Here is a 68,737-nt window from a genome sequence, read left to right as displayed (position 1 = left end):
TTGGGGGGTAACTCATTAAAAAAGTAACATATTACATGTAATATATTACTTTTAGCAGTAACTCAGTAATATAACTTATTACTTATAGGATTTCAGTAATATTATACCGGTTACTTTCTCAAGTAACTCAAGTTACAAATTGAGTTACATTTTATTAAATCAAAGCACATATTCAAAAAAGATACAATCATTTCCTAATCAAACGTATTTGTTTTTATGCAAATAACCACTATAGATGACAATAACAAAGGAAAAGCATAACATTTAGATATTTTTGTTTGTTTGTTTGTTTACACTGACTTCAAAGCGGTTGAATTTATTTTTCGGGATGGTTCCGGGACAGCAATGTCATTCTGCTGCTGCTGTTGTTTTAGTGAAAGTAATGCAAAAGTAGTGTAATAAGTAACGAGTTACTCTACACAGAAAGTAATATTGTAAAGTAACGTATTACTTTCAAATGAAAGTAACTAGTAATATGTAGTGTATTACATTTTGAAAGTAACTTGCCCAACACTGGTGTTGTCAGGGATCATACAGGAGAGGCAGTCTGGTGTGTTTCAATGAAGGCTACGGGGGGACTCGCTAGATGGGAGGAAAAAACAGTGTAATTCAACTCTCTGGGACTAACAAGGTGACACCAGGTCAGAGTGGGGAAAAAAGAGAAGGCCTTATTGAATCATGCTCCCTCACCTTCAGAGGTGACACCGAGCTTGTTATTGACAGGGAATAGGAAATTCACTTTTGTCTGGAATTTGTGACGGTGGGGGAAAAGCCATAATAATGCCCTATTGAGCTTTAAGGGCATTGGTTGTTTTTTTCTTTTCCAGGAAGCGGGTTCAATAAGGTGACTGCGGGGATTTGTTTGAACCACTTCAGATGTGACAAGGTTTTGAATGTGAAAAAGAGGGGAAAGAAAGCACACCAGAAAAGATTAAGTCCAGCTGTTGAAATTGGCTGTTTGACGTAAAAGTCGGCACGCCTGAAGATACGCATCAAATCCAATTCACTTCTGTTAGTCCGTTTGCATGCCCAAAGCAGATTACAGCTGCTTACCTGGGTTCCTTACACGTTCCTTGAATTAAGGCCCGTTGAGCCTGAGGGACGAGGAGGAGAGACCGCACAGGAGAGACGGATTGTGCAGCCTCTTCCCCGCGCGGAGGTACCTACTAAGCATGTTATTAAAATGGCTGACCTGGGTTTGAAATTGCTAGTGCGAGGCACGTAAGGACACTGACAAAGACGTCGTCACGCGGCGCCCACGAGAGAAAGAGGGGAGGGTGGGGGAGACAGTGGGGGAGACACGTGTAGTAGGAGGGATTTGTAGGGTCAAAATGCCAGAAACACACGGACACACACACACGCGTGCGCGTAAAGCAGTTATACTGTAGGTTACTAAAAGACCCTGGAAACCCAAAATAAATATGCATTTTGAGTTCTTCACACCACAGGAACATTATGTTAATAAGCCACCAGCCAAATTTAAACGATGATGAACGTTTTTGTGGATTTCGGGTTTCCAGGGTCTTTAAAAGGTTACAAGGCAAATGTTAAAGGAGAATTTCGTTTTTTTTTAACCTGGACCCATCTCCTGGCAATAATTATGATTTGGCCACTCACCCAGCGATGTCCACCTATGTGGGATTCGAAATAACGAAGGTTATGCCAAACCCCACATAGGTTATGCTAAAACCACCACCGCAAAGCGTCCTACCTGTAGTTGGCCAGTCGGCAGGAAAGTATCGCGGGACTTCACGAGACTTGGTGACCGAGATCACGTTTGAGGTCATTTGATCCCTGTGAGAGTCCAGGAAATGGCCTGGGGCGAAATATCACTCTGGTGGATGTTGAGGGATCACATTATTACGATATGTGGTGAAAACGGGAATAAAAATAGCTATTTAGATGCAGGAAAGACAGGCTCACACTTGGCCCCAAATCAGCTCCATTTTACAACTGACTTGGACGCTATTGATCTCAAAACAACGCTAGGACGGCCAGAAACGCCGCGGACATCGCTGGGTGAGTGGCCAAATCATAATTATTGCCAGGAGATGGGTCCAGGTTAAAAAAAAACGAAATTCTCCTTTAAGCAGCATGTTACCAATCCTGGTAATGCTCCTCCTTTAATGAGTAAAGTATTGAAAGTATTCAGTTTCAAACTAAACTGTTCACATTCACGATACGCTTGGACATCATTGGGTGCAAAGTTGTTTGATCTTCAGTATCAGAGTAATTGACTTGTGGTGGAGCCTACTGTATAATGAGTGTGAATCTGATCTGATTGGGTACAGATTAGAGCGGGGTGGTACTGGGACACCAGAATTGACTCTTGGGCATTTCAAAGGTTTTGTGGGATCAAAATCAACAAATCATCATCATACTGTATGTACACGCATCACATGGCAGGTACCCACCTAAAAACCTAAATGATAAATTAATCTCAACCATCCCCCTTTTCTCTAACATCCAAAGGAGTCAAAGTGTCCAAAGCCGACATGTCAGACACAGGAGTCAAAGTGTCCAAAGCCGACATGTCAGAGACAGGAGTCAAAGTGTCCAAAGCCGACATGTCAGAGACAGGAGTCAAAGTGTCCAAAGCCGACATGTCAGAGACAGGAGTCAAAGTGTCCAAAGCCGACATGTCAGAGACAGGAGTCAAAGTGTCCAAAGCCGACATGTCAGAGACAGGAGTCAAAGTGTCCAAAGCCGACATGTCAGAGACAGGAGTCAAAGTGTCCAAAGCCGACATGTCAGACAGGAGTCAAAGTGTCCAAAGCCGACATGTCAGAGACAGGAGTCAAAGTGTCCAAAGCCGACATGTCAGAGACAGGAGTCAAAGTGTCCAAAGCCGACATGTCAGAGATAGGAGTCAAAGTGTCCAAAGCCGACATGTCAGAGACAGGAGTCAAAGTGTCCAAAGCCCACATGTCAGAGACAGGAGTCAAAGTGTCCAAAGCCCACATGTCAGAGACAGGAGTCAAAGTGTCCAAATCCCACATGTCAGAGACAGGAGTCAAAGTGTCCAAAGCCGACATGTCAGAGACAGGAGTCAAAGTGTCCAGAGCCCACATGTCAGAGACAGGAGTCAAAGTGTCCAAAGCCGACATGTCAGAGACAGGAGTCAAAGTGGCCAAAGCCGACATGTCAGAGACAGGAGTCAAAGTGTCCAAAGCCGACATGTCAGACAGGAGTCAAAGTGTCTAAAGCCGACATGTCAGAGACAGGAGTCAAAGTGTCCAAAGCCGACATGTCAGAGACAGGAGTCAAAGTGTCCAAAGCCGACATGTCAGACAGGAGTCAAAGTGTCCAAAGCTGACATGTGAGAGACAGGAGACAAAGTGTCCAAAGTCGACATGTCAGACAGGAGTCAAAGTGTCCAAAGCCGACATGTCAGAGACAGGAGTCAAAGTGTCCAAAGCCGACATGTCAGAGACAGGAGTCAAAGTGTCCAAAGCCGACATGTCAGAGACAGGAGTCAAAGTGTCCAAAGCCGACATGTCAGAGACAGGAGTCAAAGTGTCCAAAGCCGACATGTCAGAGGCAGGAGTCAAAGTGTCCAAAGCCGACATGTCAGAGACAGGAGTCAAAGTGTCCAAAGCCGACATGTCAGAGACAGGAGTCAAAGTGTCCAAAGCCGACATGTACAAACAACATAATAGCTCATCTGTGGCAGCGCTGTCAGAACTGTGAAGAGTGGCAGACAGCCCTCTTTCACTCACTTACATCATGCAGCAGCTTCATCTCCCTCGCCAACAGCCCAGGTAAAGCTAAGCAATGTACATGGCTTATCAAGGCCACTCATTTACTGCCACGGCCAAATCAGAACAGCACTGAAAAATTCATCACCTACCTACTGTCAGCCTGCACACAGCAGCAAGCCATGACGGCACTCCATAAATACCACTCTGAATATTTCAGATTTACTAAAAGCAATTCAAGGTAGACCATTCATATTTCATTTGCATGTCCTCGCACCTCAAGGTATATCCCAGAGTAATTTGTCTTCGATGTGAGAAAGGCATCAATATTGCAATTTTCTTATAACATCACACAAAACAGCCGCAGTGATGCATTCATCACGTATATATTGGACTGCTGATTCTTTCTTTTATCTCTTTATCTTCTTGACTGCTTACACACAAATGTGTCGTATGTAATCTGATTACCTCGTGTGGCAGTAAGTGATTCAGATTGAGAAAGTACAGGATCGGGCAAACAAGCTGTTGAGCCAAAGTCTCCTTGCTCTCATGGAACCTGCTAGTCTTTAGGATTTGATTTGTTTCAGGATATGAGTGAAAATCCATCCATAGAGCTGCAACTAACGAATATGCTCGTCGTCAATTCATCCGACAACTATTTTCTCGACTAATACATGTAGATGAGTCATTTGATCTACAAACATTTTGAAGATGACATCCTCAAAGGTCTTCTTTTGTCCTGACCAACAGTCCACACAACCCAAAGATAACCAGTTTACTGTCATAGAAGACTAAAGAAACCAGGAGATATTCATTCACATAAGAAGCTGGATTGAGAGAACGTTTGTATTTTTTTCTTCAAAATTAGTCGAAACTCTTAAGCAATTATGAAAACAGTTTGCAATTAGTCTGTTGACGGAGTAATCAATCACTCGACTAATCGTTGCAGCTCTACATAGCCACTGAACTTCTCGGCTGTCGACATGCAAGAAACAAGGCTACAAAGGAATCGGACAAGAGAGGCAGAATTCAGCTGCGTCGAAATGGAAAATCCACAAGGAGAAAGAAAGTGGGCAGAGAGAGAAGAGGAAGATAAGAGTGGAAGAGGAAAACAGTCAGAGACATTCAGTTGAAAAGCGAGTACAACCTGTGAAGCAGCGGGGTCAGCCCTCCCCTCTCTCTCGCTTCTTCTTTCCATCTGCTGTTGCCAGCCTCCGCCACAGGGTGGTGCCGGCGGCAACGCCGTCTGCAAGCAGGGCCCAGCCCCGTGTCCTATAAACACACACAAATCATTTACATGCTGTACTCATCAAAGGCAAACTCTTCCCCCTCTCGTCTCCGCAGAGATTTGCCGCTGATCTGAGCTTCCAATTGCATCTCGCGGCGGCGGGCTAACCTTTGCAAAGTGCCAAGAATGTGATTAATTTTTTAAATACAGCTGTTGACCTATTATTGAGATGGAGAGGAGCCCCACCAGAGACACTCACCGCCTCTCCTCTGTATAATGGAATGCATTACTGCATCAGTGTTTACAAGGCCCCGCTAAAAAGAGACACCCGAATGGAGGAGAAGGCATTAAATAAAGCAATCCGGCTAATGTCGCTTTGGGCCGTACGCACATACAAAGTGTCAATCAAAAAGCCGCACGACGTTTGATTCATCGCCCGTTCGCTCTGGCAGTTGCATCCGAGGAGGAGGAGAGCCCGGGTGACACAATGTGAAACAATAATTACCCCGCGGTGTCTCGAGTCCTCCGGTGTCTTGGTGTTGCTGCTGCACGCTCATAAATAAAATATGTCCAAGATAATGGATTTGTGTTCAATAATTCATCATCGGAATGTTTCAAAACCCAGTGATATAATATGTGTCACCCGTATTCTGTAACACACACTGCTTAGCCAAATTAACTTATCTTGAAACAGATTTATTGACAGGGGCTGTTGCCGCATTTATTTACTCTGTGTGCAACCGTTGCTTAATCATTCCTGCAAAAGTACATAAAACAAACAATACCAATAGATTGATTCCAGAGCACTCAGTGTCAGTATTAATTACTCAGCCCGGGCTAACTATGTAGTCGAGCACGCACCAAAACGGCACTGTACATGATGCCACATAGTCTATCCTCCGAAGCGGAGTGGGGGGGGGAGAGGAGCGATGGGGAGCACGATATTTGTCACTAATGACCTTGATGCTGGACTCTTCGGGCGGTTTTGGTTTGATGACCCATCAAGAGAATCTGGCTGGGTTCTTCTTGGAAGAGCCAGAGAAGCAGCGGAGTGCAGGGGAAGAGAGGGTGACATCCAGGGCCACGGTCTGTTCAAGCTGGACTGGGCTCAATCAGTGTTGTGTGGGCCTGAAGAAGACCCAGCAGCAGAGCCAGCTGGAGAGCCTTTCATGTGACCAGAACGTCCCATTCCCCACTCACGAGAGGTGGGCCATGTTGGCATGCAGGAAGGATAAGCCACTCGTGCTAATAATTAATGACATGGGTTTGTCATGGCGTGGGACCAGAGCAAGCGTATTGCAGCGGTACGTTTAGTAGCGTTCATATTACATGTACAAATCACCGAAAGTCATTAAAATTATATAGAAGATGCCTGTAATGAAGGGGACGTATATGATGTATGATTTATATACGGTGGTGTAAACGCTGTTGTACAAATCACCTCTACTGGTGTTGAACATGCCGTACAATACAACTATGATCATGTGACATCACCTCCAAGATAGTGTTAAACATTCCATACAATAAGATAGGGCTGTGCAATAAAATCGATACGGCGATATATCGCGATACTTTTTTCCGCAATACTGTATCGATATTTCAGAAAAATATCGTGATATATCGCCATATCGATTTTCTTGCACAGCCGTGTGTTCAGTGACACGATAAGAATACTTTTTATTTCAGTGCGTTCAGTAACACACTCAACACTCAGTAGTTTTGACATAAATTTGTCCACTAAGTTATCAATATAAAGTGCTGTACATATTATTATACGACCTGGGTGGTACACAGCGTATTGTATTTTTAGCTCTATTTTTTAATTTTCAGTAAATTATGTAGAGTCTTGCAATATATCGCAATATGTATTGTATCATAATGTATCGTGATACAATCGTATCGCGACCCATGTATCGTGATACGTATCGTATCGTGAGGTCCTTGCCATTACCCAGCCCTACAATAGGACGAATCAGTGTGACGTCAATGCCACCCAAAAATGCGTAAGCCTGCGGCAGTTAACTAGTATGAGTTGTGCCAAACAAACGTTAATATCTCAAAAAGTATTCATCTCACATCGCTTATATTTTGACATTCTGAGTGAGAGCAGAATTAGCTCAAGAGTTTGATGTATAATAATATGCATGTCGTGTTAAAAGTTGTGTGAACTGTCGCAGTTTTTAAATTGTAAACACGGTCAGCCGGCTAGAGTCAGATGCTCAAACTCAGGCTCCATTGCCCGTTGCCACCCAGTGACGCGGTTTGTTTACCAGAATGCTGCTCGGCTGGTCCCTCGTATACAACTCTGATCATGTGACATCACATCACCTCTAGTATAGTGTTAAACATTCCATACAATACAACTATGGTCATGTGACATTAGGGGTGGGGGAAAAAATCGATACACCATAGTATCGCGATATTTTGCCTGACGATATTGTATCGATATTTGGACGCCAAGAATCGATATTATTATTATTATTTTTTTGGCAGGCCATGCCATGCCAGGCCACTGGGCATCTGCCCGAAGCACCCGATGTTGCAGTCCGCGCCTGCAGTGGCGTATTGAGTCCAGAGAAGCTTAATAATGTAGCCTACATGTGGGGCAAAAACAAAACAAAACAAAAAAAACACTGCATGTTTTACTTCCGGTGAGGTCAAGGAAAAGGTAGGAAAGGGAGTTAGACAATAATATATCGAAATATCGCAATATTCAATATATCGCAATATCGGCGATATCGCAATACTATCGTATCGTGACTCAAGTATCGTTTTAGTATCGTATCGTGGGCATCTGGTGACTCCCGCCCCTATGTGACATCAGCTCTACTAGTGTTAAACATTCCATACAATACAACTATGATCATGTGACAACACAATACCTCGCCAACAAACAAATACAATACAAACAAATACAATGGAAGAGATGCACTTGCAATCAAAGCAACAAGACACATTTTCAAGAACTAGCAGATGGTACTTCACCAAAACACGCCCCCCCCCCCACACACACACACACACACACACACACAGAATCTAGACAGAGCCCAGGCACTCAACAGAGAAAAAAGAAAAGAAAGAAAAAAGAAAACAATTTACATGCAAATCAAAGTTTATCATCTCAATCGCTTTATGCCTATTTCCCCTCTGCGAAAATTTGCATTCACATGCACAAAGGCATGCACTTATAGCTGTACCCCCCCCCAACTTTTCACATCTCAGCGTTTTCTATTTGGAGAGTCAGAAGCCCCATGTACATTTAATAGCTAGCCATTCTGTTCTGCGAGAGATCACTGTGAGTGTGTGTCAGTTGGAGGAGATGGCAGCGTGTATCAGTGCATGAAATAAAAGGTTCTGCTCCAAAGTGACAGGCTCTGGATACTGTTGGCAAATGGATGTTAAATTCACTCTGCAAAAACCACCAACAGCAGCTCTGGCAATGAAAAATTAACTGTACTCTGGCTAAAGGGAAGGGAAATTGCTTTGCTAGATGTACCACAAAATCCTGTTTGTGAGCTATCCATCTGTCAGATCTCTGTGCAGAGAGAAAAAAAAGGCCCTTCAGCTTCCTGGATAAAAGAGTCCACTCTCTCATATGCTGTCGAGAGTAATCTACAGTGAGAGCGGAAACAAAGACATGTCAGAGAGAGTTAGGGTCAAACCTGAGTGTATGAAGTCGAGTAGAACTCAACTCGGCAAAGAAGAGTGCTCCATGGGGGAAGGAGAGGCAAGGCGAACTTCAGCCACCAGAGGGCAGTAATACCGTTGGTTGGTGCTGCCCTGCAAATGATGTTACTTACACATTCTGGGGGGCGGGAGGGGGACATGGATTATATTATGTATTTATGTATTTTTCGTTTATAGTCACCCACATTTTTAGATGTCAATAAACTGACCTTTTTTCCCCCATAAGATGTACGCTTTTGATCATAAAGTTAGTTAATGAATTGTCTTAACATTTGTGTTGGGAATGCAAAATCATGTAGTAGTCGACTAAAAACAAACAATGAACAAATAAAAAAGAAACAATCACATTTAATCTAGGAATGTTTGTATAATGTTATTGGTTACATTTTTATCCATTATGTTTTTCTACCCATTTGCCCTGCCTCAACATGAGACATGGAACACTGGTGGTGGTGGTGTGGGGAGAAGTCAGTATTACCAGGTCATCCCCCGTCACCCCCCCCCCCCCCCCCCCCCCCCCCCCCCGCTAAAATGTGACAAATGTCACTCAATGAGCCAAGCCTATTCCATCTTGAGACTCGGGTGACTTTTCACGTCCAACCACCAGATGTCAACACGCTACCTCAAATAGCTTCTGCCCAATCTGAACAGGGTGCACTTTGTAGCCCTATGTTTCTTTTACTGGTGGTGTAATACATTTAAGAGGTTACAGTTATGCAACAGTTCCTAACAAATCAAATTTGACTTATTTTCTCGTTTCATGATTGATCAACTGTAATGTCTTAGAGAGTCTTATATTCAAGCCAGGGGAGAGAAAATGGATGTGGGCTACCTAAGCTAGAATATTGTCATTTTACATTTAACCTACATCTCCTGAATGCCCTACAGTAGATTGCAGTTGTCAAGTTTCATGAGGCTGTGATGATCCTAGAGCAGTGGTTCTCAAAGTGGGGTCCAGGGACCCCCGGGGTCCTTGAGGGTGTTACAGGGTGTCCGCAGCAAAAAGGGGAATACTTTATTTTCACCACAATTGCAACCATAAGTAACACAATGACAGAATGTATGACTATTTTGGTCATGGGTTTCATATGGCCCTCAGACTCTTCCGATCATGATCGTCTTAAGACTTCAATGATGAAAGAGTCCTCCCATGTCCTAGCCAAAATTATTTCGGAAATCTGTGTGTCAGGCATTAAAGTAACCTAAAACAGTAATGAGGGTTTCCAACTTCCATGACTGGATGTTGGAAACCCTCATTTAGTGTTTTGCTTGCACCTGTGTTTACCCTGCCTTTTCGACGCAAAATGGTCCCCGTGAAAAGGGTATATTTCTGCACTTAAGCAGGACCAGGAGAGTGGGAGGGTCATTACAAAAGCTAAAATCGTATCAAATGGGGGTCCATGGTCTAATTTGTGTCAGTTTAGGGGCCTCAGTCAGTATGCAGAAATATTCAAATAGTTATAGGCCAAAACAACACATTTATACTGCATGCAAAAAACTGTAGTAAATTAGACATCATCGTTCTAACCTACTGACCTCAATCCTCAAGGCATGTTAGGCATAAAGCAATATGCTGTTGTAACATAGGCTAGCTAGCCTACTGATCTAGGACTGGTGTGTGTGTGTGTGTGTGTGTGTGTGTGTGTGTGTGTGTGTGTGTGTGTGTGTGTGTGTGTGTGTGTGTGTGTGTGTGTGTGTGTGTGTGTGTGTGTGTGCGTGCGTGCGTGCGTGCATGTGTAGGCATGACAGATTAGTGGATCTGATATCAAAAGATATCTCTTCTATTTTCGGGTCTTCAATATCGCTTTTTGAACATTCTATTGTGAAGCCGAGCATGTTCACTCTGTGTAGTGACGATTCAGATGTGTTCTTGAATATTCCAGCTAACACTCCTGATGTTGTTGTTGTCAATGAAAATCATAGAGGTGTTTGTTCTAGAGGTTGGCTGTACCTTTGACCACAGCCTAGAGGAGGCCTTTCTAACCAAGATGATGAAATACCAACAGCTAGAACAGACCATTTCACAGCTGGGCTACAGGTGTAAACTTCTAGTTTTCATATTTGGTAGCCTAGGTCATGTCCATAAGCTGGTTGTGAGAGGCCTTCAGATGGCTGGTCTCCCAAAGAGAAGGGCCAAGCAGTTAGCAAGATACTGTTCAATATCTACTATTATCAGCAGCCGCTCAATATGGAGGAGGCACTGCTTTTTGTACCCATGAAGTGGATACTGACCGCTATCTTGCATTACAGTATAACTGTATATATCAACCTGCCATGTTATCATCCTGTGTGTTTCTTATGTGTATGCATTATTGTGTTTGCCGTCTGGGCACTCATGTAACTGACTGACTCCCAGCATTTGACTGCACTATTACTGTTTATGTCCTTTGCATACTTGTATTTATGTGGACATAAATAAATATTTCAAATGTGTGTGTGTGTGTGTGTGTGTGTGTGTGTATGTTATGTTGTGCTTTAAGCATGTCTACAGCACGGCTACGTTCCCGGCCAGCTGAGCCGTTTGGTTTGACGAAGTAAAACTATTTTTATAAGCATTTTACGAAATGCTACGGGAAAATAAATGGCGGATGAAAATCTCTGGTACAGTGCCGAAGCAGGAAGTAGGCGGTCACCTAACGCTAAATGCTAGTAGGCTAATAAATCGTTGACATAATTACCTATCTTGCAAAATTGGCCATGACCGCGTCCACATTCTCCTCCTCCATTCTTGCTAAGCTTGGTCAGTTCATTGTTAGTCTCGCTGGCTGCCATTATTTATTTATTTATTTATTTATGTATTTATTTATTTTTGCAAAAGATGCCACAACATCAAACGTTTTCTGCCGGAATAATCACAATATAAATAAAGATGATTCAGTCCTGTGAGCTTCAACTCTCAACTTTTAGACCCTGGGAAAATCATTGAACGCAACCTTGATGTAGGCCTACTCAGGAGCCACATAGACAAAAAAAATATTTGCAAGAGCCACTATCCATAAAAAGTCCCTTTCCTCGAACCCCCCCCCCCTGATTTTTATTTATTTATGTATTTTAAGTAGGACTTAAAAGAGCCACAACTATCCATAAATGAGCCGCATGTGGCTATAGAGCCTTGGGTTGAGTATCACTGACTGAAGGCAAATAAAGCTAAATATGGATTAGATGGTGTAGCGCGTCATCATCAGTCTGGTCGCCAGAATAAAATGTGATCATTGTACATTGAACAAAACTTTAGAAGCACAAAAGCAGAGGAGGGTGCGTTGTCGCGCTTGTTCGACCGGTTGGCGATGCCTCACCTGCTTACCTGGAGCTCCGCACGGCTCTGGCTGTTGTCATCTCCGTATCCAGACAGGGCATCAAGTCAAACCCCTATTTATTCCAACAGGAGCAGCTACACACATAGACATATATGTCTATGGCTACACAGGCCAGCCCCCATCTGCCTGATCATAACCCGTAAACCTGACCTATTTATACCTGTCAGACCAAACAGCATTCTGTACCATGGTGTCACTTACGTGACACCTTGCATTCATTCACCAAATAAATAACAATACAATGACATAAAACTAACCTGTTTTACGGACTCATATATCCATATTTTATTTTAAAATGCAGTTTATATGAGGATTAATCGGCGATTTGATGTGCTAAAGTCCGCCCGTGGAATTATGGGTAATTTTGTGGTCATGTGCCGACGTGCATGAGGAAAATCACAATTTCTGAAGAGAAAGAAGATAGGGAGAAAGAGACAGCAAAGCTTCGAAAAATATCAACTTTATGAGCTAGCAGTAGCAGCTAGCAGCAGCGCTACTACTACTAGTAGCAGCGAGCAAGAGCACCTGCAGGCCGCTATGCAGTGACACTGACAGCGGATTCAGACCGAGAGTTCAGCCTCAAACATGCCTGCGCTGTGCGCATGTGCGGTGGCCGGTGGAAGAAACGAAAGTACTCGTCTCTGCAGTGCACATTTGTTGGCCTAGCTACTGTAAGTTAACGTTACTGTAAAGTTAGCACAGGTCGACAACATGGCCTATGATGCATGGCAGCAAAAACGACCGAATTTCTGGAAATAATGTTAAAAGTATTTTGATTGCTTCTTTATCGGTTTATTGTTCATTTATTTATGTATTCTTGTATCTGCTTATTTTCCTTGGCAGACAATAATGGTGCAATATCATGTAACTGGACGCAATGCAAGTCAGTTTCTCCCAATGAAGATGTCCTACCTGCTGACAGGCTGAGCAACGGGTCGCTTGTTGACTTGTGTGTGTGAGAGAGAATGTAACCCTACCCCCAAACCAAGCCATGCCATGCCAAACTCTTCCCTTGTGCTCTGATGTGCACACTGACTGACTGACATCCAGGGGGTGGAGAGGGGTTCGAGAAGAAGAGCCACCACCACCACCACCACAACAACACATGAGCAAGCAGCATTCCATCCCAAGTGCTCTTGACGTTGCTTGTGTGGACTCCCCCGCTGCTGGAGACCTGCGTGCGCAGTCTGTCTCCTCATTGTGGAAAAGCGAAAAAAGTGCATGTGCAAGCAAGAAGTGAGAAAGTTCATGGAGCTGAGCTGAGGTCCAGGATGTCCCGTTAAGGAGAGAAAAAAGATCCAGAGGAGTAGCTGAGCAGAACGCAGGCAGCACAGGAGGACTGCAGCCCAGAGGAGCGCACGGATTTTCTCCCCCACTTTCAGCTATCTCAACCCTGTTGTAAACATGGGCTTTCACACGATGTTTACTTCTCGACACATTCTCCTCAAAGTGTTTTTGGTGCAGTTCGTCGCCTTTCAAAGGACATATGCTCGCCCCTCGCCTATTATCAGGTTTCCTGGGGACGATACCACCCCCATGACAGACAAAGAAGTTGCCCTGGTAAGTTTTGATTTTGTTTGTGTTTGTTTTTCATAGCAGTACCGTTGCCTATAAGTTGACGCTCAATCAATCAGTAGCTGTGAATCAAATTAAATGCGTCATAGCCTACTATTACCATGATTGATGAGGAAATAACTACACAAAGTAAGTTACAGCACTCCTTTGCTGTCATTCAAAAGTAGCAATAGCCTAATTTTCCAAACTATAGTAACCAATCAGGTCTATTGATTACCTCAGACACACTGTATCATGATGTCCCTATTGTGATGATAAATAAAGTATGCTTATGATCAACTTCAACTTCACTCTGCCCCCCCCCCCCCCCCCCCCCCCCCCACACACACACACACACACACACACACACACAGTTAGTTGTCCCAGCAGAGTGTAAACAATTGCATTATGTTTAGTAAATGACTAGCAGCATAAAACCATTTTTTTTAAATATAAATATTCACTTCTCTCCTTCTCTCCTCTAGCACTATCTGAACAAGTTTTATGGATGCCCGGAAGACAGATGTAATCTCATGGTGCTCAAGGACACTTTGAAGAAAATGCAGAAGTTCTTCACTCTGCCAGAGACCGGAGAGATCGACCCCAAAACCGTGGACATCATGAAGAAGCCCCGCTGTGGCGTCCCAGATGTGGCCAATTACAACTTCTTCCACAGGAAGCCCATGTGGCAGAAGAAAGACATCAGCTACAGGTCAGGCTCTTCAACGTGACACGATGCCAGTGGGGGGGCTAATTCATCGTGACCCCGCATTTTGGTTTTCTTTTGGAACAGCATGACCTTAATCCCCAGGAGATAAAACATCAAACTTGGGTCAGATATAGATTCATGCTGGGTTTTTGTGCAAGGTTGTTTCCTGCAATAGGGCAGTTGGGGCAGTGGTGGTGGACCAATGGTTAGAGAAGCAAGCTTGTGACCGGAGGAAGGTCGTCGGGTTCAATCCCCGGGACCGGCGGGATAAATCTGGGTGGGGGAAAGTGAAAGGCAGCGCTTGCCCCTTCCCGCATTACCACCACTGACGTGCCCTTGAGCAAAGGCCCTTATATAACCCCAACCGCTCCAGTGGAGCTGCTCAGTGGCCAGCAGATCAGATTGTGGTTGTACTGTCTGGTCAGCTTCCAGGTGTGAATGTGTGTGTGAATGTGAACAGGGCGCTCCTGAAAAAGAGAGCATTGCTCTCAGTGAGACTCCCCCTGTATAAATAAAGGTAAAAAAATCATATTGTCAGGTTTTCAGTGCAGAAAAGTAGCCTACACTAACTTGACTTTTCTGTGATTATCTGAACTTGATGTTATTACTCACTGTAAGTCACTGTGTTGTCCTATCTGACTAACCCTGCCCATCTGTCACCTAAGTAAAGTAAATCAAACCATTTAAAAAAGTACTTGCAAATACAGTACTACAGGGTGAGTGAGCCCTAGGTCTGACTCACACAAGAACGCCGTAAAATGTACCACCAGTTTGAATTTTATTCCCAGAACAGCGTTTGGTGGTGGTGTTCCACAATGAGCGTAGGAAACTATAAAAACACACCCAGAGTCTGTTGTTTGCTTTGAGAGATGGACCTCAGCTATGCCCCCTGACCCCCCCCCCCCCCCCCCCCCCCACACACACACACACACACACACACACACACACAGAGTCCACCCCACCCCCATACCCAGTCGTGAAGAGCTTGCATGTTGCTTGTTTCTTGCTAACACCAGCATTCCTACACAGTATGTGTTGGATCCTTTCCCCCCCCTGTTTCAACTGGTTTATTTATATCAGCATTTTTGCATGTCCAGACCACCCCAACATGTCTGTCTGTCTGTCTGTCTGTCTGTCTGTCTGCCTGCCTGCCTGTCTGTCTGTCTGTCTGTCTGTCTGTCTGTCTGTCTGTCTGTCTGTCTGACTGTCTGACTGTCTGTCTGTCTGTCTGGCTGACTGTCTGTCTGACTCTCTGTCTGTCTGTCTGTCTGTTTTGTAAAGACGATTGTAAGCCAGGGAGAGCAGCATCAACCATCTTATGACTGTGTTTAGGAATGCACAAAGTAGACAGCTTATAACAGGGTTTGTGGCTGAACTCTTGAAGCATTTTCACCAGATGACTCATATACTGGACAGCTTTAGCTGGACTCGTCTCCATGATCTCTAGTATCACGGGATAGGTCTGTCTGCGCTTGTCTTTCAAAACTGAAAGAGCCACTGTGTAGAGCCTGATCGATGCTGGAGTTTTGAGGCCGATGCCGATACCGATATTAGAGAGTGAAAAAATTCCGATATCGATATATCGGCCGATATTCTTATATTATTACACATTATAAAACGGCTCTCTCAAATCAAGCAATCTGATTGGTTCACAGCCATTGTATAAATCCAATAACCCACTCCAATAACCCATGGCCATGGGTTATTGGTTGCCATGGCAACTCTCTTACTAAAAGCCTTTGGTTACCTCAAAAAAAACAAATGGCGGAGACAGCTGTCAGATCCTTGTGAATCGATCTTCGCTTATAACTTTACTAATACTTCGCAGAAAATTATGTTTTGTACAAGAATAAATGCGGGCTAATGTCTTCTTTGCAAAAAAAAGGCTGTTAACCCCGCATTTAACCCCGCATTTAACCCCGTAACGTTAGTTGAGTCGGGCTTTGCAGAAAGCACTCAGCTTCTCAGCAAGCGCTGAGAATGCAGCGCTGCGCTCGAGCTGCCTGTCGGCTTTCCAGAAAGCTCTCAGCTTCTCAGCAAGCGCCAGGATTGGCCAATGTCAACTTCAGTCTCCAGAACGATCCAATCAAATCACCCGCACGTTCTTGCGGTCCCGCCTTACAGTAGTGTTTCAACTGGCAGTGGTGGCCCAATGGTTAGAGAAGCGAGCTTGTGATCGGAAGGTCGTCGGTTCAATCCCCGGGACCGGCAGGATAAATCTGGGTGAGGAAAGTGAAAAAGGAAGCGCTTGCCCCTCCCTCATTACCACCACTGAGATGCCCTTGAGCAAGGCCCTTAACCCCAACTGCTCCAGTGGAGCTGATCAGTGGCCAGCAGATCAGACTGTGGCTGTACTGGTCAGCTTCCAGGTATGAATGTGTGTGTGAATGTGAACAGGGCACTCCTGAAAAAGAGAGCATTGCTCTCAGTGATACTCCCCCTGTATAAATAAAGGTAAAAAAAAAAATATCGGTTATCGGCCAATATCGGCCGATAATATCGATGGACCGATATATCGGTCGGGCTCTACCACTGTGACTGCCTTCCACCGTTGACACTGTTTCTGTTATCATGACATCATCATCTTGGTACCTGACATTTCAAAACTGCAAGTGACTGCATCCTTAGAAATGACAAATTTTTTCTCTTTCAGATGACACAAATATTCATGTATTGGGCGGCTTTAGCTCAGGAGGTAGAGCGGGTCGGCCAATGACGCAAGGGTTGGCGGTTCGATCCCCGCTCCCTCCCAGCTGCTGTCGTTGTGTCCTTGGGCAAGACACTTAACCCTCCTTGCCTCGTATGATTGGTATGAATGTAGACATGAATGGTATGATTGGTATGAATGTAGACATGAATGATGGTGGTTCGGAGGGGCCGTTGAGCGCCAATGTGTGGCTGCCACGCTTCTGAACCACCGGTACGAATGGTGTGAACGAATAATGATTCTGTGTAAGCGCTTTGAGCCTTGGAAAGGCGCTATATAAATCCAATTCATTATTATTATTATTATTATGTAGTCTTTGCAATCGATTTTCAGTGGGGTTAATTTGAACTACGTTGTGCAGGAGTGTCGTTTTAGAATGCGACTGTTGTTCATAGTGAAACACTGTTGTTCACTCACGTTTGTTGTGTACGCTTCACTCAGAATCCTCGGACACTCTCCTGATCTGGACGAGGAAACCATCGACGACGCTTTCTTCAGAGCCTTCAAAGTCTGGAGCGACGTCACCCCGCTCTCCTTCACCCGCATTACGGAAGGAGAGGCTGACATCATGATTAATTTTGGCCGCAACGGTATACCATACTTTTTCTCTTCTTCTCATAGCGAAGTGGATGTACAGTTGAATGTAAATGTATACTGTAATGCAGGGTTTTCTACAGAATGGTTATTATTCATTTTCACTTCTGTCCCACAATTTGCTTGCAGTGCTGATCTTTGCTGGTCAGTTAGTTGTGCTTACTCAAAAATGAATCTGATATTGTGTTCAGTCAAGTGAAAATTGAAGTTTGCTCAAAAGAAACTACTTAAAAGGAAATACTAATCAATTTAAGTATATTAACATGTTATGTCTATGGCATTGGGCAGCACAATGAGTATCTGCAGGCAGATAGAACTTTGTCCCAAAGGGGTCAGTACTTTACTCCATGATGGAGTGGAGCCTAAATGACAAGCATTGAGATACTTAGTACCGTACTTTGTGGATTAATACCGTGTATGTCTGATATTTTTATATCCAAATGAGATTTATGTCAAAGAACTTGTATTGATAAGAACCAAAGGCGAATAGGTTGTTCCATTACAACATCAACACACTGCAAATCTGCCATTTTGGCCTGAAGGAGATTACCTCTGATTAGTCTCGACGCCAGACCCATGAGAGTTCTTACGCTGATACACTACGTTACTGCATGCTGCAGAGCTCTCTCTGGGTCTGGGACACTTTCCCTCAGAGGGCTGGTTATGGGAGGGAACCGTTCGCTTGGCCAGTCATATGCCAGTGATGGCTTCAGTCCTCTCCAATCAGTAACCACTTTGCGATCAGACGACACGGGTCGCGCAGCCCATTTGCTCTCTCATCGGTGCTCTACGACCTGTCACTCATTCAATTTCAACCCGCCTTCAAAAACCAGCGGTGGCTGTTAACTGGCACAGACTCACTTATGTAGTATGCGGAGCGCAGCGATTCAACGTAATATTTGAGTCTGGGGAGAGACTACCTCTGATTGGCTATCGTGGTTCTGTGCTGTTGTTCCATTGGTGCAATGGACTTTTTTTCAGGCCAAAATGGTGGCAGCACTTGTCAAAAAAGCACCAGAGCTTTAGGGAATAGGAATAACATTTTAAGCTTAAACTTATATTAGTGTTCTGTACTGGTGCAGTGAGAACTCAGAGTCCAGCTCTGTTGTCATGCCAGTAACCAAGAGGCAAACTAGACCCCAAGTAAGAAAATAGTTGAACAGAAGTGACCACTTGGTTGGCTTATGGTCAGGGGAAGCCTCCACATGCATGTTATTATGGCCACAACCCACACTTGCAGCCTATATTTTTGGAAATCTCTAGGCAAACTATTGGGAATTGCGGTCTTGACGCAGGTTACACGGGTACATTTTGGATTTAGTCTGTTATAATGTTACACCAGACAAATATGTTTCCACACTCTAAATGATGTATCATTTTTAGCACATCTTACTTAACCTGCTAGCTACCGGCTAACAAGCTACAGTACCAGTAGTATCAATTGTTTTGAAATACTGATGTCATCAACAGAGCACGGAGATGGCTAACTTACATTTGAATGATGTCATCGACAGAGCGCGGCGATGGCTAACTTACTTTTGAATGATGTCATCAACAGAGCACGGAGACGGCTAGCTTACTTTTGAATGATGTCATCAACAGAGCACGGAGATGGCTAAGTTACTTTTGAACGATGTCATCAACAGAGCACGGAGATGGCTAAGTTACTTTTGAATGATGTCATCAACAGAGCGCGGAGATGGCTAACTTACTTTTGAATGATGTCATCAACAGAGCGCGGAGAAGATGGCTAACTTACTTTTGAATGATGTCATCGACAGAGTACGGAGATGGGCAGCTAACTTACTTTTGAATGATGTCATAAACAGAGCGCGGAGATGGCTAACTTACTTTTGAATGATGTCATCAACAGAGCGCGGAGATGGCTAACTTACTTTTGAATGATGTCATCAACAGAGCGCGGAGATGGCTAACTTACTTTTGAATGATGTCATCGACAGAGCGCGGAGATGGCTAACTTACTTTTGAATGATGTCATCAACAGAGCACGGAGATGGCTAACTTACTTTTGAATGATGTCATCAACAGAGCGCGGAGATGGCTAACTTACTTTTGAATGATGTCATCGACAGAGCACGGAGATGGCTAACTTACTTTTGAATGATGTCATCAACAGAGCACGGAGATGGCTACCCCTTCGATGGTAAAGATGGCCTCCTGGCTCATGCCTTTGCTCCAGGACCAGGCATTGGGGGAGACTCTCACTTTGATGATGATGAGCAGTGGACACTGGGAGAGGGTCAAGGTACGGCACAAACATGATTCACACACAAAATATCATAATTTGTGCAGACCTGGATCAAATACCATTAGCATATCAGTAGCACGGGTGAGCTCAGTTTGATTGACCACTATCAGCACGTGTCAGTTGAGATGACGATCACAGAACTATATACTACCTTTGACATTGACAACACTAATTTGACTTTCATACTTTCCTGTTATGATCTAAACTTTCTCGCATTTGTATTCTCCTCTGTGGCAAACCTCATCCACCTGGAATATGAAAAGGGGGAGGGGGGGGGGACACACACTATTTGACCCAGATCTAGCTGTACAATATGTACTGCCCATTGTTTGAAACCCTCTTTGTCTGAAATTACCATTTCCGCAGAAATAAACCATCCGCCTATTTTTCCCTCTCTCCCATGATGAGTCTCACAACTCCTTTCCTTCACTTTCTGGCAGTGGTGAAGGTGAAGTTTGGCAACGCCGAGGGGGAGTTCTGTAAATTCCCCTTCCTGTTCATGGGCACGGAGTACCCCAGCTGTACGTCTGAGGGCCGCGACGACGGCTTCCTCTGGTGCTCCACCACGTACAACTTTGACGAAGACGGCAAATATGGCTTCTGCCCCCACGAGCGTGAGTAGCTCTCGTCTCTGTGTGTCCTGTACCTTTCAGTATTGATGCCATGCGCCATTTGCATCTCGCTGAACCGCGAAAAATATCGAGTGGCTTGGGTAATTTTAAAGTTGTTTTTTAATCCACGTTGGCCCAAGCAGTAGCACTACGTCAAATCGGATTGGAATATATTGAAAGCCGCTCTGTTGATTTTGGCCCGAGAAGAAAGTAGGTTGGAAAGTATGCCAAGGAAGTGATGTTTTTGTTTGGAACGGGATTATGGAATGTTTCTTCTCCAAGTTACTGTCCCACTTTATAACGCTGGGCTTTGTCAAAACATTTTGTTTATCTGTGTTGTGTTGCTGTCCATGGTACTGATACTATCACATGCTCATTACAGCCAACTGCCAAGCTACACATGTAGTCGCTTGTTGTATATGATTGTGAACAACTGAGCCCAGTTTGTACTACTAGGGCTGTTCTCCACTCAGAATTCTGTCAGTCGACTCGGATTCCACCGTCCAATACGAGCATTCGACATGTTTTTTTTTATAGAATATCTTCGGTGATTATTTCGACGACATTAACAGTCAATGCAACAGAGTGATGGGGACATATTGTTTAGCATTTAAAAATCAATGAGAGACTCATATGATCATGAAAGATTTTAATTACCGATGTCGGGCTATTGGATAATGGATTTGTCTGAATAATGAGACAGGCAGGACACATTAGGAGTGTCAAAATTAATCGTATAATCGATGCATCGCGATGCGGACGTGTGAATCAAATCGTTGACAGATGAATCGTTGAATCGTTTATGTTTAAATTTCTGTTGACGTTCAGATTTTAAAGCACTTTAAAGTAAAAAAGGGACTTGATATTTATCTGACTGCTTGTATGAATTGATGAAAAAGTAGCCATGTGCAGTAATAGTACAGAAAATTGAGGATTTGATACTTGGAGCTGCAATACTGTTGGAGCTGTATCCAGATGCATCGTGATGCATCGTGGAATCGAATCGAATCGTTGACAAATGAATCGTAATCGAATTGAATCGTGAGGCCAGTGAAGATTCACAGGCCTAGGACACATGCATTTCTTTTTCAAATTACGGTAAACTCTTGTAGTTCTGGCTAAGAGCATAAGCCAAAATGCATCAAATGTCAACATAAGATCTCAAAATGTTGTGTAATGTATTATTATGTTTTTGAATGTATGATATTCTGTTCTATCTGTAACACTATGTGTCTGTTACAGTGCTGTTCACCCTGGGTGGAAATGCCAACGGAGCTCCTTGCAAGTTCCCCTTCAACTTCCAGGGGGAGAATTATGATTCGTGCACCACTCAGGGCCGCGACGACGGCTACCGCTGGTGTGCCACCACCGAGGACTACGACCGCGACACGTCCTACGGGTTCTGCCCTGAAACTGGTAGGGGGCATCATTTACTGTCTCTTACGTCTTGCTCTGTCTCCTTTTGCTGTATATGAGCTCCAGGTTTAAAAACACACCCATGGTTTACTACAGTAGCTCCCATTTTACTCGCCATGGAAAGCACAGCAGTTGTCCATGACTGTTGCATCATGGGAATCTTAATGTGAGGATTAAATCACAATTGTTTGTGTGTGCTTCTAGGTCTTGGTGTGTGCTGTGTGTGTGTACGTGTGTGTGTGTGTGTGTGTGTGTGTGTGTGTGTGTGTGTGTGTGTGTGTGTGCACGCATGTGTGTGTGTGGACTGTGTGTATGTGCATGGTTATGTGCATGAGTGTGTTTCGGTGTTTATCTGACTGTGTTTATTTGCTGCGCAGCATATGATGCCTCTGTATATGGGTCCAGAAGAATGCTGCGAGCTGTGGTTTTCATGCTTGCTCGTGGTCGACTGAATGGCTGTAAAAGTATTTTACCATGCGATGGCAGTGCTCATTTTCCATTCTGTCAGTGTGGGACTGGTTTTTGGGGTCGGGGGAGTGTAGGAGGGAGGGAGGGAGGAGGAGAGAGAGAGAGAGAGAGAGAGAGAGAGAGAGAGCGGCAGAGAGAGAGAGGCAAGAGACCACTGGGGTTTTGAGGTTGGGGGAGTGTAGGAGGGAGGGAGGAGGAGAGAGAGACAGATGGTTTTGAGGTTGGGGTAGTGTAGGAGGGAGGGAGGAGGAGGAGGAGGAGGAGAGAGAGATGGTTTTGGGTTGGGGTAGTGTAGGAGGGAGGGAGGAGGAGGAGGAGAGAGAGAGATGGTGTTGGGGTTGGGGTAGTGTAGGAGAGAGGGAGGAGGAGGAGGAGGAGAGAGAGAGATGGTTTTGGGGTTGGGGTAGTGTAGGAGGGAGGGAGGAGGAGGAGGAGGAGAGTGAGATGGTTTTGGGTTGGGGTAGTGTAGGAGGGAGGGAGGAGGAGGAGGAGAGAGAGAGATGGTGTTGGGGTTGGGGTAGTGTAGGAGAGAGGGAGGAGGAGAGAGAGAGATGGTTTTGGGGTTGGGGTAGTGTAGGAGAGAGGGAGGAGGAGGAGAGAGAGATGGTTTTGGGGTTGGGGTAGTGTAGGAGAGAGGGAGGAGGAGGAGGAGGAGAGAGAGAGATGGTTTTGGGGTTGGGGTAGTGTATGAGGGAGGGAGGAGGAGAGAGAGAGATGGTTTTGGGGTTTGGGTAGTGTAGGAGAGAGGGAGGAGGAGGAGGAGGAGGAGAGAGAGATGGTTTTGGGGTTGGGGTAGTGTAGTGTAGGAGGGAGGGAGGAGGAGAGAGAGAGATGGGTTTGGGGTTGGTGTAGTGTAGGAGAGAGGGAGGAGGAGAGAGAGAGATGGGTTTGGGGTTGGTGTAGTGTAGGAGAGAGGGAGGAGGAGAGAGAGAGATGGGTTTGGGGTTGGTGTAGTGTAGGAGGGAGGGAGGAGGAGAGAGAGAGATGGGTTTGGGGTTGGGGTAGTGTAGGAGAGAGGGAGGAGAGAGAGGTGGTTTTGGGGTTGGGGTAGTGTAGGAGAGATGGAGGAGGAGAGAGAGAGATGGTTTTGGGGTTGGGGTAGTGTAGGAGAGAGGGAGGGAGGAGAGAGAGATGGTTTTGGGGTTGGGGTAGTGTAGGAGAGAGAGAGATGGTTTTGGGGTTGGGGTAGTGTAGGAGAGAGGGAGGAGAGAGAGAGAGATGGTTTTGGGGTTGTGGTAGTGTAGGAGAGAGGGAGGGAGGAGGAGAGAGAGAGAGATGGTTTTGGGGTTGGGGTAGTGGAGGAGAGAGGGAGGAGGAGAGAGAGATGGTTTTGGGGTTGTGGTAGTGTAGGACAGAGGGAGGAGAGAGAGAGAGATGGTTTTGGGGTTGGGGTAGTGGAGGAGGAGAGAGAGAGCGACAGAGAGAGGTAAGAGACCACTGGGGTTTTCATCTGGTTCTAATTGCCTGGGAACACCGCTGTGTTATAAAGCCTTGTGTGATAGCTAGTGCTGCTGAATAAGAAATGATGAAGAAGGGAAAAAAACGGCACAAAAAGCAGTGTTGCTGCCAGAGTGAAGATGATCTCTGTTTGAAAGAAACTCAGTTTGGGGCGGGTGCGTTTTGGTTCAGTGCCCAGTGGATTAGTTATTGATGTTATGTGTATTGTGCAAGTGCTTTAATGATGTTTTCCACCATCATCTGCACTCATTTCACAATCCAACGCAAACCGATCATTGTGCCGAAGAGACATTGAGTTTGTTAAGCCGGCGTAAGAACTTGGTTCACGACACTTTAGACAACTTCACGACTTCACCACGTGTTTTGAACCATGCCATTTTGATGCCCCCTGCAGCCATGTCGACAGTGGGAGGAAACGCAGAGGGCAGTCCGTGCGCCTTCCCCTTCACCTTCCTGGGAGACACCTACGACGCGTGCACCACCTCCGGACGCAGCGACGGCAAGATGTGGTGCGCCTCCACCAAGAGTTACGACGACGACCGCAAGTGGGGCTTCTGTCCCGACCAAGGTATGAATGAAGCATTCCATCCTGGGTCAATAGAGAGCCAACGTGACCGCCTACTTCCTGCTTCAGCACTGCCACCAGAGATGTTCATCCACCATTTATTTCCCCATAGACATTTCGTAAAATGCTTATAAAAATAGTTTTACTTGGTCAAACCAAACGGTTCAGCTATATTTAGAAACAGGAGAGACCACATAACATTTCACCACAATTTATTACAAGATTTAAGGAAAATATTTTTTCGATGTTTCTTTTAGTTTTGGTCCGAGTGAAATGTTCTATGGTCTCTCCCGATTCTAAATATAGCTGAACCGTTTGGTTTGGCCAAGTAAAACTATTTTTATAAGCATTTTACGAAATGTCTATGGGAAAATAAATGGCGGATGAAAATCTCTGGTGCAGTGCTGAAGCAGGAAGTAGGCGGTCACTTTGCCTCTCTATACATATTTTATATTTAGTGTTTGTAAGGAACAGTTTTTCCCCCCATTGTTTGTTTTAAACTCTTGGGAGTTAGTAACCAGTCTAGTGGGATTTGTCAGATAGGACAAAGCAGGGTGCAGACAGAATTACAGAAAACCATAATACACCGCATCAGGTAGGGTCAGGAGTTGTCAGCCTGAATTGTCCCGATGAGGTAAACTCAACTGCATCTGGTACTCCAAACAAATATGATACATTATTTATGCATCACCTTAATGAAATTCAACCCAGTTGTAGAAACACAGGCGCTGCTAGACAGTATCTGTACGTAGCTAATAAATCAGACCTATTCTTATTCCTTCTCCTGCTTTCCTTAAGGAATATTCAACAACATACAGTAGGTATTCTGTACCGAAGTTGTAGACGTTTTTAATCTGAATGTTGATCGACCGCCCATGATGTTGAGATCCTTCAAAATGACTTGTTTGTGATTGTGAAGACACATTGCTCACTGCTAGCTGAATGTTTGCAGGCTACAGTTTGTTCCTGGTGGCAGCCCACGAGTTTGGTCATGCCCTGGGCCTGGAGCACTCTCAGGACCCCGGAGCACTGATGGCCCCTATTTACACCTTCACCAAGGACTTCAGACTGTCTTCTGATGATATCAAAGGCATCCAGGAGCTCTACGGTGAGATGGCATCATGTAAATCAAAGACATTGTACATAGTTTTGTAGCATTTGGCGGGTGGAGGAAGAAACAAACAAACGGTTCCTTAAATCTGTCAAATCCACACATCTCTACAGATTGCAATGTTATTGTAGTCCCAGCTAGCTAACCTAGAACCTACCTGATGCAGCTTACAGTGCAAACACACCAGATACTGAAGCGTCATGAATAGCTACAAAGCGCCTGCAGCACAGCCAGTTTCCTTCAGCGCACTTGTTGTTCAGACCGGCAGTTTCGCCATCTAGTCTATTTTTTTGTACGAACCGTGAGCGATTGTGTGCAACCAGGCAGGAAGTCAGTACAAGTTGTGACCGGTGTGTGGAGCGAAGGAAAGCACGTCTGGTGTGAACGGCCAGGCTCCTGCTCGAGCTGGATTTATGCTTGGAGGCGCTTTCGGAGCTGGTGTGTTTTTGCACCGTTAGAAATCAAAGAATAGCTTCAGCTGCGGGTGTGCTGCAGTAGGAACGTCTGTCAAAATGTTCTCCTCTCTCTCACATGTAAACCCAATCATAACACCGTTGAAAAGCAATTTCAAACCTGTCTCGCAGAGAGTTAAATAATCTGGGAGGTTGAATTTATTGAGCAATACTGCCAAATCTACATTTTAGATAGTGTGGATTCTTCTTCTCGGTAAAAGGCAAAGAAATAAAAAAGGTTCTTCATGAAGACTTTGAAAATCTTAACGGATTATAAAAAGACTGGGGAGTTTACACTACAAGACTGGTCCATTAACATGTTTTATCACGACTGAAAAAAATGACTGAAATACACTACTGACTCAGACGAGGCAGTATGCACTACAAGACTTCTCACTTTGAAATTCAAACATGTTTGATATGATCTTTGGGCTCCGACTGGCGTTGGGAGGCAGTTTACGCTTGAAGACTAGAAATCTGGAGGCAGTTTACACTAACAGAATAGAGATCTGTACCCAGTGTACAGAGTTTGCTGCCGACTGCCTGGCACAACAACTGCAGACTAGAGTCAACAAAGACAGACTGAGCCCAACTGGAAATCCTGTGTAAAATCGGGGGGAAAGTCTTGGGCCTGTGTCCACCTAGCATCTTTTTCCGACCGTTAGTTCCGACCGTTAGTTCAGTGCGGTAGTAGCTTGACAGCTGACAGCTAACATTAGAAAACAACACACATACAGTGATTTAGCTCAACACTCACCAGAAATATCAAGTGTCTAGCCAATCTGCTCCCACAATTGAGCCTTTCTGTCTCTGTTGCGATAGTTTCTCCATGATTAAGTTGCCAGAAAAGCAGCACCCGACACCAGCGTCTTTCTGAAAAGTTAAAATATTTTCAGCTGGAAGCGCTGGGAGTCGGGCGCACAAAAACCCTGGAGCGCTGTGAAAATAGACGCTGGGCGCAGCGCACTTTCTCTAGACGTCCGTGTGCGCCCGCATACGCTCTCCCCCCATTGGAAACAACTGAAAAAAGACGCTGGACCTGAGGAAAAGACGCTAGGTGGACACAGGCCCTTGTAGTGTAAACTAGGCATAAGAGGGGTCCAACCCAACACCACTTAGCTGTTGTAAAATCACTCTGTAAAGCATGGCCTCTTGTGGCTTATTGCTTAATTTGAAACCTAGCTTACTTCCTTGTCAGCTATTGCATTAGCAAACACTGCAACAGGAAGTAGTAAGCTAGGGGCAATTTACAATGTTTATTTTTGTCAAGTTAAAAGCGTCTATAAATCACTCCCTCAAAGATGTAATATTGTTGCAAATCCCTCCCTGATAGGAATACCAACAGACAAGCCTCTGGCTCCAACCAATGACCCTCCCGTCACGCCCATGGATATCTGTAATGAGCCGGTGGTCTTCGACGCCGTGGCACAGATCAGAGGAGAGAACTTCTTCTTTACGGAAAGGTAATGGTTTTGGTAGGAATTCCTAATATTGCATCAAGTTCCCACCTGGAGTAGATCTCAGATCTCTCCAGTAACATCTCACCAAGCATACAGTCTGTTGTTTCCATGAGCTGTCTGAGTCATTTATGTGCTGGGAAGTCTATGTCTGATTCCCCTGAAACTTAGCTAGTAGGCATTGGCTCATACTCAAGTTGGATTTCATAATCCACACAGCATTTCACCACAAATGGGTAGATTGACAGGAGTATTTTATTTTTATTTTTAGGTTTGTTTGTTCATTCTCGCGTTGCATTCCTTTCTCTTGGCACTCGGTTGTTTATGGTGTGATGATTAGTTATAAGAACAGAAAAACAACTGTACTTACACTCAAAGCAGCCAAAATAGACATCAGTCATTATCACTGTCTACAGTTCTCCACACAGGCGCCAGTGAGTGAGTAAGGTCTTGTGAGCGCGTGTCTTCTGGCTGACTCGGGAGTAGAAGAAGAGGTTCAGAGCTGCGGTTTGGGTCTAAACTCTTTTGTGACTCAGTGCATGTTCCCCCTAAGGTGAACACTGCCACCACAACAGCTCCATTCTGTTCAAGACAAATTTCTCCCAGATTTTAAACAAAAAACATAATGTGATAGAATCCCAAATAACATTATTTGTTGGTTATGCTGTGTTAACTTCTCGACTCTCTAGCTGCTGCCATAACGTTCCCCACTTGTAATTTGAAGGTTTAGGGGGGGCTGTATATCTGTCATGGCTATTTTGGAAGTATGTCCAAAGCAAACAGGCCTAGACCTCTTTACCGAAGAGTGTAGTCATTCAGTTTGCCTGGAGCCTGGAGTTTAGGACCTGGAAGACACCGCCCACAAACCCTGCTCACAAATCCTGCTTTAATCCAGAAGGACTTTTCACCTTGCTGTGGCTCTCTCTTTGGATTAGCACTGATCAGCCCTGCAAGCAGCGTTCAGGAACTCCACCGTGTTTAATTTGTGCAAAACGAAACTTTTGCCCTGTTATTTGGAAGTCAAACTGAGCTGAAACTTTACTCTCTGACGCTCATCTGAAGCTTGAGAAGATCAAAGTTTTTCTTCTTACATATTGTAAAGATTAGTGAATCTTTGAACTATAAAATGATTTATATCAATATAGGCAGGCATCCATGGTTTTGATAACTTGGTAGTTATAATACAAGTGTCTGTTTAGGCCTTGTTAACATTACAAAGTTATTGATGCTGACAGGGGGAGACAGCTGCATATAAACGCAGAGCTTTTTCAGTTAGGACCTGCTGTTATTGACACTATTCCTGTCATCAGTTATTATGCTCCTTCATCATCACTGTAACCTCAGAGTCTAAGGTTACAGTGATGATCCTTCATCACGTTATGTTCCATTATCGCTGGACGCTGATTTTGGACGCTGTCGCTCATAAAAAGTATAAACACTAGGGGTGGGAATCACCAGATGCCCACGATACGATACTAAAATGATACTTGAGTCACGATACGATAGTATTGCGATATTGTGATATACTAGTATTGCGATATATTGAATATTGCGATATTTCAATATTGTCACTCCTAACTCCTTTTCCTACCTTTTCCTTGACCTCACCGGAAGTAAAACATGCAGTGTTTTTTTGTTTTGTTTTGTTTTGTTTTTGCCCCACACGTAGGCTACATTATTAAGCTCCTCTGGACTCAATACGCCACTGCAGGCGCGGACTGCACCATCGGGCGCTTCGGGCAGATGCCCGGTGGCCTGGCCTGGGATGGCATGGCCTGCAATTTCTTTTTTTTTGCTTTTTTTTATCGATACTTGGCGTCCAAATATCGATACAATATCATCAGGCAACATATCGCGATACTATGGTGTATCGATTTCCCCCCCCACCCCAAATAAACACTAGGCGATGGGAGAACGCATCGCAGAGGCGCAGTTTCATTTCTTTCGCTTCATTTTCATTTTCTCTCAAGACATGGAGGTAGAAAAACAAGAGCGAGCAGTACGTTCTTGAGCCAGCGATGGGGTCAAAGTTGAACGCAAATGAAGTCTTTCTTGGCGATGATGAGCACAACCATCATCGCAAAGATGCCATATCGCCCGTCGCTGGAAGTATGAACATTATATCGTCGCCACCAACGACGGGAAATATGATCATGGTTGGTTGCAATCATAATAAATCTCTGTACTATAAGCTGTCCTTTAGGCTTAGAGCATATTTTAAATGATGCAAAATATGCAGCCGGCGTTATGTTGTAGTTGTGAACGACCTGGGATCACAAACACTTGATAGCTGCATGATATTTGCACTTCAATATTTATGTATATATTTGCAACCCTTTGTCCTACTTTCACTGTTGGCGTTGCTCCGGCGCTTGGCTATTTGCAGCTGGCTCTGTTTGACCTATCATAACCCAGAGCAGTGGGGCTCAGTGCACCATGGAGCGAGCCGATGTGTATCACAAGCGTTCGAAGGAAAATAACAGAGAAGGTTGCAGATTTACTGCCGTTTACTCGGTTGAAATTCGGTGAACTTAGCTTCGAATAAAACCTCACAAACAGGCCCGCGCCGCGAGTTTTGGCCAAGCTCAACAGCTCGTTGGGTTTTCTGGCTCTCTCGTGTAAAACCGTACAAGGCTTTGTGTCATATTTTGTCAAGCTAACATTTGAACATGCCTTGAAATAATTCAGATGTTTTGCAAAAGTGCGCCCCAGCACCAGAAGGTTCAGGTTGAGAAGCACTCAGCCGGAGGAAGCACTGTGCAAAATGAGGTGAGAGAGAGATAGACCCAAGGCACTGAAGTGAGCATACATGTATGTCTCTGTGAGGTCTTTAGATGAGTGAAGGTTCAGCGTGGGCCAGGCCCTGTTGCTGCTGCAACTTTCACAGACTCTATAATGAGTTGCCCGAAGGTCCATGTCAGGTCCAGAGGCTGCAGAGCTGCAACAAGCCCACTTTTCTAGCATCAGATAAGACGTGGTGCCCTGCAGGCGCCAGCTAATGTTCACTTGGATGGCCTGCTGGCCTGTTGTCAAACGGGGGGATCCCCCTTTTTTTCTCCTGGCTCAGCAGCGTGTTTATGATGTAGGGCAAATCTGGACATGATGCGATGAGTCATGCTTGTATATGATGTAGGGCAAATCTGGACATGATGCGATGAGTCATGCTTGTATATGATGTAGGGCAAATCTGGACATGATGCGATGAGTCATGCTTGTATATGATGTAGGGCAAATCTGGACATGATGCGATGAGTCATGCTTGTATATGATGTAGGGCAAATCTGGACATGATGCGATGAGTCATGCTTGTAGTTCTCACTGAGCTCAGCAAAAAAAAAAAGACGCTCTGTCTGTCTGGTGGCTTAAGGGCAAGGCAATTATGCAGTCTGCCTCCAAAGTGACGGCTTGTCCAACCTACCGATTAGCTTTCTATTTATGGCTGAACAACAAAGAAACATCTGCAGAAACCTGTTGTAAATAGCCGTCCATATGACTGTAGCATAGCATTTAGCTAACACTGCGTTAGCACTATGTGACGTCTCCATACAGCAGGTTGATTACATACATGGGGGGTATGGTCTTATTGCCCCTTACACTACTAGGTGGCCTCTGTTCCAGATGGAATACCATGCATGTATAAAGTGCTTATATAAAGTGTCATTTTTAGATGGCTTTTGAGGTTTTGGGACATGAGACTATTCAAGGAAACACAAATTTGAAACTTTTAATTTCATGCTTGTGATTACCCCCCCTCCCCCCTCTTCTCATATGTTGGTAATTAACTACAACCACTAGCTTGGCTGTGGAGTGTAAGATTGTCCTCTTTACCAGCCACTTGAGCAGATGGTTAAAGATAAGTTGGGAAGGAACTGGCTGGAAAACAAAAGAAATCTCTTTTTCCTTGATTTGATAGCCTGCAGTCGAGGGAGACAGGAAAGAGAGAGAAAGAGGGGGGGTGACATACATTGAAGATCGAAGAAGATTGAAGGTCAAATTCAAACCCGTGACGACTCGTAGTCGTACAGTAGGTACATGGCGCGCCCCTAAAATAAAAATAAAAAACTCACTGTGGTTCATCATGACAAGATGGACACGAAAATATGGCTGTGTGGCAGAGATGGGGACTTGGACTTGAGACTTGGACTTGAGTCGCACTTAAGTCGCACACACAGTGACTTGATACTTGACTTGAGACTCGTCTTCAAAGACTTGAGACTTGACTTGGACTTGAAGGTTTGGGACTTGTGAACAATCTTTTATTTTTCGTTATTTTATTTTTTATTTCTTTGGTGCGTTAACATGAAGGAAATGTCTACTAATGTCATCTCTAATCATTGCTGCTACTGTATTCTAATAGATGAGGAGTGAGGATAATACAGTACATGCTTTGAATTGCTTAGTTTGAGCTATGCAGTGTTCTAAGCAGACCGGATGACATGCATCAGATGATAGAACGCTCATCCATAGGGACTTGAGACTTGACTTGGACTTGCCCCTCAAAGACTTGAGACTTGACTTGGACTTGCCCCTCAAAGACTTGAGACTTGACTTGGACTTGCCCCTCAAAGACTTGAGACTTGACTTGGACTTGCCCCTCAAAGACTTGAGACTTGACTTGGACTTGTCCCTCAAAGACTTGAGACTTGACTTGGACTTGCAAAAAATGACTTGTGTGAGCATCTCTGCTGTGTGGTATCTTGTTTTGTTTTCCTCCTCTTCATTCAGTCGTTATCGGAACTCCTATTTGCAGTTGGCCGTCGTTTACGATCGCTCTCTCTTTAAGAAATAGGTCAGTGGAAAAGAGTTGGGGAAGCTGCTGTTGTTGTGCAGCTGTGTATTGGAAATCCGGGCGAGATGGGTCTTGTTCCGCTGGCGTCGGCAGCCTTGGCCCTAACGACAACCAGATGCTCATGAATCAGGCCATTGTGGCTGGCTCGGCCAGTGAAGCACTTGCGCTAGCTAGCCCCCCTTCCCCTCTCTCTCTCTCTCTCTCTCTCTCTCTCTCTCTCTCTCTCTCTCAACCCCCCCTTTTCACTCTCACTCCGTTTTCATCCCTGGCTCACCTAACCTTTCTCTCGCTCTTTTTTTTTTCCTTCATACTCTATCTCCCCCCCCAGATTCATGTTCAGGTCGGTCAACTTCAGAAGCAAGCCAAGTGGGCCCATGCTAGTGGCCACCTACTGGCCTGACCTGCCCCCCAAGATAGACGCCGCCTACGAGAACCCACTGGAGGAGAAGACGGTCTTCTTTGCAGGTACTAAGTTTTAAGTTAAGTTGTTTTTTTGTTTTTTTTATATATTTTTTTAAATGAAGTTATCCTTTATTTATCGCCATGGGGAAATTCCTCTTCTGCATTTGACCCATCCTCTACTAGGAACTTTCCTAGAACTAGGAGCAGTGGGCAGCCGCAGTGTAGCGCCCGGGGACCAACTCCAGTTCTTTTGCCAGTGTCTTGGTCAGGGGCACTGACAGGAGTATTAACCCTAACATACATGTCTTTTGATTGTGGGAGGAAACCGGAGCACCCGGAGAAAACCCGCACGAACACGGGGAGAACATGCAAACTCCACACAGAAAAGACCTGGGATGGACCGGGGCTCAAACCCGGGACCTTCTTGCTGTGAGGCAACAGCGCTAACCACTGAGCCACTGTGCCGTCCGTACGTCGCCGGAGGAAACGCGGGAAATCGAGCGTTCATCTGTGAAACAAAGGGGAGAAGGACTTGACTGATACTCTCCTCCTGAATAGCGGACACCGTATCGCGTGCAGAGCCTGGTTCATCTCAGCTCTTCAGGTCTCCTTCTAGGGCAATCAGAGAAACAGACACAGTTCCATGAGTCATGGATGGGGTGTCTTCACTCGTTCTCTGCTTTTCCCCTCGACGCTCATCCCCTTTTTCTTTTTTTGAAGAAGTGAAACATTAGGAGAGAGAGGAATGTTGGCCGCGCGAGCGCCGTCATAATGCGGTGTGCACTCCCGGACACTCGAGATATATTCAACCATAGTTATTAGTGGTTTATGATGCATACCTTACATTTGACTATCATGACGACCTTCCCGAATCCCGAGTCGATTTTACATAATATATTCTCCAGCTTCTCTAAGACATTGAAAGAAGAGCTCGTTCAGGACAGGTTTGGCTCTATGGAAAAGAGTTAACTGCTGTGTTTTTGTCAGTCCCCAGAGTGCTTATCTAACCAGTGACATCACCTTTATGACCATACATCTAAATTCTTATTATCCAGACAGCAGCTGATACTTAATATTTCCCTACAATATATTTGATATTACATTTGTAGGATAAAAATGCCCTGAACAAAAGCGGTAATACATTGATATGACAGCATTGTGCATCAGGATAATTACAGCCTTTGCATCAGTGTGGGAACGTATAACTTCACTATTAGACTGTTACTTGACCCATGCGTGGCCCCTGTTCTTCTGCTTACTTGTCTCTGACTCCTTCTCCTAGGCAACGAGATGTGGATCTACAAAGCAGATGCGCTGGAGAAAGGCTACCCCAAGAGGATCTCCAGCCTCGGGCTGCCCACGGACCTGCAGCACCTCGACGCCGCCTTCAACTTCAGGAAGAACAAGAAGACGTACCTGTTTGCCGGCGACAAGTTCTGGAGGTGAGGAACAAAGACCCTAGAGATCCACGTGCAAAGCCAAACTTTTAGGCTTAAGAGTTGACCGGTGATGTCATTGCCTGTTGTTGCACACTGCTGGGATACGCCTGGTTCCAATTAGAAGGTTTGGTAGGACTTCCACTGGACTGTAAACCACAGCAGCTCCCTCAGCTCTTACACAACGTGGGGGGATTCACCTCACTGATGACTGTGTGTAACATCATCATCATCTCCATCGAGGTGTGTGTGTGTGTGGGGGGGGGGGGGTAGTGAGAGCTGTGAAGCGCACATTAAGGCGCTATATATATATATATAACCCTCACCCTAACCCTAACCCTAACCCTAAGTTGTTTTATTTGCTTAAATATAAAGTTGTTTGATAACGGCCATTGAAACCTACTGAAACCTACTAGCAGGTTTATCAGCGATAGGAATGGGGCTGATGACGAACCTACTGAATCTATGGGTGACAACAGTCAGATCGGGTGGCTATAGAGACACTGCATGAAATAGGCCATGCCCATCACAGGGGAAAGCTCTCCATTCACTTCCAAACACCAGCGTAATTTCCCTTGAATTAAACATAGCTAAAAGCTGTTGTGTGGTGGGGCTGCGCAGACAACAAATGTAAAAAAAAATCGCCAATTAAAGTTTTTTTGTACTCCCGAGCAAAACAAGGAAGCCATTGAGAGAAAAATGTGGATCTAGCTGTCAAGGAAGTAAGTTGGAGTGTTCATCTTCCGTATATATGATCTTTGTGTGCAACACGTGACATAGGAGAACGCCAGGATTGGGGGAGGAGTTTTGGTTTCCGCTCGTTTTGGCCGTGTTTTCTGAATGATGACGTGCTCCACAGTGTCTCTATACAAATCCAATTTGTTCTGGTGTGTCTCTAGGTACAATGAAGATAAGAAGAAAATGGACCCTGGCTTCCCCAAGCTTATTGCAGACTCCTGGAATGGTATCCCAGATGGCATAGACTCTGCCTTCACTCTGAATGGCATTGGTAAATAAATATATATAGATTTACTTTTACCATTTGTGAATTGAATGCCCAATGTGGAACTGTTTGAGCATATTGATTATACAAACTGTATATATAGCCTTTGTATGACTTGCAGATGGAACATTTAGTTTTGGGCAGTGGCAAGTAACAGTACAAACATTGCAAGTATAAACTAACCTACTCTTGAAAACTACGTCTCCAGTCCCTGTGCTGGCTATACTGTAGTCTCAACGCCAGACCCATGAGAGTTCTTACGCTGATACACTACGTTACTGCATGCTGCAGAGCTCTCTCTGGGTCTGGGACGCTTCCGACCTCAGCCAGCTGAGGTCGGAAGTGAACCGTTCACTTGGCCAGTGATTGGCCAGTGGTGGATTCAGTCTTCACCAATCAGCAACGACTTTGCGATCAGTGACGGCACGGGAGGCGCAGCCTATTTTTCGAACCGCTCTCTCTCATTGGTGCTACGACCTGTCACTCATTCAATTTCACCCCCCCCCCCCTAGACCCGCCCTCAAACGACAGCAGCGGCTGTGAAGTGGCACAGACTCACTATGTAGTATGTAGTAGAGAGACTAGCTATACTGTAACAATGTATCCAGTCCCTGTGCTGGCTAATGGATAAAGAGGGACAAAAGTAGCAAAAGTCCCTCTGGGACTCCACCTTTGTTGAAGTTTGGATTCTTCTTCTTTGAGAAGAGTTAGAGCAGAGAGAAAGGGGAGCTGTGTGTGGAAATGGCCACAGGACTTCAATGAGCCTAGCGGGGTGCCGTCTGTGCCAGTTCACCATCTGCAGACTGGCATTCCTTGGAGTCAGATCCCAGGCTCAAAGCTCAGTCAGCTCCCTCATCATCATCACGCCCTGGCACTGTGCCTCCAACAAGAACACTCCTCATACCGATACCGGAACCCCTGCAAGCACTGCTGACGCCACAGAGCCAGGGATGGACTCTTTTTAGAGGAAGTGGTGAAGACACAGTGAAGATGAGGAAGTAAAAACCCATGAAAGGGGAGTCATTCTGAGGCTAGGGAGTGGTTTTTACCGATAGGAGAAGCTGGGAGGATAGCATTTGTTTTAAACTGATGATGTTTTTTGCGCATTTGCTCTGACCCCTCGTTATCATTTGCTCTGACCCCTCGTTATCGATACTGTTGCAATGAATAAATAACACAATAGGTTGTCTTTTTTTCTCACTGGCGCGCTCAGCGCTGAAACTAGAGCGCACGAAAGGTTATCCCGGTGAATTTTAAGGACACCTGCAAAAATAAATTCCTCCATGACGGACCGCCGTCATTGTCGGCCGTGTGTCACTCTGCGCTTCGAGGCGGTATGCAGATTTTTGGTCTCTGGCGAGCGACCGGGGATTTTTCCATGACTGCTCACCCCATTGCTCCTAACATACAGCACTGTGAGCATCATTCACATATTGCCCTCCACACACAGTGAACTCACAGACGTGTATAGAGCGAAGTCTGTTGCCCCCTCCACAGAGGTGCCTCTGTCTGCCTTCTCATTAGCATACTCAGCACCTGATTGGCTCTTTCAGCTGAGGAGGCAAATGAGGTCACATCCTCCTCATCTTGATTGAGACTGATCATGCTGCTGCAGGCCCATGGGGATGCTGGCTGTCATAAATGGATACCAAGTACTCTTAAAGTGATACCGATACCAATAGAGTAAAGATACAGTATTTCATTCCATACATTTTTTTGTAGCCATACTTTCGAAAATCTCGGCGGCATTTCGGCACACTGAATGTCAACTCCGTTACGATACACCGTGGCTCCACTTCACCACCGCAGACGCTTGCTGTGATTGGCTGCAAGCAAAAACCATATAAATATTGTTTTTTCTTCTAGATCTGTGTACAAAAAGGATCGAATGCATGTATCGTTTGACTGGAGAAGTTTCATACTACTTGTTACTGGGTTATTTCGGTTGATACCTTTAGTTACCGATACAGGCCTATATCATAATGCTTTTATACAAACTTGATTGTTGTTGTTGTTTTTACCGTTTGTATATGGTAATTTTTCTGCCTTCTTTGACATTGCGCTTTGGAAGATATCAAGGATTTTTTACTTTTTTTTTTTAATGCCGAGTATATTTTTCTTTGTCCTTCACAGATTACAGCTACTTCTTCAAAGGCGGACACTATTTCAAATTGGATGACAATAGCCTGAAGATTGTCAAGTTGGGTGAAATCACAAAGGACTGGCTCGGTTGTTAAACATTGCCGAGATGTTTAGCCCATTGGCTCTTCCTGTGATGACCTTTGGCCTCATGAGGACTGCGCCACGGCATCGCACACCACCCGGAGGTCACCACAGTGCGCACACCGTTGTCCGGCCTTAGCCCGGCATCTCTGCACGCTCTGATGAGAGACATGTCCCCAATCCAGCCTGTATAACCACCCCCCAGCTTGGTAGAAAGGCACCTCGGGACTTTCTACACAGGCTGAACATAGGCAACTGGATATTTGTTATATTACTGTGTGATATTGACATTTTTATTTGTTATGCTGTTGCAGATTTTGTTACGATTATGTACCCCCGGTTTTTTGTTTGTTCGTTTTTTGTTTGTTTGAAACTCAAGACATCAGGTATGTCCACACTGCGTTGAACCAAGCAGTGCTTATCGTGTGCTGTGAGATATCGCCGTTTTATGCAAATTTGATTCTCAAAAGGCTGTTTTACACCATATGAGGAATTCGTGTTGGCTTCTTACAACTACTTCTATGTCCACAGTGTACAAAGTGCAGTTTTATGAGATGTATCGTTTTAATTAATACGTGATTGTCTTCGTTGTGAAATACATTTGAAAAAATGAATTTGCACAACGTACCTTGACCGAAAATGGTGCTTTAGAGATTGCTTTTTGCATATTAGTCCAATATATATTTTATATTCTGTGTAACGATGTCTGATGATGGGACGACTTATTATGCTCTGGATGTCAGAAAGTCGTATTCAAAGGCACACATTATTCTTCATTTGGTTAGCACTTTGTATAGGACTATACAAGGGGACTGCACAGTATGGAGACCATGGATGTATTGATGGAGACCAAATTATTGTCATGGCAACTCCATTTTGTATTTTCCCTCACTAATGGTACAGAAAGATTAAAGGCACGGGTTGCCTATTATAGAGGCTGTATGTTTGCTGCATGATGGAATCATGACAAGAGTACCGCAATAGTATTGTTTTAATAATCTTTTTATATTCTTTTCACTTTCTTGTGATTTAACTCTACAGTCATTATTTGATTGGGTTTTGTTTTTTGTTTTTGTTTTTTTAATGCTTGTGCACTTTGTCATTCTGTCAATAAAGAGTCAATATAATGTGGTTCAGTGATAAACAGATGAGGCACTTAATCCGCTTGTATACAGTTTCCAAGCAGGTTAATGACACAGTCATGGGGCCTTGATTCCCAGCCTAACGAACATGTGTGAATTCAGGAACGACCAGATACTGGATACTTATTGAGCAGATGATGGCTTTTTCCCTTGTATGTCAGAAAATGGCCAGATGAAGATTTTTGATGAAATGGCACCATCTTGTGGATATATGTGGCTATGCGCAAATCACGTCATCACGTCACGCTCTGACCCTGAATTCGTGGGCCCAGTGTTGTTATCGCCACATTCATCAGATTTAAAAAAAATCGTAAGGTTTCCACAGCACATTTATGATTTTGTCTCGTTTTTATATGTTTATTTTTTCGATGAGGGGGGGGGGTTTAAATCGTAGCAAAGGGTGCGTGCAAATTCGACCACCACTAAGTCCTAGGACGAACCCCGACCCCTGCAACCACACACGGGAGGAGAGGAGGGGCTTGAAGTAGTAACCGGAGAGAGCGTCGAGCGAGGCTTCTCCTTCTTGTCTCGGCGCGACTCTCCTCTGTGGTCGGGCTGGCTGATATGGAGGGAGATTGAGGAGGACTCACATGGAGGAAGTAGGATGATAACACAATAATAAACCTCGATCTGACAGAACAGCTGCCTGTGTGTGTCCCCGCGGGCCGTGTCCTGACTGAGCTGCCATGCCGCCGCACAGAGTCTTCTCCCTGCCGAGGCAGCAGTCTCTGCTGCTGCCCGCGGTCATCAACCCCTTCGTCCAAGACACCACGTTCTCCAGGGCTGACATCGTGAAAGTGAGTGTGACCGTATTTTCCAGCGACCACCGTCGCTGTCGTTGCACAGCCAGGCATGTTGTTGTCTCTGGTGATGTGATTATTATACAGGTAGGTTACCGTGCAGCCACAGGGCCTATAAATTGTGATCCCGATCCGATCTGATCCCATGAAGCAATAACGCCAATCCGCTCGCAACGCCTGCGCTTATTATAGTGTAATGTGCAGCACTATGGTGCAACAGAGACAATGGGACCCGTTGTTGCGCTTTAGAAAGCTCTCCGTATTTCTACACTCTTGTGCATATTTCTAGTCTGTGGTATGTTGCTGTCAGTCACACACTGGGATACTCTGTTTGTAGCCTGTCCCGTTGTAGTAGCTACTCAGTGTGTGTGTGTGTGTGTGTGTGTGTGTGTGTGTGTGTGTGTGTGTGTGTGTGTGTGTGTGTGTGTGTGTGTGTGTGTGTGTGTGCGGTGCGCCCCGCCCCTCTCCAGTGTGTCCTCCTGGGGATCTTCCTGGTCCCTATCCGTGCCATCCTCATCTCTCTGGTCCTGATGGTGACATGGCCGGTGGCCGTCATAACAACCTTCATGCACCCCCTGAAAGGAGAGCCAATGACTGGCTGGAGACGGTAACTAGGATGCAAAACACCATCCCACTGCACCACCACCACAGCCTCTCAGATGCCCTCATATACATGTAGGCTCCACTTCACAGCCCAGCCTCAAAGACACCTGACTTTGGAAGTCAGAAACACACTATACCTGACAAGTACAATAAATGCACCAGCTGGATCCTATCTCGGTGACAAACTATGTTTCTATGCGTGGACATTGGACAGTTCCATTCTTAACCCCGTTTTGAGTTGATATTTGTATACACTATTTTTAAAAGGATGGCTTTACTGGTAATCACCCCACTTTGTATCATATATAATCTCGGTAATATAAGCACATGGGCAGTGTTTTACCTTCTCTCTCTGTTTACCTCACGGAGAAAGATGCTCAATGCTGCTGCCTGCAGAAACTCCGCCCCCACCAGCTGCAAGTCATTACGGCTTGTTAAGGCTCTCAATGGATTCTCTGCGGATGTGTGCATACTTAAAAAATAAAAATAAACAATAACAGCCGCCCTCGGAGCAGATTCCACGTCTCCAGCAGAATTTCCACAGCTCCGTTTTGACGCGTTGTGACGTATAATGCGTCAGAACGGAGCGCTTTGCCAGAAGAGGAACTGGGAGATCTCCGTGAGGAAAACACAGAGAGAGAAGGTAAACACTGCACATGTGCTTTTTATATTACCCAGATTATTAATGATACAAAGTGGGTTGATTACCGGTAAAGCCGTCCTTTAACGGTCACTGTTGTGGGATTTTCACACACAGCAGTCTAGAGTGGAAGTGTGCCATATCGTATCATTATCGATAAATCGTCACAGTTTCATATCGTCAAAAAATCATATTGTGATAATGGCAATATTCCAACTTGTTGATGTAATGACATCACATCATTATGCTGCGGCAACGCACAGCAACAAGAAGAACTGAAAGCGGTGGTTTGGTTACAAAAGAGCATGTACCACAAACCACGGTCATATTTGAAGGCAAACGTACATTTATGCTGACATAGTACTATTACAACACTTATTTTGTTGCAATTGTATGTTCTTAGAAGGGTAACTCTGCACCTCTCTTTCCTGGGACAGGTGCATAGGACAAGGATTCATTTCTTGAAATTAATAATAAAATAGTTTTCAGTGTTTTGTCATAATCGTCAAGGATGTCGTTATCGCAGAAATACCCTGAACTATCGTGGGGTACCGCCCGGCACGTGTCTTGACCACGCGCTACGCACGTGGTAAAAAAAACACCCAGTGAGGGCAGTTCTGCGGACGCAAACGCCTTGTTTGACGAGAGAGGTCGGAGGAGAATGTCCAGACTGGTTGGAGCTGACAAAGTCTTCAGTCAGTCAGATTAACCGCTTTACAACTGTGGAGAGCAGAAAAGCATCTAAGAATGCAACAAGTCCAACCTGGAGGCGGGTGGCACTTTGCTAGCTGGTTGACACTGAGATGAAGGCTGAGCCTACCCAGTATCAGTATGATGTTCCTAAGAAGGTTCTTGGTGAGCGTATATTCTAATATTCTAGGTATGTTGGATTGGAGCATTGGTTGCAGCTGTAGAAGGAAGTGTAGAGAGTTACCCACTAGTGCGTCGACCCCGTGCAGCGTGAGATGATTTGACTGAAGCCACATGCAGAAGAAGAAGCGGTCTCTTTGATAAGTTCACGCACTGAAGAAGAAAAACGTTCCTGATGTGACCTGCAGGGGGAGAGAGCGAGAGAACGTGCCTCTGCTTTGCACTTCTGCTGAACCAAACGTTCTCCAGATCGTATCTGCAACACAGCCGCCACAACCACCACAAGCCTTATCTCCGTTTTGGGCTGTTCTTCTCGGAAAAGGAAATACTCAGCGGCTTGATGAGACGTATCACTGAGATCAGCAAGGAGATATTTATGTTGTTTACAACTAAGTGTTTATGCCAGCATCTAAACAGATTGAAATGCGTCATTTATTCAGAATATGTTCAGATATGTAAACATGTTTTATGAAGGTATTTAAACATGCATAACTCAAAAGTCAGTTGAAAGATTAAAGTGTTATTGGCTCTTTTTAAACGGTCGAATCATCCAGACAGTAGTTACTGCCCCCCACATGTATCTATTCTCCAGCTCTTAGGGAAATTCTTGTGAAGTTAGATCACAGCTTTTTCGTCATACAAGACAAAGAGAAAACTAGGTGCAGGTACCAGGAACAGGAGAGAAGGCGTATCCTCCTGTGGTGTCAGGGTCTTGCAAGCTCACTCAGTTGTTGCTCTACTACTGGTAACTAGGGCTGTGCCGATTCACTTATCTCCCGATTCGATACTATCACGATACTTGGGTGCCGATTCGATATATATTGCGATTCTTAAGTATTGCGATTCTACGCTTATTGCGATTCGATATTACGATTTATTGCGATTTTTGTTTCTTTTTTTCTTTTCTTTTTTCAGTTTGTTTGCATTTTTACACTAGATTAGAACATGGGAAAAGTTGAATCATACACTAGAGACTGTATATTATATCATGAGTAGGGCTGGGCGATATAGTTAAAAACAGGGGCGGACTGGGATCATAATTCAGGCCGGGCATTAGATACCAAGCAGGCCAGGCCGATATGGGCCGACGCGCGTGAAATTTGGGCCGTTTGAAGCCCAATTTGGGCCGTTTGAAGCTCAATGTGGGTAGTTTGAAGCCCAATTTGGGCCGTTTGAAGCTCAATTTGGGTCGTTTGAAGCCCAATTTGGGCCGTTTGAAGCCTAATTTGGGCCAAGTCCAATTTTACAATGAGATGCACCCACTTTAACCCTGAAGTGTAATTATTACTTCAGACTAACTAATCAAGTAATAAAACCACTAGTAAACCAGTAGGCGGCGCCTGGCCTGCTGTTCAGTGAGTGGCCTGACTGCGGGCACCAAAAAAAAAACCCCCCTTTTTTTTTTTTTTTTGCTTTTGCGATTATCGATTCTTGAATAAAAGATCGATTAAAAAAATCGTGACATTAAAAATTGCGATACTTAGGTGAATCGATTTTTTCTCCCACCCCTACTGGTAACAGGTTAGCAGTTAAGGTCATACATGAGGAAACTGTATGCTGGTTCCTCTGGATTTCAAAGGTTTAGGACAGGGGTGTCCAAACTTGTTTGAATGGGGGCCAGATTTCATCAAGTGAAAATACCGGGGGGCCGGCTGCTTCTCGCATCATATATAGGTTATAAGAACAAAAAAAACATACAATACAATTGTGTTTGTCGTCTGAAAACATTAGTTCCGCCTGTGTTGTTCCTACTTGGTGTTTGTCTACAAACTGTATGATAGTGCTGTCGTCGTTAGGTGAAGGGAAAAAACGCAAAGTGAACTTGCTTGATTAACCAATACTGTGTGGAGGGCCAAAAAAGAGTATATTTTGAGAGACAAGCCGCGGGCCATTTAACATCGGTCCGGGGGGCCGCATTTGGCCCCCGGGCCAGACTTTGGACATGCCTGGTTTAGGTTCACAGAAAGAGCAGGAGTACGATCCCAATACTGAACAGTAAAAATACATCATTTCATCTTGTTTATTCACTGACACTGACTACTCAGTCATGTCATAGGTTTGTATACTCTGGACAAATGGTTTGTTTGAGTAAGCTTGTCATAAAGTCTCAATCTTTAACACTCCTCTCCTCTCTGACCTTTCTCTCTGTACTTTATGAGGAAGTCACTGCTGTGTGTGTAGGAGTGGACATTCCTTCCGAGCCTGAGCCATGCTCTGCACTTTGAGCTACACAGAGTCATCGTCAATTTTTTTGTTTGCAAACAACGATTACGTATTTTCGTGGGCGGAGCCGAACTGGTTGCAGAAAGTGACGCGTTCTCACTGTGGGGATGGTCTGGGATCCAAATAAATGGCCGCAGTATTCCCAGTCATAAACCCAAGTGGGAAAGCTCAGTGTCTAGACGGCACAAGACTTTTTTTTTCCTTATTCCGGGAATCTCTACAGCTTGTTTCCTACTTGCAGAGAGAATTGAAGGCAAGAGTTGATATGTGTTTGACAAAAGGTTTGGTTTGGTTGGTTTGAAAAAAGCCTCAATGGCCAATGGGACAACAGCATAGAACCATGACAGCCAATCAGGGGTGTCTCTTTCAGGCCAAAATGGCGGATTTGCTGTGCGCCGATCTTGCAATTGAACAACCTATTAACTTCTTTTATCAATTAAGTTTTTGCAACCACTGACTCGAAATTGGTCTAAAGCACCTTACTTCACCTGTCCCCAGGTTCATGTGTCGGCGGGTGATGGCTGCCCTGGGGCGGGCATATTACTTCTCCATGGGCTTCAGAGTGGTGGTCAAGGGCCAGCAGGTGGGCAGCGGCGAGGCCCCCATCCTGGCCGTGGCCCCCCACTCCACCTTCTTCGACGGGATCGTGTGCATCGTCGCGGGCCTGCCCTCCACCGTCTCCCGCCTCGAGAACCTGGCTACGCCCATCTTCGGCAGTGAGCGACTTCTCGTTTTTGATCTCGCCCCTACTATTTCAGCCCCATCTCGATTCTTATTCAATATTATGGTTTATCTTATGTTACGTGAAATCATGTTAGTTCGTGTTGCTCCGTGCTTATAGGATATGATTCAATTCTTAATTCCAGTCATTAATTAACACTCTCAATCAGACATAATCACCCTTCACAAATTCAGCAGAATCGGTTTTGTGCAGGGAAACGTCTTCCGTGTTGTTTGCTTGTACTGTAATAGCTTTGAGAACTGGCTACAGGATCCCAGATGAGTATCGGTAACAGGTGAGAGATAAGACTTCATCTGTCTCGTTATCGCCAGTGACACCTCAGAACTTGACATCATTCAATTAAGTAATTAACTCATTGAGTGCCAAGGACGGACATGTTCGTCATTTCAAATAGTAACGTAGAGTGCCAAGGACGGACATGTTCGTCAATTGCGTTTTTTGACGGTGGGGCGTCGATCAAAGCCTTCTGCCTCTGATGTACAAATATTATAGCTATTGGATGTGTCTAACCTATTTTACAGAACCCTTAGGTGGCGACAGTGCTCTCCACATAACAGAAAGGCAAGGAAAAAACAAAGAAGAAGTCGTTATGGAAACGGAAATCGCATCGCATCCGTATGCATCGATATGCTGAAGCACGTTACTGCAGCTGTGCCTGCAGCAGCCAATCTGCTCCCACAATTGAGCCGGACAGCACATCCGCACATCCACACCGTGGAGTTGTTATTATTCTCGACTGGAAGCATCGTTGCCGGTGACAAACACACGCGGAACGCTGTAAAAAAGCAGGATGTCGATGTCCCTTCACTGTGCGCACAGCAAACTCAGCAGAGAGCCACCACAGACAGGAGGAGGAGTGTGCAGTTGAGGCGAGGCGGGGCGGGGCGGGGGGGGGGGGGGGGGGGGGGCACGCAGAGCAGCGCGCAACACCCAGACAGACCCAGGCAGCAGGACAGGATTGACAAACGCAAGCCAGAATATCCGATGCCCACCAGCAGCAAATCAAGACCAGCAAGAAGCTGCAACCAGCAGCGCACGCAGGGGCCAGCGCTGCTGGTTGTAGCTAAAAATATTATTCTGCCAAACAGAATTCCCTGGCCTTCACTGTTTTATTGAAGGAAATTATTTTTGAGGTGTGACTACATTAGAAAAGATTAGCTTCAGAGTCAGTGATGTGCTTGAAATGTTTAATTTCACAAAAGGCCAATTATCTCAGCTTCTAGAAAACAATTGATGTTTTTGGATGAATCAAGCTATCTTCTCCGGCTCATAACTAAAGAACGGAAAATGGGATCAATAAACTTTTTTTTGCAGATGATAGAATAGAGTCTCATCGTTCTTTGTGCGTGTTCAGTGTTTACATAGTAATATCACACAATATTCTGTGGGCCTCGAGAAATCACTGAAAACGCTCTGAAACTCTGGCACTGGGAGCATCCGTTCTCCAAAAGTGGCTGGCACTCAATGAGTTAAATAGTACAAAACAAGCCACCATGTAAGAGACCTTCGACTGAAGACACCCTGTCCAATGTAGTAGTAGTCTCGCTGGCCAGCCTCCTCTCCCTTCCATCCGAGGAGTCTGGTGCCGCAGGTCTCCATAACTGGGATAAACCCTCCCCTGCTCTACTCTGCTCTCCCATTCGAGCGACTGTTTCGGTGGCAGCCGGATGTCCGCTCCCGGCTTATTACAAGCTCCGTCATTGGCTCCGACCGTGTCAATCAGAGCGGCTTCCGCTCCCTCCTCCCTGTGTGTCGCTGTAAACAGTGGCCTGCCGCCTCAGTGAAAACAACAACGCTAACTAGCTAGCAAGCTAACGGCAGAAACCTACACGCTAGCTCGTTGCTACATGCTGAAAACGGCAAATTGGATTGCTGGAAACTAAGCGCCGCCCATCGCAATCCCACTATGGAGACCTGCGGCGCCAGACGCCTCGGACGGAAGGGAGAGGAGGCTGGCCAGCAAGACTAATGTATTAGCAACAAAGCCATGAAATCATCTGTGAAGCAAACAAAAAACACAACTGACAATTATGTTCCTCTTGTCTATGTGTGTGTGTGTGCGTGTGCGTGTGTGTCTGTGTGTGTGTGTGTGTGTGTGCGTGTGTGTGTGTGTGTGTGTGTGTGTGTGTGTGTGTGTGTGTGTGTGTGTGTGTGTGTGTGTGTGTGTGTGTGTCCCTCTCCATGCAGGGTTTGTGCGTTGTCTCCAGCCAGTCCTGGTGTCCAGACAGGACCCCGACTCGAGGAAGAACACCATCCGAGAGATCGAGAGTAGAGCCAAGTCGGGAGGCCGCTGGCCACAGGTGTTACCACGACACACACACATACGCACACACACACACACACACACACACATACACACACATACGCATACACACACACACACACACACACATACACATACACGCCCACAGAACATTGTGTCTTGTAGATCAGCAGTGTTTCCGTTTTTGGACATTTATTTTTAAAATGTGCCCAATATCAGCGTATTATTGTAGAACAAAAACTTTGACCTCGTTAGTTTTGGCTAAGAAAGCATCGGAAAACCGAACTCAGGATGTTTCTTTGGCTTTCCAACTTCCTCTGTCAGTTTCAGAGGACCTCTGTTCTATAATCACACTTCCTTATTTTGAATTGCTAGAGGACTAGGCAAAGTATATGTACAAAAAGCTTCTCAAATATAAGCAGCGTTACTTCAATAAAGTCATCTTCAAGAACAAATAAACGTAGCTATCGAGACACACACTGGAGTGAGAGGAACAGAACTGCTAGCCCCAAAACTATTCCAGTGCGAGTTCCTTTGCCACAATAATGATAAAAGAATAACATTGTCTACTTTTGTTACATTATTTGATCACAAATGATTGTAACAGTTAAAACTACATTCTAGTTTTTGATCTTCTGTCTTGCAATTGCCAAATATGAAAAAAAAAAACTTCTATCTTTGCATGAGGCTACAATCATTATTATGTATATTTTATATGCTTTGTTCTCCAGGTTCTGATTTTCCCAGAAGGCACATGTACAAATCGCTCATGTCTTATCACTTTCAAACAAGGTAAGGTATGCAAAGAATAGCTTTTGACCTCTGACCTCTACCAAGGAGGTTATGTTATCATCAGTACTTTTTGTTTGTCTGTTTGTCAGCAGGATTACAGAAAAACTACTGTCCCGATTTTCTTGAAACTTTGTGGACGGGTGTAGCCCGGGCCAAAGAAGAACCTGTTAAACTTTGGAGCAGATCCGGATCTGACTCACAAATAATTGGCCTTGGTGGTCTTCAGTCTCCGAGTGCCCTTCTAGTTTTCTATATTAAAAAAGACACGCTCTCTAAAGCAGTGGTTCTCAACTGGTCTACTAGCCTCCTGACCCACATGTTTCCTTAGTCATCAAGTCCGTTGTCAAGTGGGCCAGACAATAAATAAATGACAAAGCCTCAAAATGTTCCCGTTTATCTTAGTGTAAAGAATGACAGGTACAACCCTACAACACGTAGGGTTATCTCAGATACCTTCAAGCACATTATCTGCTGTCTGTACTGTGCATTACAATCAGGGGTGTAGTCGAGGGTAAACACAAGTAAACAGTTTACCCACCCCTTTGAAATGAGGCAGATCATTTACTCACCTATTTTCAGATCAACTGTATCAATCAATGAGGGCAAACAAGGTGGGTAAACTACTCACCTTGGATAGTTTACCCACCTCTGTATTTATCACTACACTCCTGATTACAATTGATGGCAACTGTGCAATTCTCTATAGTCAAGCAAAGGTAATGAAAATACCTGACCATTTAGTGATTAATACAGATAACATGAATAGGCAACTTAATATGTAACTTGCTCCTGAAACCTGGTACCTCTTAAGCCCATGGCACACCAAACGAACATTCTCAAACAAACACAAACAAACACGAACAAACACGAACAAAGACAAATGTTCGTTTGGTGTGCCATAGCTGTCTGTCCTTGTCTGTTCGTGTTCGGCGATGTTCTGTCATGTTTGCCAGGATTCGACTTGTTCAATCCGGCGTTGTTCGCTGTTCGCTGTTGTCTGGTAACTTCCCATGTTTTCAGTCGCGTATCCATGGAAACGGAGCTCACGCATGCGCGCCTAATGCATGCGGTTGTCTGGTCAGTTTGGTCAGAGGCAGAGCCTCCTCTAAATTAACGTTACACGCGACGCAGCAAACATACGTTTCTCTGCCAACCATGTGCCATCACCAGTGGCATCAACAACACTAGCGGGAGACTTCTCCCATGCACTCCCGCAAATAAGTAATGTTAATATGCGCAGCAAGGTTACATGAGGGAGAGAGAGAACATCCATGACGGCTAACAGCGAGCTATGCTAATAACTAGCTAGCCGTTCAGAAACACATGTAAACAGCCGTGTGATCACTGAGAACGTCAGTAAAATAAGGAGAGAGCTGCAGGTGCTTATGCAGAACTAGTGCACGATTAAGTGCACAGTGGGTAATGACCCGCTGTGATGAAGAATATAGCGAGATTAACCAGGTTGATAGCAGAGAAAACACTGTTGCAGCTGCCACCAGCAGGACCTCCAGGCTTCAACTAGCGTTAGCCTGTCACATGACGCCTTCATGGTCCCTCGATAAAGTCTGCAGAAAGATGTAGTTACCTCACCTCTCTCTCAAGAAGCGTCACGTGAGTGTGGCGTTTGAAGGCCATCTGTCGCTACAAAAGAAATAAACTGGGTGTATCATTGTATTACTCGACAGATGTATAACTAACTTTGTCAGTCTGAGCCATCTTCTATGTGCTGTAACACAGTGCAGTTTCTATTTTTCTGGTGTTTCTTTTTTACATGTTTGGGACTGTTGTGCTGAATATGTTTGGTCGGTGTGCCATGCTTTCAAACAATCTCCAACATCTGCCAACATTCACAGACAATTGTCTGTTGGTGTTTGTTTGAGAATGTTTGATTGGTGTGCCATGGCCTTTAGCCTTCACAAGTGCATCACATTGGATTGAAGGACTTCTCAGTGCAGTTTTCACACTTTGCAGAGTCATCCTTTGGGGCCGGATTGGACCCTTTGGGGGGCCGGATCTGGCCCCCGGCCGCATGTTTGACACCCCTGCCTTACGTCTTCTAGTTTCATATGGTACCAGCATCTTCACTCTGGCTATAAAAATGAGCCCGCTACAGCCTCTCATGTTGGCCGCGGACGCTCGATGAGTAGAAGAACTTTTTTTCCTCATGCACACGTCCGTGACCCACTCAAAACGTCCCCGCGACCCACTTTTGGCTCCCGACCCACCAGTTGAGAAACACTGCTCTAAAGAAAAGGAAAAAAAGACAAGAAAAGAGGAAGACCAACAGCCGGAAGCTTTTTACTTGCAACAGTAAAGCTGACAGTCTATGCAGCACATCAAATAAATACTACTACTACTACTGTAGTACAATTATCAGATCAGGTCAATTGATAATAGCGTCAGTTATGTTGTCTGTTACAAAAGTCTCGAAATTCGAGTCCAGAGGGCTTGTTTCTGAATGTGGTTACCAAAGAAGTAACCGCTCCAGAATTTGCCTATACAGTACTTAGCATTTGCTTATAGCAACATAATGCAAATCCACAAAGCAGATAGCTGTTAGCTATCGTTTGTTAGCACCTGTGATGCACACTAACGGGCTTCTGAAGAGGTGGGGGAGTGGATCCATGACACAGCGATGGGCTTTTATCTGCTTTAGTTGAAGTTTAGTCAGACAACTTCTACAGTTGAACTCGTATTCTTTTCTAATGAGAGATGACTGTATCTCTGATGTGTTTCTTCTTGCGTCTGTATGTTCATGATCAGGTCTCTGGTTACAATTTCATAACGGTGGAAAGCAGACGTGATATCATAGTTATGATATTCTGTGACACTTTAATCGTTGCTTTCTCATTATTACTGACAACAACTATAAAGAGATAGGTAGAGATATAGAGAATAAGATAAATAGATGCTCCAGACATGCTTAGTATGGCGTTAGATTAGGACAACAGCAAAGACCTTTAACAGTCGTGATTTGATCAATGTTATCGATGTTTTCTTTGAGCTCAGTGTATTCTGCTATGTGTCCTGTTGTCAACTAAGTATCCCAAAAATATTAACTAACTCTCTCTGCGTCTGTCTCTCTCTCTCTCTCTCTCTCTCTCTCTCTCTCTCTCTCTCTCTCTCTCTCTCTCTCTCTCTCTCTCCCTCTCCCTCTCTCTCTCTGCGTCTGTCTCTCTCTCTCTCTCTCTCTCTCTCTCTCTCTCTCTCTCTGCATCTGTCTCTCTCTCTCTCTCTCTCTCTCTCTCTCTCTCTCTCTCCCTCTCTCTCTCTCTCTCTGCATCTGTCTTTCTCCTTCTCTCTCTCTCCTCACCCACACCCCTAGGTGCCTTTATCCCAGGCGTCCCTGTGCAGCCTATACTAATGAGATATCCCAACAGACTGGTGGGTGATGTAACACATTGTAAAATGTAAAACAGCAGTTGTTAGTTTTGCCTCACATCTTAACAGCTATATATTCACTATCTGTGCCTGGTCTGTACTGGACATACAGCCATATAGGTCACTATCTGTGCCTGGTCTGTACTGGACATACAGCTATATATTCACTATTTGTGCCTGGTCTGTACTGGACATACAGCTAATGTATATATTCACTATCTGTGCCTGGTCTGTACTGGACATACAGCTATATATTCACTATTTGTGCCTGGTCTGTACTGGACATACAGCTAATGTATATATTCACTATCTGTGCCTGGTCTGTACTGGACATACAGCTATATATTCACTATCTGTGCCTGGTCTGTACTGGACATACAGCTATATATTCACTATCTGTGCCTGGTCTGTACTGGACATACAGCCATATAGGTCACTATCTGTGCCTGGTCTGTACTGGACATACAGCCATATAGTCCACTATCTGTGCCTGGTCTGTACTGGACATACAGCCATATAGTCCACTATCTGTGCCTGGTCTGTACTGGACATACAGCCATATAGTCCACTATCTGTGCCTGGTCTGTACTGGACATACAGCCATATAGTCCACTATCTGTGCCTGGTCTGTACTGGACATACAGCCATATAGTCCACTATCTGTGCCTGGTCTGTACTGGACATACAGCCATATAGTCCACTATCTGTGCCTGGTCTGTACTGGACATACAGCCATATAGGTCACTATCTGTGCCTGGTCTGTACTGGACATACAGCCATATAGGTCACTATCTGTGCCTGGTCTGTACTGGACATACAGCCATATAGTCCACTATCTGTGCCTGGTCTGTACTGGACATACAGCCATATAGTCCACTATCTGTGCCTGGTCTGTACTGGACATACAGCTATATATTAACTATCTGTGCCTGGTCTGTACTGGACATACAGCTATATATTCACTATCTGTGCCTGGTCTGTACTGGACATACAGCTATATATTCACTATCTGTGCCTGGTCTGTACTGGACATACAGCCATATATTAACTATCTGTGCCTGGTCTGTACTGGACATACAGCTATATATTCACTATCTGTGCCTGGTCTGTACTGGACATACAGCCATATAGTGCACTATCTGTGCCTGGTCTGTACTGGACATACAGCTATATATTCACTATCTGTACCTGGTCTGTACTGGACATACAGCTATATATTCACTATCTGTGCTTGGTCTGTACTGGACATACAGCTATATATTCACTATCTGTACCTGGTCTGTACTGGACATACAGCTATATATTCACTATCTGTGCTTGGTCTGTACTGGACATACAGCTATATATTCACTATCTGTGCCTGGTCTGTACTGGACATACAGCTATATATTCACTATCTGTGCCTGGTCTGTACTGGACATACAGCTATATATTCACTATCTGTGCCTGGTCTGTACTGGACATACAGCCATATAGGTCACTATCTGTGCCTGGTCTCTACTGGACATACAGCTATATATTCACTATCTGTGCCTGGTCTGTACTGGACATACAGCTATATATTCACTATCTGTGCCTGGTCTGTACTGGACATACAGCCATATAGGTCACTATCTGTGCCTGGTCTCTACTGGACATACAGCTATATATTCACTATTTGTGCCTGGTCTGTACTGGACATACAGTGGAGGCAGAGCTGAGTGTGAAACATCACAGTGGAGTACATACTAATGAACATTCCCATCAAGACAAACAAGGTTTTGTTCTCATCCTTTCATGATTTCTGACATTTCACTTCTTACAGATGTAGCTGTCTGCACTGTCGGCACACTCAAATCATAAGCCATGACTTTTGAATGCAAGCAGCCATAAACACAGACTGGTAGCAAGTAACACCAGGGACTTGACGGTACCTCATTAGTTTTGTGTGTGTGTGCGCGCGCGCATGTGGAGAATACAAATTATCATTGTGATTTTTTTTTCTCCAGGATACAGTCACTTGGACTTGGCAAGGTTTCAGCTCGTAAGTATGCACATTAGTCTCATGATTATTGCCTTGATGTTGGTCTGCACGGTTAACAGCTACCTCTGCTTTTGATGCGTTCACCAACTTCTACGCTTTCGACCAGGATCTATCTGTTGAGAAGCTTCTGCTTTGGGGAAGTGTGGTAACTGGTGCGACTTTTTCTAAACCGGTTCCTTTTTTAACCGCTTCTATAACTGACTATGTGTGCTAGAGCACAAGATGTGTGTGGGCAAGATGTGTGGACGAGATTTAGCCTAGGCCCCGCCCCCAGCTCCCCGCTCTGCGCAGACAGAGACACAGGCCCCGCCCCCAGCTCCCCGGTCTGCACAGACAGAGACACAGGCCCCGCCCCCAGCTCCCCGGTCTGCGCAGACAGAGACACAGGCCCCGCCCCCAGCTCCCCGGTCTGCACAGACATAGACACAGGCGTAGAGCGAGCGCGAGAGTGTCTCGTCTCGAGGTCGATAGCAGTTCAAAGCCGGTAAAACACGGGTAGTGCCCGGGGTAGCAGGAGGGGGAATTGGCCTAGTACAATTGGGGAGGTAAATGGGGGGGGCGGGGGTAGGGACGCACGCGCATGCACGCACAGTTTAAGAAACGTCTGGAAATGAACGGAGAATTCATTCATTTCCTCACTGCCGAGACTTTGGCACGCTGTGGAGAAAGCGAATCGAAGCACGCACACACACAGTGTCGGGGGGAAAGGGGTGGAGGAGAAGGGTGCGACCTGCAAACCTGCACCACTTACTTCAACACCTGGGTGTGATTTTTCAACAAGCAACTTAACAGACGCTACAGCATTGTAGGAAGAGTTGGAACTTTTGAGGCCATCATCAGTATTTTAAGACAATCGCCTCTTTAAAGAACAACTTTTGATCCTATTGAATTGAAACAGTACAGTATATCTGTATTATATACTTTGTCTGCCCTTTGGTCTGGACTGAGGTTTTTTCTTTTGTGCTTTAATACAATGATACATTGTAGCTCTTTCTTGTGATATAAATGTGCTGCTGAGAGTGAACTGCACTTTGCTACTATGCACTTTATATCTCTACTGTATATCTCTACTTAGATCATTGCTACTGTTGTCATTTGCACTTTAACTATTGTGTTGCACTTTAAACTGCTGCTCTAGACTGTTTTTACAATGTTTTTTTTGTCTTATTTGTTTTTATGTATGTACTTCGTACTACGCTTTTTGCAATCCAATTTGCCCTTTTGGGACACTTAATAAATCTTGAATCTTGAATCTTGAATCTTGAGAAGATGTGATGTTAAAACTGTGCTGCTTGGTGGTTTTTGCAGGAAGAGGCTGCTGCTTCTGACACTGTGCCAGCTCTACACCACAGTAGAGATAGAGGTATCTATCTTTTTTTTTAACCAGGAAAAGGAATGTGGGGGAGGTTACGGATATAGATTTGTAAGATGTTGTCTGACTTGCAACACCTTCCTGTCTTGTTGCAAAAGTCAATATTGCAATTTCAGACTTTTTGTTGACTACGGTAATTGTCCAACTTTAGTGGCGGTGTGGTGGTGCCATTCTTGGCCAATACTGTAGAGCTACACAGGGTGAAGATAAGTGTGTAGCCTTTAACCCATTGATACCTGATGCAGCATTTGCGTGTATATCCCTCATTTGTGTGCGTATCCCTTTAAGACTTAAAGGGATACACACACAAATGCTGCATCAGGTATCAATGGGTTAATGGCTGAAATACAGTCTACTCAATGGGGGTTTTAGAGTCTATGGAGGATCAGTACAGACAGAAGCACATTACTATAATGACTAGCAGGCTTTTTTTAATGTATTTGTTGGCATGAGAGGTTAGTAGTTTCCATGCAGAGCTTTGGGAGTTTACTTCCTGTTCGACCTTCCTTGAGACCTTTGTAATGGTTCTGTTGCATTTCTCAGTTCCTGCCTCCACAGATTCCCACAGAGGAGGAAAAGAAAAGCCCGGCTCTGTTTGCCAACACTGTGCGAAACGTAATGGCCCAGTAAGTGTATCAGAGATGGGGACTTGGACTTGAGACTTGGACTTGAGTCGCACTTACGTCACACACACACAGTGACTTGAGACTTGCCCTCAAAGACTTGAGACTTGACTTGGACTTGAGATTTGGGACTTGTGAACAATCTTTATTTTTATTAAATTTTTTGTGTGTGTGACTTAAGACTTTACTTAAGACTTGTAAAGACTTGAGACTCGACTTGGACTTGAAAAAAATGACTCGTGAGCATCTCTGATATGGATATACATAAAGGTGTCTTGTATTTATCAAGTAGGATATAGCTTAATTGGTACTGCGTCACACTACTGGAATACTGTCAAGGTTGGGGGTTCGATTCCCTCTGTGGGTATTCATGCTGTCACTGCATGTACTTTAATATGGTTTGAATAACGGCAGTGTATGTGGTGTGGAATCGATGTAGTTAGTAGCTCTGCACTTTTTTTTTACTGACATTAGATCTGTGTTAAGAGTGTAAAGAGTCTATTTACTCGATGGGTGCATCACATGAACTGGCCACTGGAGGTGACAGTCATTGAGTCTATCCGGCGACCACGTCTTGTTGCAGGGCTTTGGGAGTTCCGGTGACCGACCACACGTATGAAGACTGCCGTCTCATGATCTCAGCGGGGGAGTTGACGTTGCCCATGGAGGCCGGCCTGGTGGAGTTCACCAAGATCAGCCGCAAACTCAAGTATGTCCTTTGCACTCAGGCACACCGCTGAGAGGGAAATGAACACTAGCTATCTGCCAAACGGTGCTTTAGCCAGGCTGTGGCTACGAAGTGTTTATTTGTTTTGCTCTACTTTACCAGCCACTTAGGCCATGCTCAGACTAGGAGGCCCAAATCTGATTTGTGAACTTTAATGACCTATTCGTGATTCTATCCAGATTGGTTTTATGAGTCTGGATGCGACAGCTCCAAGTCTGATTTGTGTCACTTGTCCCAAACCACATATGGAGGGTCTGGACACACCGATCCGACTTGAACACTTGCCCAAATCAGATTTGTGGCAGTGCGGACACACTCCCAAATCAGATTTGAGAAACCAATCAAGATAATGATGATTAATGACTTTATCAGCAAATCTGATTTGCCTGTAATGTGAACATGGCCTTATTGACAAGCATTGCTTGAGGGTTCCTTTTTGTTCTGCAAATGGTGTTGCATTGGTTAAATAGTGAAAGTGGTTGGTAAAGTTTGGTTTCCTGCTCTGGTCACTACACAGTAACAACACTGACTCAGTGTTCTTGCTCTGGTCACTACATATAATGTCAGATAAATCAACACCAAGTTCCCCCCCCCGTGCCATGCTTCTCTAAACTCCCTCAGTAGAGGCTGTGTTGCAGTTATCAAACAGATACGTACAAATCCAGAGATTAAATGCTTGGAGTGAGGAGGGCTCAGCAATACATTGAAAAAAGCATGTTCGTTTGGGAGCGCCTCAAAGGTGCGAATCTTGGATCGAACATCATTTCTGATTTGCAGGAATCTGAGCCAGTTGGTGCCGGGCAACTCAAGCTTCCTCTTCTTCAGTATAACATACCTTTCTTATCTCAGAACGACTCCAGTCCTTTAGGGCGAACAGCTTTGTACCAATGAAAGTCGGGTTAGAAACGTTTGTTTACACGCAGTGTAAAAGTGATTGGCCCATAAAGTTGAGTGAGTGGTGAGATCTTGGCCTCGACCTGATTCCAAACTGACCTCACCTCACCTAACCTAACCTAACCTACGCCCACAACTTCCTCACCACACATCCTTGTGTCCTACTCGTTCTCCCCCAGCCTGAAGTGGGACAATGTGAAGAAGGAGCTGGAGGGCTTCGCGGCCATGGCCAGCTCCTGTAAGGGAGGCCGCATCACCATTGAGGAGTTTGCCAGTTTCCTAAAGCTGCCTGTCAACCCCGCCCTCCAGGAACTGTTTACACTGTTTGACAGGGTGAGAAGCATGTCAATCAAATATATTTTTATTGCCACACAACCAACCTTTTGGACTTCGCTATAAATGTACAGGTGGAAAAATTGCTCTGACATTGTGCACACTTCAGTGCAGCAGTGAACATACCATAATAATAATAATAATGGCTTTAATTTATATAGCACACTTTAAAATGTAAAACAAATCTCAAATCTCAAGGTCCATAATGATGGATAGACAATATAATGTGCAACAATCTTGTATATTCAGGATTACACACACAGGTATGATGTCACTAGTGTACCAGGCTATGATGTCACTGCACTTAATTTATGCTGTTGCTGAGGGTTCAGGATTGAAACAACTTTGGGGGAAGAAGCTATGATTCAAGCAGTTTGGCTTCCCTCCCAAGGAGCTGTATCACCTGCTGGAGGGGTTGAGTTCAAAAAGAGGATTTCAATAATCAAAACATGTCATTATTATTATGGATAAGAAGTGCTAGATACAGGCACACCTTACACTGTCTTCCTCCACTTGTGTAAAATGACATTAAATTGAAACTATATTATATGTTATATCTGTGCATTTAACGACGCAATAATCTTTCCTTGAACTTTTGACCCTGTCTAGAATGGAGACGGCACCATAGACTTCAGAGAGTATGTTATTGGCGTGACGATCTTGTGTCGACCGGCCAACACCGATGAAGTTCTCCGCATGGCTTTCCAGGTAGGATAGAAGAACTATTCTGATGATGCTGCGTTCCTACTAGGGGAAGGCTGGTCGAATATACCGGATTTGAACGTGTACTGAATAAGGGTGCACAGAAATGTGTATATGTGCCAGTGGCATTTAGACCGACATGCATTGACTCAAAACAGATTACTTGAGTAACTGGGATTAGAATGAGATTCTCTGTGCGTCTAAACATATACAACTTTGTACAGAGTATACTTGTGGCCCACGGTCTGTCTGACTCCTCTCACTAACGAGGTGTTTCTTCGACTACATTTTGTTTATCACACCATTCATGGTAAACTCTACACTGTCGTGCCAGGGATTTTGGCATTTCTGAGATCCTACTCCAAGGAAGTAAACCTATATTATATATATATATATATATATATATATATATATATATATATATATATATATATATATATATATATATATATATATATATATACATATATATATATATATATATATATATATATATATATATATATATATATATATATATATATATATATCAATCAAACCTTTATTGACAGACACTTGGTTCATAGATGTCACATACACAATTACAAAAAGCACATAAGGGCACAATAAAAGAACAAAAGTACATTATAAAAGAGAGTCATACCAAAGTTTCCACATATGTGACTGGTATCTCACAGTGCTTAGCCCAGGATCAGTGAGCAACTTAATAATATATATATATATAATTTGTAATCTTATCACCCAGTCTACAATCGATATTAAAGTACACAAGCACAGCAGGCTGTTCCGTAGGGCTATGCCAATACTGTAGGAACAGAGGAGGCATTCAGTGAAGCATGGATAATGTCAAGTCAACAATGTGTGTCTGTTGTTTGACTGGAGAGCATAGAGGACTTGGAGCTGCTTCAGTGGCCGTGTGGTCAAATGTGATTTTGGACAAACCGCATCATCATCATCATCATCATCGGCGGTCACTCAAGGCGAGTATGACTGTCCTCTCGGTTGGCTCGTCCACTTGTGGCTCTTCAGATGGCTGTATGGGCCGATCCACATCCTTTGGTGCGCTGTGGGCAGGGGTGAGTGGTGGTGGTGGTTGGTTGAGCCTTTTTCTAGGCCTAGAGCTGCTGTCGCCTGGTCTCTGCCACACGGCAGAGTTCCATGTCATGATGTGGTGGTGTGTTCCTCCTTCCTGCACGGATCTCTTCCAGGATGCTCCTGTGGAGTCAGAGTGTTTCCCAGTTGCTCAATAGTGATGTGGATTTTCTTCAGACTGGTCTTCTTTATATTGTTTGTTTCGACCCCCGGCCGGGGGCTCGCTGACCATGGTTCAGCTGGGAGTACAGGCTCTGTTTGGGGAGTCGTGTGTTGGGCGTGTGGATGACATGGCCTGTCCATCCGAGTAGGTGCTACATTATTGTGGTGATGTTGGTCATGTTGTCGTCCTCCAGAACGCTGATGTTGGTGCGTATTGTCCTCCCAAAGTACATCTTATGCGAGTGTGACTGAAGTTTGAGGTCTATTCTATTGTTGCCTAATTCATTTCAGATGAACTGGACTTTTTCTTTTCCGTATGGTTACTGTTTTACTGGTCTCAACACCAAACCCATGAGAGTTACGCTGATACACTACGTTACTGCAGGCTGCAGATCTCTCTCTCTCTGGGTGTGGGACACTGCTGCTCCCTCCAGACTGATGTCAGAATCCTGGCCAGTGATTGGTTCCCCAGGAATCCTGGGGGCACCAATCAGCAACGACTTTAGCGATCATGCACGCCCACCCAACGTGACCCTGGTGACTTTTGAAAACCACTACTCCATTGGTGCTGTCAGTGTCAGTCAATCAATTGTACCACCGTCAAAACAGCAGCAGGGGCAGCGAAGTGGCACAGCCACAGACTCTAATATGTAGTATGCGGAGCGCAGCGATTCCACATAATATTTGAGTCTGGGGAGAGAGTTCTGTTTTACATGAGCTTTCTCATACCCATTCTGATCTTTTTAATATATTTTTTTTTCTGTACATTTCTATCTGTTTCTGAACATGCAACTTTGTGTTTTTAAGCGAAATACCGTTTTCTTCCTTGCTCTCTTCTCAGTTGTTTGACACCGATGAGGATGAGAGGATCACGCGGGAGGAGTTTGCCGCGCTGCTGCGCTCGGCTCTGGGTGTCTCCGATCTGAACATGGCCAAGCTCTTCAAGGAGATCGATGCCGACGGCTCCGGCTTCATCACTTTCGGTCAGTCGACTCCGTTTGAGGCTCAGCTAAAGATCTAGCTAGCTCCTAGCTTCGTGCCGAGCATTTAGCTTCTCATGCATAATTTTTATTTAATTTTTTCTCTCCTTACGATTATTGCGACCAAAAATGTTTCGATTTTACAACAGGCTTCCTCCAAAATGTCTGTGGTTGTTTTTGCTTGGTAATATTGCAAGAATTTGAACAAATCACAAGTCTAATTATACAAACTAGAAATTTCTTTATGCGTTTAGTTTGTCTTCATTTATTTGAGCTTCCCACATCCCGAGCTGTATGCCTATTTATATTATATATATTAATACAGTATGTTCTAACACTCTCCCGTGTGCCTGTGGTACTCCAGCTGAATTCCAAGCGTTCGCCTCCACCCACCCGGAGTACGCCAAGCTCTTCACCACCTACCTGGAGCTCCAGCGATACCAGGCCCTCCAGGAGGCCAGTCTGGACGACGACGAGGAAGAGGCCGATCACACGAGTCCAGAGGACAAACAGGAGGACAGCATCTCCGACAAGAAAGACGACTGAGACGGAAGGACGAGCGCGAACTCTGCTGCCACGCACTGAGACACACACACACCACTGTTCACACTGCACTGAGAGGGCAGACGCAAGAGTGTCTTTTGCACTAACTGATTTATAAGCAAATGGAATTTTTACTACTGCACACCCATACTATAGGATGACATGCGCTTGCCTTTTTATCGACACGTTTTTTTTAGGGCTGTGTATTGTCAAGAACCTGGCGATATGATACGTATAACGATACAGGTGCTACTTCTCAATATATTGCGATACATTAAGCAAGGAGATATATTGCGATTTGTTTTATCCAATTTTAGCAAAACTGTCATATTATAGAGAACACATTATGCGTCAAATCTGAGTAAATGGTTTACCTTTTTATGTCAGTACGTAGAGTCAAATGGCTGAAGTTACAACACTGCTAACTAGCGGTGGAGGTTTTAAACGCAACACAAAATGAACCACTGCCACAAATCTTTACATGTAAAGTTACACTTTTTTTTTTTTTTTTTTTGAGAATCGATACAGTATGCCAAAACATTTCGTGATACTCAAGGCCATCAATATTTTCTTAGACACCTATCGTTTTTACAGTGCTACTATTTTCAATTTTGGTGCCTTATGAGGATTTTCAAGAGCAACTGCCTCAAGCCACTGCACAAGAACCATTTTGTTGATGTCTGTTGTCCGTTATCTGTTGGTCATGTGTTTACTACAGAAAATAATTGAAAAGTTATTTGTAGGATCCAAATGTGTAACGAAACTCCCGTCTTGTATCCTAGATCTTAAGATGTGTGTCATGCAGGCACCCCAGTGTTTTAAATTAAATCCTAAACTTGAATTTAATCTTCTGGTCTATATTAACCTACGGAAGAGTATTCTATGTATACAACATTTATGAAACTCTTCCAAATACATCATTTACATTGAGGGAGTCATTTGAATCGTGAGTTAGTACTGTATGTGTTAGGGAGATTTTCATCAAGTACCTGTACATAGTACTGTTATGTATTTACAATACTTTTCCATAGGCTAATACACTGGAGTGGTTACTGCACTGGTATAAGGCCCTTTTAAAGAAAAGGTGTTGCAAAACCCCTACATATTTCATTAGATCCCAATGATGATGTCGGTGATTTGTGATTATTACCTGAAGTTATTATTTTAAGTTTATAGTCGATTGTCTCACAATGCCATTGAATTGAACCCAGTCTTTCTGAATTATACGGTCTCTTCTGTAATTAACTGGTAAAGATTGCCAAACCTCCACCACCTCATATAAACCAGAGAATCCTCATGATTATTATGTGTTGTTGTTGCAGTATAATTAGTGTATGCTTTATTAAGATATACCCAAGCTGGCAAACCCACACAGAGGTTGTGCACTGAAGCTATGTATGTCTAACCAAGACGTTCTGCGCTTGACACTTTTTCTCCCCAGCGCTCAGGGACACAGATCTTGTAAGACGGCTGTATAATTAGCCAAAGGTTTTGCTTTGCATGTGTTTCTATTTACATTCTCTTTTGCCGTGCGTTGTTGCTGAGACAGCAGTGCCTCTCTCTGCAGCTGTAAGTCTACTTACCAAAGCACAGCACCACACTGAAAATAGGCCAATTTGTGAGCAAACAGGCACCGCTGCCTTGCTCAGAGGAGCATATTCCTGAGGGGGGTATATATGCTTTCAAATGAGTACAGTAGCGGCATTGTTATTTATTTAGCTAGGGTGCATTGCAATTATGTGAATTTTTGTTAACACAGCAAAGTTTGCTTTCTGCGATAAAAACAAGAGTACAATTTTAACTCTCCCGACTCGTGTTTCCCCCCCCCCCCCCACCTCTCTTTCTCACTGTGGGGAAAATGATGAGAGTTTCATACTTAGACTTTTGTGATGAGGCATGAGTGTAATGCATGTGTTCTACAAAACCGCCACTAGGTGCCAGCAGTGATCCATTGCAATGATACCAGTGTGTGTATGTGAGAGATGACTGTGTTCTTGTACTGCTACCGTGAGAACCTGTGGAAGAGAGGAGCTGTTTTACTGGCCTCACTCCACTGATTCAGGTTTAGGGATAAGGTTAGAATAGAATGATGCTTAGGGTAAGGAATACGGCCAGGCATGTAGAACAGGGATGGGCAACTTCGATGATAGAGAGGGCCACAAAAAAATGTCCTCGCTACCAGAGGGCGAGATTTTGCTGGGGCATTTGGGGCATTTGAAGCCAGGTTTAGAGGAATAACTCATTTTAAATTAACAGTTGTGATGTCATTATTCAGTCTTTACCACCAATATTTGATCCTTTTCTCACTCACTCCTATGTCACCACCTGCTCTCCCTGCAGGGCTTGAAATTAACTTTTTTGACCACCTGCCAATATGGCTGCTAGATTTGAAAGTTACCAGCCAATTAGAATTTCCACGAGCCAAAAAAGTATCTTGCATGTTGCGTTCAGGTGCACTGTAAAAAAAAATATATATATATATATATTTTACAATTCCAGCAGGGGCCACACAGGGGGCGCTCGCGGGCCGCCAGTTGCCCACCTCTGAGTAGAGGCAAAGGTTGGGGTTTATTGAATTAATCTAAGGATAGAAGTAGGCTACAAGGGTGTGTGTCTGTAATCCCTCAGGAGCAGCGCCATCATCGATGGCGATGGAGATATATCTTACATGTACTCCACTGAGCTTTATTCATAGAGTTCAGAGTCGTGACTCAGAATGTGATACTGTATGCCTTGAACTGAAGCCAATAATGGTTTGTTGCCAGTGGAAATGTCTACACTAGGTAAATATTTAATTTCAGCAGATGTTCTTCACAAGTGAATGCGGGCACTGAAACAGATAGTAAGGTGTGATGGATCACTGGTGAATTGAATCTTCAATCTTGAACATAAATGTTTTCTTTTCAAGATATTTCTCTTGAAATATTGTTCCAAAGTTGTTCGTTCAGAGCACATAATTGTATATAATGTGGCGATTACCCAAATTATGTTATCATGGGTGTAAGTAGACACAGTGCAGGCAGTGTGGTTGCACTGGCGGGGCCTGTGGGGTAGGGGGTCTCCGTAGAGAGAGCAGGCCCTCCAACAATGTGTGGGTCATACTTTCATTTCATACGAAAATTAATGCGTCCGTTGCAACTGCCCACATACTTTCATGTGTCTTTCACATTGGTATCATGTTAAGCAATACATCCACTAGTGGGCAATAGAGAGTAAAATGTCTGAGTGTGTGTGTGTGTGTGTGTGTGTGTGTGTGTGTGTGGTTCTGCTGCGTTTCATGCATATACGTAAGCTTTCAGAGGATGGACAGAAAACGCATGAAATGAATGCAGAGTACGGACAGAAGGCTCTGTCCGTCTCCGTCTTTAAAGTGGAGTATAAGTGGGCCTTTAAAATCAAATTGGTAGGCTAGCATGTAATGCTATATGATCTCTGATAGCTTTTTCTTTGACTTCTCCTTTCCCAATCCAATCCAAAAATAGCCTAAGTAACTACTTAGACTAATCCAACACACTGTTGTTGGTCAAATATATAATGGTGTGTGTACATGTGTGTGCTTCATAACTAGCCAGAACTAGGGCCCGTCAAAATATAGCTTGCACTGACCGGGTAATTCAGAGCCAAAACACTGGTTGTGTGAGTGTCACGTGTATGTGTGTGTGTGTGTGTGTGTGTGTGTGTGTGTGTGTGTGTGTGCGTGTGCGTGTGACTCAACGAAGTGCAGGGAGCTGAATTCCGTGCAATTTGGCATAGCGCCACCTACTGGCAACACAAAAAGCGGTTTATCTCGATAGCCATTCATCTGATCGACTTCAAACTTGGGGAGTGTGCTCCTGGGAACTTGAAGTAGTGCGGCACTGAATTTCTTGCAATTTGGCATAGTGCCACCTACTGGCAACACAAAAAGCAGTTTATCTCGAAAACATTTGTCCGATTGTCACTTCAAACTTGGGGAGTGCGCTGCTGGTAGGGGGTCTCCGTAGAGAGAGCAGGCCCTCCAACAATGTGTGGGTCATACTTTCATTTCATACGAAAATTAATGCGTCCGTTGCAACTGCCCACATACTTTCATGTGTCTTTCACGTTGGTATCATGTTAAGCAATACATCCACTAGTGGGCAATAGAGAGTAAAATGTCTGAGTGTGTGTGTGTGTGTGTGTGTGTGGTTCTGCTGCGTTTCATGCATATACGTAAGCTTTCAGAGGATGGACAGAAAACGCATGAAATTAATGCAGAGTACGGACAGAAGGCTCTGTCCGTCTCCGTCTTTAAAGTGGAGTATAAGTGGGCCTTTAAAATCAAATTGGTAGGCTAGCATGTAATGCTATATGATCTCTGATAGCTTTTTCTTTGACTTCTCCTTTCCCAATCCAATCCAAAAATAGCCTAAGTAACTACTTAGACTAATCCAACACACTGTTGTTGGTCAAATATATAATGGTGTGTGTACATGTGTGTGCTTCATAACTAGCCAGAACTAGGGCCCGTCAAAATATAGCTTGCACTGACCGGGTAATTCAGAGCCAAAACACTGGTTGTGTGAGTGTCACGTGTATGTGTGTGTGTGTGTGTGTGTGTGTGTGTGTGTGTGTGTGTGTGTGTGTGTGTGTGCGTGTGTGCGTGTGACTCAACGAAGTGCAGGGAGCTGAATTCCGTGCAATTTGGCATAGCGCCACCTACTAGCAACACAAAAAGCGGTTTATCTCGATAGCCATTCATCTGATCGACTTCAAACTTGGGGAGTGTGCTCCTGGGAACTCGAAGTAGTGCGGCACTGAATTTCTTGCAATTTGGCATAGTGCCACCTACTGGCAACACAAAAAGCAGTTTATCTCGAAAACATTTGTCCGATTGTCACTTCAAACTTGGGGAGTGCGCTGCTCGGACCCCGATGGAGTGCGGTGCCGCATTTCATGCCATTTGGACTTATTCCAAGACTGTCTGTATGTCTGTCCTTCGCGTATCTCGAGAACCCTTTGTCGGATCGACTTCAAACGTGCACTTAGGGGGACCTGACAGAGTGCAGTGTGTGTGTGTGGGGGGGAAGCACCCACGGGGTGGTGCATGGGGGAACGGGCACTGCACTAGTTGCTCTAAATCAGGGGTGGACAACTGGCGGCCCACGGGCCACATGCGGCCCCCGACCTCACTCAGTGTGGCCCCTGGGTCAATTTCCACACACAAAAAACAACAACAAGGCAGACATGTGTTTTTATTTTACTGTACATCCCAGAACATGGCGCTAATATTGTTAGCATTGTCCATCCCCATACTGTTTAACGTTAGCATTTGAGCTAACACTATTGTAACAAACTATATCCAGGATGCACATTGCACATGCAACATTACTAATCTGATTAATATCACATATTTGGGTGATGGACCCCATCAAATTGCTGTAGCGGGCTGTTTTAAAGCTAGAGCAAAGTTTCTGGTGTCATCTGAATAGAAGAATGACTACATTTGAACATGGCCGTAGCTAGCTATGAGGACGGGGAGGTCCGGACCTCCCCTAATATTTCAGAGAAAAAAATAAAACAATCTGCATGGAAAAGCATGAAAAACACGGGATCTCTTTTATTTTGAAACGAAAGGCAGGTCAGGCAGGAAGTCATCTGACGCCGCGTCCGCGCAGCAGCAGCATGGTGGTGAGTGATGACTCTCTGTCTGCCTGGCGAGATAATTGAAGGTGAGCGAGCTGCGAGACAGTGAGCGAAGTGAACGACAGACAGTGAGTGACACTGACAGATTTTTTAGCAACAACCAAGAAAGTAAGTGTCTAGTCTGTCTCTTAAGTAATGTTACCTGTGTGACACGTTGGGATGCTACTGGCTAATCATGCATGATGCCAATTGCCAAGCTCCCGAAGTCAGGTATGCAGGTGGCTATATGCATGGTTTCAGTTTCATGACCCAATAAGTAACAAAAAGAGGTGGTGTAAAGTTAAAAACAACATAATATATTTTATTTTATTTTTCAATCGTTCCTATCAGGAATAAATAAATGTCCCTCTGTATGTTTTTTTTTATTATCGATGATGACTTTGTGTGTTGTGTACGGCTTGGGTTGTGTACCTGTGTTTGTAGGTGTCATTTTGATATGAATTTGGCTAAAACAGTTTGTGTTTGTTAGTTACAATTATGTTGACAGGAGAGCTGAGCAGGTGGTGACATGAAAGAGAATATACTGAATAATGACATCACAACAGTATAATCCTAATGTTGATTTAAAATGATATATTACTCTAAATATGGCTAAAAAAGGGGAAAAAAAACCCTCAAATTTTTTTCGGCGGCGCCCTCACGGGCGCCACCGAATCCGCCTCCCCTTGCTGGACCTCCCCTATTTCGGAACCCTGGCTACGGCCCTGCATTTGAATATGAAAAATATAAATGTTGGTATAATAAACCTGGATTACCAGTCCTTTTCATCAAATTAGTAGCTATAATTGGGAGTGATGGTGTTACAGTAGGCTACTGGTGGAAGTGCACGGTCACAATCTGGCCCTCTGGTAGCGAGGGATTTCTTTGTGTGGCCCTCTCTATCATCAAAGTTGCCCATCCCTGCTCTAAATACATCATCTTACATGAGCGTTGGCAGTATGCTCGCGCGCACGCACACACACACACACACACACACACACACACACACACACACACACACACACACACACACACACACACACGCACACACACACACACACACACAATTGTACATGCACACAGGAGCCCCAAGATGAATGGTGACTGAAGAGCTAAGACGCTTCATTAAAAGCCCGCTGTTAGACAGCCGTGATTACCAGCTGTGATTTCCACCTTCAATTTGTTTTAACCTTTTCAAACGTACAGACGTACCATTTCATTTTAATCACAATTGATGAGATGGCATCGAATCAATTAAGTCTTGCTTGTTGTCCTTCCCCACCCACAGCTCCTGCCTCTCCTCTCTCCTCCTAGCTCTTCCTCTCTCCCCGGCATGGCTGGAGCTATATTGCCGTATCCATTCCAGCCCTGCCTTGGGGGGGTGATCCTGTCTCACTAGATTGTAGGAGATACGCGTGGCGTAATCACATTTGGTCTCCTCGGGTCCTGAGAGTGAGTGAGCGAGCCTCCGTTTGTCGGACAGAAGCTCGGCGCGGTGAGGCCTCGCACGTATACGGCCGGGGGGACTCGCCGTCCGCGCCGAGCCGGAAGCAAAGGTCAGAGCCGACAGGCCCCGCCCGGCCCACTAATTGATGTGGCGGCTATCGAGTGCTGCCTCAATTTCAACCCAGGTGGTCCGGGCTCTCGCTCGGGCAGGACCACGAGGATCATCTCGCTCCTCTGAGTTCCACTCTGCTATAGTTCAGATCCAATCAGCCCATTCATGTCCCCCAACTTTGAGGTCCTGAAAGTTGGGAAATATCTTCAATTAGGGATCGTCACCTGCAGTATACTGTTGGGGAGTTTGGCTTGTAAGATAATGGTATTCTACCGGGCCCAGAGACCCAGGGGGCCCAACAGCTTAGGAAGCCCATAACCTGGAGCCTCTTCAGAGGGCCACCTGGGACCAAATGATCCCTTAGGGCGCCAACACTATATTTTTGACAAACTGTTCTATAAGTTTATGGGCAATTAGGGGGTTATTGTACTTTTGACTTTAATTGACTGTACCACTACCTGCACTGTAAATCCTGTATTAGATACAGGTTTATTTCTTGTTATTGTGCTGTTGGCTTTTGAGTGTTCAGGTGGCTGTGCTGCAAATCATGTTGAGATGCAGGTGAGTGTATGTCTTAGTCATTATTCTGGCCTTAATTGTGTGTCTGTTGCGCTGCGATGGGGGCCCTTTATGCATCTAGGCCCAGGGGCCCGTCTGTCATGTCATAATCCGCCTATGATTGTCACCCAAACTGCGGGTGTGTGTTTTTTTACACCCAGTCTACATTTGAGTGTGTGCCTGATGTAACCCTTGCTATACTCCGGCTAGTGGCTAGTAGGCTACTACTCCCACTGGCCATTAATTAAAATTCAATCAACTTGCCGAGCTTGAACAAGGTTCCACAGGTTCAGTGAGTCCAAATTTCACATTGAAACTCGGTCTGTAAAATGTCATGCAAAGGGGCTCCCTCTGTCTCTTTTCACGCACGCGCGCACACACACACACGCACGCACGCACGCACACACACACACACACACACGCCGCGCGCGATAATAGCTGATATGGCTGTGGGGCGGCTTATCAAAACTATAAAGCAATAAATTAACTCTGGGTGTGTCTTACAGATATGGCGTAGTCTCAGAGTTTATGAACACAGATCATTTTATGCAGTCACACACACACACTCGCACACACACTGTACATATCTCCTGCTGTCTTGAACCTGGCAGCTGGCGCTCTGCTAGCTGAGAGTTCAGGGTGGGCCTCAAAACCTCATTGTTAAGATTTCCTCATCAGATGACACCTTGTGTTGATTCTCTATTCTATGATTCCATCAGCAGGAAGGTGATTGTTGCTCATTTCCTGTGTGATCGTCTGGGAGAACAGCGAAAGGTCCGGGTGAGGGCAAAGTGTTTGGAAGTGGTCCGTCTGAGACGTCAGTGGTCCGGCCACCGCTATCTGCTCACACAGATTTGTTTTCTTGCTCCACTGTTTTCCCATCTCTGCCATGTAGTGTGTCTGTGCGTGTGCGTGCA

The 68,737-nt window shown here is 44.7% G+C and overlaps 2 protein-coding genes across 2 annotated transcripts; both read left to right on the top strand.

Annotated features, from left to right (window-relative positions):
- Positions 1 to 13,056: 13,056 nt before the first annotated feature.
- mmp2 (matrix metallopeptidase 2) lies at positions 13,057 to 38,275 on the top strand. Its single transcript, XM_083662066.1, has 13 exons — positions 13,057 to 13,490; positions 13,970 to 14,196; positions 17,342 to 17,490; positions 19,632 to 19,760; positions 20,204 to 20,377; positions 21,617 to 21,790; positions 24,111 to 24,284; positions 25,234 to 25,389; positions 27,178 to 27,307; positions 32,419 to 32,555; positions 33,775 to 33,934; positions 34,828 to 34,937; positions 37,065 to 38,275. The coding sequence occupies exons 1-13, from the start codon at positions 13,335 to 13,337 to the stop codon at positions 37,166 to 37,168; spliced, it is 1,980 nt and encodes a 659-aa protein (XP_083518192.1). The 5' UTR covers positions 13,057 to 13,334; the 3' UTR covers positions 37,169 to 38,275.
- Positions 38,276 to 38,870: 595 nt separating this feature from the next.
- lpcat2 (lysophosphatidylcholine acyltransferase 2) lies at positions 38,871 to 61,840 on the top strand. Its single transcript, XM_083662200.1, has 14 exons — positions 38,871 to 39,093; positions 39,567 to 39,703; positions 43,931 to 44,148; positions 46,362 to 46,474; positions 47,169 to 47,229; positions 50,555 to 50,613; positions 52,599 to 52,633; positions 53,942 to 53,996; positions 54,549 to 54,631; positions 55,212 to 55,337; positions 56,429 to 56,582; positions 57,192 to 57,290; positions 59,380 to 59,521; positions 59,883 to 61,840. The coding sequence occupies exons 1-14, from the start codon at positions 38,983 to 38,985 to the stop codon at positions 60,062 to 60,064; spliced, it is 1,575 nt and encodes a 524-aa protein (XP_083518326.1). The 5' UTR covers positions 38,871 to 38,982; the 3' UTR covers positions 60,065 to 61,840.
- The last annotated feature ends 6,897 nt before the right edge of the window (positions 61,841 to 68,737 follow it).

This window comes from Poromitra crassiceps (genome assembly GCF_964638095.1).
Source record: "Poromitra crassiceps genome assembly, chromosome: 28".
In the NCBI taxonomy this organism is placed as follows: Eukaryota; Metazoa; Chordata; class Actinopteri; order Beryciformes; family Melamphaidae; genus Poromitra; species Poromitra crassiceps.
Note: the sequence above shows the minus strand (reverse complement) of the source record. Positions and strands in the feature narration are given on the sequence as shown.

Bases quoted from the DNA above. Each gene is read 5' to 3' on its own strand.
- mmp2 (XM_083662066.1), top strand. From the start codon at position 13,335: ATGGGCTTTCACACGATGTTTACTTCTCGACACATTCTCCTCAAAGTG. The intron at 14,197-17,341 runs GTCAGGCTCTTC...CGCTTCACTCAG, and splicing joins AAGAAAGACATCAGCTACAG to AATCCTCGGACACTCTCCTG. The intron at 34,938-37,064 runs GTAAATAAATAT...TGTCCTTCACAG, and splicing joins CTTCACTCTGAATGGCATTG to ATTACAGCTACTTCTTCAAA.
- lpcat2 (XM_083662200.1), top strand. From the start codon at position 38,983: ATGCCGCCGCACAGAGTCTTCTCCCTGCCGAGGCAGCAGTCTCTGCTG. The intron at 52,634-53,941 runs GTAAGTATGCAC...TGGTTTTTGCAG, and splicing joins ACTTGGCAAGGTTTCAGCTC to GAAGAGGCTGCTGCTTCTGA. The intron at 59,522-59,882 runs GTCAGTCGACTC...GTGGTACTCCAG, and splicing joins CTCCGGCTTCATCACTTTCG to CTGAATTCCAAGCGTTCGCC.